Source organism: Musa acuminata, chromosome BXJ2-3 (assembly GCF_036884655.1).
Source record: "Musa acuminata AAA Group cultivar baxijiao chromosome BXJ2-3, Cavendish_Baxijiao_AAA, whole genome shotgun sequence".
Taxonomy (NCBI): domain Eukaryota; kingdom Viridiplantae; phylum Streptophyta; class Magnoliopsida; order Zingiberales; family Musaceae; genus Musa; species Musa acuminata.
Window position 1 is genome coordinate 32,275,683 of NC_088340.1, and position 71,376 is coordinate 32,347,058.

Below are 71,376 nucleotides of genomic sequence, written 5' to 3' on the forward strand. Positions count from 1 at the left end.
GTACCATGGCGCTGCCATGCCCATGGCCCTACTATCCGTCGCCTCGCATCTGCATCCCTTTTCTTCACGATCAGTAGATATGTCTCCGTGGCACTCCTCTGAGTCCACCTCCATTCTAACTGATGCTTGATTTTGGGTAGCTAAGTCCCTCTGGACTCGTCGTCGCTTCCTCGCCCCTTTCGACCCCCTGCTTCAACACCTCTGTGTTCTCCAAGCAGTTTGTTTGGTCGATGGAAAGACAGACTACAACTCCCATGCATGGCCTTTGCCATCGCGTTGTAGGGTTTGCACCAATTCTGTTCTCCTTAGCTTCCTTGGTAGCAACGTTCGCTTACTCGACCTTGTCCTCTGACTTGTCGGGCTCCCTTAAGCGAATATGAGCTCTGGAGCAGTCCAACTCTCCAGCTGCTTCGATCATACCTCTGCATGATCAAGTCCCTCCCAAGGAACTCACTGGTACTTGCATACGAACTTTTCCCTTGGTGGAACCCAGCCCCCATATGCTGATGACCAAGGTTTTCATCCGATGCAAAATTCGGTGCACGCCCGGAAGACCCGCCTCTGCGGTACCATGGCCTTCACTCCTTGAATCCATAGCCCTTCTTGTCGTCGTGTTGTTCACCAAAGCGGAGCTCCTAGTAGCTCCCGATCATACCTCCATATGATCTCATCCCTCACGGGACAAGGTTGTGTGTATCGCATTGCCACGAACTGTTCCACCACGATCCGCTGCACCATGTCGCCTCCTGGTGACATCTCCATTGCATTCTGATCCTTGTGGAATAAACTCGAATTGTATACCCTCCATGTGTGGCCTCTGCCAATACATCGCAGGGTCTCCTCCACCTTCGATTTTGTTCGCTCCTTTGGCAATCGACCTTCATCCACCCACTCTTGGGTCACACCTAGATGAAGCACTACTCTAGGACAGTCCGTCGCCTAGTAGCTTCCGAAGTCCACCGACTTCACTATAGTTTGTGCACCATTGTCTGGATCCTGGGCCTCTGCCCCTACCAGCACAATCTCTGCTGCGCACCGCTTCCTTCATGGCAACTTGAATGGCAACACTGTGGCATATTCTTCAAGAGTACCCGCCTCTGTGTCCTCTTGCCCCGTGCTAAGGCCTTCTGAACTCAACTTCACCTCCGCAAATTGAGTCGCCTTAGTTCCTCCATCAAATGCTCCTCCGAGATAAGGTGCATGTGCCCCGAAGCTCCCTTCGTCTTTGGCACCATGCAAGATGAGTCTGCTCCGTCAGAAAGAAGGACCCATGGAACAACATGATCTTACTCTTGCCTCTGCAAGAGTTCATGTCCTTGACCTCTGTCTGAGGAAAGCACTGTGCCTCTGCTCCACGTTCCAACTTCTATGCTGGCTCCCTTCATGCGGCTTGAGTACTTCGCCAAGTTACACCCAAGTTGCTCCGCTCCTCGTTTTTGCATTGAGTCGATGGTGGCCCTCGCGCCCACCATTCCACGGGTCAGCCCTCCCTTGAGTCCGATCTCCATATCGACTCCAAGTGTGCCTTCATTTAAGTTGCTTTAGGTCGCTCCCCCACTTGATCTCGCAATGCATCCACCAATGCATTCTCTCGAGCGAGATCATGCGACAACTCCTCGCCGCTTGCTCAGTCCATCGAGCTTCGTGGAGTTGTTGTTTGTGAGGTACTCCTCCTCAACATGTGAAGTCCATCTCACATGATTCTCCCTCTGGAGAGCTGAGACTTATCCCTCCTGGATAACTATCCCGTTGGAGCAACATCTCTCTTCGTTTCGGAGATCACCATCCCCTTGGACTACTCCGATCTGCTGAACAAACTGTGCATTGTTCTGCCTCTTGCAAACGCACTTGCTAGATTGCGCCTCCACGTCAATACAGCCACCGCTGCACCCCTCAAGGTCTAGCAACATGCTGAACTCGTTGCACACTTCAGCCTCCTCCGGACGTATCCTTCGCATGCCGAAGAGAAAGTTTCAATGCTCCATGGCGCCGAGTCTCGACCGCCTTGGGATGGCCACGAACATTCCATCATCCGCATACAAGCCCATGCATGAGTACCGAATTCTTCGAGTTAGCAATTCCCCTCACCTCTGTGAGCTTTGCACAACTCTTTCGGTCGCTGAGCAACTCATTCCACTTTGCATGGTCTCGACCTTTGCCAAGCGCCTCGCTTGCCTTGAGCACCATCAAGTAAAGTTGTCAACGTTGAGCCGTAGCTCAAACTCAGCCATCCCAACCTTTGTGCGCTCCAAATTCTTCCAAGCTTGCCTGTTCTCGTGGTGTCTCTTGCGCGAAGGGTTGGCCATTCCTCTGAATGCCAAACTCAGATGCCCGCTCCTCTGAGCGACTCCTTTTCCCTACATCTCCATGCCCGTTTTCCCGCAAACGGTCGCGCGTGTGCTGACTGCCCTCAACGCAGCCCCGCTAGGTCCCCCACGTTTGCATGCTAAGTGTTTCTATGAGTGCTTGTCCCGCTCTGATACCATATGACACGGACTTAGCTGGTTTTGCCTAAGTCGTGCGGCACCCTCGCGCGTCCGTCCGCAAAGGTCAGCCTCCCCGAAGCCTCCCATTGTCCCTTAGGACCAACAAAAGAGAGAACGGGTAAAAGAGAACGCCTCAATCGGGATCCACAAGCAAACATGTCCGAAAAACACTTCATAGACAAAGCAAATTACAAACAGACTTTACAAGCTCTGAACAGTGGCACAACAAAGGGTAAAATGGTCCATTACAAACCGAAAAGCTCTTGCACGTGTCCACATGACACAACTTTTATTTACAAGCCTAAAGAGGCCACTAACCCAACTAAAATGGGACTATTAAGCCTTCGGCCGCCCCTTTACATTCTGTACAAGGCATGAACATGCCAAAAGACACGGACAGATATAAGCATTACATCAAACACCTTGTTTAGAAGTTTGTCCATGACATGGCGGAGGTAAAAAGCCTAGCCTCCAATTTCTCTCACTTTACAGTATCTAGGGTGCCAAGGAGTCAGAATGAGCGAGCCGACGAGCTGGCTAAACTGGCCTCAAGGTCGGACTCCAAAGCCCAGTCCGAGATTGAAGAGCTCCCCTTTCGCGCCATCTCAGTCTTGACTGTGTCTTCAGCCGGCGCTCGTACCACATGGGTGCAGGAGATGCTGCACTTCAAGCGTGACGGGATTCTTCCCGCCGACGAGGCTGTGGCTCGGCGCATCCGTCGAACGCAGGCATGGTACTCCGAGGTGAACGGACGGCTCTACAAGCGGTCCTTCTCGCATCCTCTACTGCGGTGCCTCGGGCTTGAAGAGGCTTAGACGGTCCTGGCCGAGGTCCATGAGGGGATTTGCGGGGAGCATATCGCTGGACAGACTTTAGCTTACAAAGTCCTCTACCAAGGATACTATTGGCCCACCATGTCCCAAGACACAAGATCTTACGTACAGCGGTGTAACCCGTGCTAGAGACACGCCCAAACGCCCTGGTAGCCTGCAGTTCCGCTCGCACCCATTGACTGCGCATGGCCATTCGCGCAATGGGGACTGGACCTCCTCAACCCTTTCCCACCGGCCTCGGGGCAACAAAAGTATATCATCGTGGGAGTAGACTACTTCACCAAGTGGCCCGAGGCCGAGCCACTAGCAACAATCATGGAACGACAAGTGGAGAAGTTTGTCTGGAAAAATATCGTGACTCGGTTCAGCTTGCCCAGAACCATCATCACGGACAACGGATCCCAGTTCGCCAGCGCAAGGTTCCGAGAGTTCTGCGCGAACTATGGGATTCAGCTGAGGTTCAGCTCGGTGGCCCACCCTTAGACGAACGGGTTGGCCGAGGTGACCAACCGATCTATTATGGACAGACTCAGGAGGAGAGTGTCTGCGGTCCGATCTACTTGGGTGGACGAGCTCCCAAGTATCCTATGGTCCCTGCGGACCACCCCCAAAACCGCAACTGGGGAATCCCCTTACAACCTCTCATATGGGATCGAGGCCGTCCTACCCCCCCGAAGTGGTTTTCTCTACCCCTCGGATAGAAAACTACAATGAAATGACTTCGGCCCGAGGAATATGAGCCGGCCTCGACCTGCTCGAAGAGCGGCGTGCTGACGCGCACTTGAGAGACCTCTCCTACAAGAGAGCCATCGCTAGAATCTATAACCGCAAGATACGACCTCGACCCATTAAATTAGGTGACCTGGTCCTACGCAAGACCGAGGTCAACGACCCGACCCGAGCACGCGGCAAGCTCGCCCCCAACTGGGAAGGACCTTATCGGGTTATCGACATCGTCCAGGTCGGCACGTATCGGCTTGCAACCATGCAGGGCCACCCTTTGCCGAGGACATGGAACATGCAAAATCTCAAGAAATTCTTCGTATGAAGGAGAGATGATGTAGGCAAGAAGTCCGAAACAAAAGTTTTATTAAAATAAAAAAACTAATTACAGGACCAGACAGCTTGTGGAAGATTTATAGCACCAGACTAAACCCCTAGGTTATTACAATGCTCTATTTCTCGGAGGCTTCGGCATTGTCATCAAAAGGGACCTCGTCTGGCATATCGACGCTCAGGTCTTCGGGGCAGGAGGCTAAGGGGTTTTCCTCGACCTCTAGGTTGGGGTGGTACGCCTTGAAACGAGCCAGGGCAATCTGGTACCCATATTCATGCTAGTCATAGGTGCCCAGCAAACCAATCACGTGAGTGATGGCACGTGTAACTTGATACAGAATCTTTTTGCTTATTATATTTTGGCGTATATTACTTTATAACTATTGCATAAATGCATATATATATTGTGATGTCCTTGGATTTGTGCAATGGGAATCGGATCGTGATGAGATCACGATAATGAGATCGATTCACCTTTAAACACATATCCTAAATAATCCCGGTCATAAGTTACTCAAGAGGGACATCGTGATAACCGGATAGACTGGTGTGCTGTATACCCGTCCATATGATGGATGCAGCTGGTCTCATAGCTGCTCGTGTAGGGACACTAGGGATACAGTACAGGTGCTCATTGGAGAATGAGTTCACTGATTGATCCGCTTACGGAATGCTGGATGGTTGATGATACCTTATTGTCAGACAGCGATTCCGTAGTCCTAGTGGTGTATCTAGTCCTTAGACTTGAGACACCAAGGATGTCCTGTATGAGTGCTCCACTCTTTGATACCAGACTTATAGGTTTGGCTGTCCCCAAATCTAGTACAACTGGTCATTGGGAGTGGTAGTCGACTTTACGAGGGCTATTGAGTGTCAATAGAGGATCATCCACTCTCGGCGTCATGAGAGGAATATCCTATGTGTTCTTGCTCAGACAAATCCCTGGCCAGGGTCATTCGGGTTGAGAGAGAAAGAGTTCTCCGGGAGAATCCGATTAGAGCGAGACTCGAGTAGAAACCGTATGGGTCTGACAGCACCATGCTCGATATACGGTCTCTGGGATATTAGATAGATGAGGGACTATAGGTACATGGTAACAGAGGACAGACAGGTCCAATGGATTGGATTCCCCTATATCGTTTGGGGACTACGGCGTAGTGGCCTAGTACGTCCGTAGTCGATGAGTCGAGTGAATTATTACAGAGATAATAATTCACTGAGTTAGAAAGAGTTCTGACAGGTATGACTCACGGCCAGCTCGATATTGGGCCTAGAGGGTCACACACATATGGTAGGCATTGCGATGAGTAGAGGTTCGGATATGAGATATCCGACGGAGCCCTTGTCTTATTGGATGCAGATCCAATACCCACTAGGGAAGGACCCATTAGGGTTTGACACGGGATCTCTATAAATAGGAGGGATTCACAACCTCATAGGCTAGAGTCTTTGCTTGCCTTTCCTATTCTTCTCTCCCTCTCCACCTCAGAGTAGGCCTGGAGTTTTGAGGAGCGTCGTCGCAACCCTACTGTGTGGATCACCGCTAGAGAGGAGGACGCTTGACCTCCTTCACCCTCTCCTAAGGATCTGCAAGAAAACAGGGATATACGATCTCCCTAGGTAACACAATCTCTATACGCAGTTTTGTGTTTTGCGGATTTTTGCGCACCAATCTTCGCACGACGACGAACATCTTTTTGGGAATCGGAGATTTTTGTTTTCTTGTTCTTCCGCTGCGCATATGATGTCGCCCCCCAATGATTTCCCAACAGTGGTATCAGAGCCAGGTTGTTCGTGCGAATGATTGGTTTTGAACTGCGTGTGTTGTGTTTAGGAAGAATATTGACGTCAAAATCGTTGACGCAAAAGCGAGGAAGGGCAGCAACAGTTGCTGCCCTCGATCTGCATGCCTGCAGCCACCTGCAGCGGCAGCCGCAACCGCAGCCAGGCTGCACAGCGCCGGCGCATGCGCAAGCGCTGTGCCTGCAGCAGCCGGCCGGCGGTCTGCTTGCAGCAGGCTTGCTGCTGGCGGGGCTGGCAACCCACGGGCAAAGGCGCCGCAGGGCAGCGGCGCCTGCCGCCGAAAGGAAGCGGCGCCTGTCGCCGCAGGGCAGCGACGCGCGACGCCTGCCGCCGCTGCTCCCGCGGGCGGAACCCCCCCACAGGGGCGGCCGCCCGGCGGGACAGCACCGCCTACGGAGGCAGCGGCGCCCGAAGGGGGAGCCCACCCGCAGCGGCATCGCCGCCAGCGGGCGTGCCGCCTACAGGCGAGGGCAGTGCCCTCGCCCCGCCGCACAGGCCGCCGCCGGCAGGGTGGCGGCGGCGGCAGCAGCGAAAAGGGGAAAGGGCATTAGGGTTTTTTGGGAAAAAGATAGTTTTGCCCCTCGGAATTTAAGAAATTTCAGTTTCTGTCTTTTGTCCAAATTATGAAAATACCCTTAGGAATTGAGAAATTCCCTACATGTCCCTGATTTCAGAAAATATTAATTAATTAAAAGGTTTAGTTGATTATTATTTTTATTATTATCTAGTAGTCCTACATGATGATGATAGTTTATACATGTGATGTATGATGTGTGGACGGATGATCATGGACCGTGTGATGTGTGTACTTGTGATTATTGTTATTGAGGTCTGTGAACCTCCATTATATTTCTCGTTTATTGTCGGGCCTGCGTGCCTATGATTAAGTTGTAATCACACGAGGAGGCGCAGCGGGAGCCTGGATGCGATAGCGGGACCCACGAGACGGACGATCGTAATGCATGGAGATGCATCAAGATGTCGACGGAACCGACGAGGACGAGATGGACGATCACAGGGCATGGAGATGCACCGTTGCACACATAGATCTTGATGTGAGTGATTAGGCCTACTGGCTCGGGCCTAATCATATTAGGTTGTGGTCCATGATCATCTGGTGTGATTGCTTATACACATACTAGATATGTATATGTATTTGCATGCGATGTAGATATATATTAAATATATGTGTGACATGTCATATTAGGAGACCAAATCATAGAAACATCTCTCGATAATATTAAGTCGGTAAACGTGAGGCAATTAGATTGACCCACGTGGCCTTCCATCGTTATGAGTAGGAACCGATTCCCGGTGTAGGTTGAGTTGGTCGAGTCCCTCGAGACTCACCTATATCGTGATTCGCTATCTTGCTTACGACATAGAGATGTCACCGGTGACCTGAGGGCATGGTATGCTTGGTCGAGTCCCTCGAGGGTATATCATCAAATCAGACTCATCTTGTAACGAAGGTGTTGACTTAACCGAGCATCATGGTTGGTCGAGTCCCTCGAGGCCATGGTGATTTGGAGGCCAAACAGGACGGGAATCATAAGGAGTTGTGATCGGCAAGAGTTGCCTACCTTTTAGGCTTAGTGTGATTGGTCGAGTCCCTCGAGGTTACACTAAGACGCTGATTGGATCCTGATCCCCACTAGAAGTCTGCCGGAGACTTCCTTTTCACGTGCTGAGGGTGTCACGTGACTCGATAGTAAAATAGTGGGAGCATATTAAGATAGAAGTCCATATCTTGATAGTTTATTTCTTGCAAAATCTGTATGTTATTCATTTCTGCTACATCTTTATTTTCAAAAAATGTCGCTTTCAAATCCCTTACGTGGCATACTTGATGTCAACCGCCTCACTGGTCCAAATTATACGGATTGGCTCCGTAACTTGAGAATTGTTCTCACAGCGGAGAAAATCGTGTACGTCCTTGATACAGTGATGCCTACACCCGAAGAAGGGGCAAGCGAGGATGAGATCGCTCGCTACGTGAAGTACATTGATGACTCCACTCTTGCTCAGTGTTATATGTTGGGCTCTATGACTCCAGAGTTACAGAGATAACATGAAAAGATGGATGCCAGATCCATTCTCCTACATATCCGTAAATTGTTTGAGGAACAGGGAAGGACTCAACGATATGAGATATCCAAGAGCCTTTTCCGCGCTAGGATGACTGAGGGGACACCGGTTCAGAACCATGTCCTAAAGATGATTGAGTGGATAGAGAAACTCACAGGTCTAGGAATGGTCCTAGAGGATAACTTGTGTGTGGACATTGTGCTTCAGTCCCTACCAGATTCCTTTTCACAGTTCATAATGAATTTTAATATGAACAAGCTTGAGGTGACTCTCCCAGAGCTCCTCAATATGTTGAAGGAGGCAAAGAGTACTATTAAGAAAGAGAAGCCAGTTCTCTACACTGGTGAGACCAGAAAGAAAAGGAAAGCAGAAAGGTCCCTTAAGAAGGGAAAGGGCAAGGGCAAACCAGGTAAAGCAAAGGTTGCTAAGAAAGACCCAGCAAAGGACAAAGGCCAGTGCTTCCACTGTGGTAAAGATGGGCATTGGAAGAGAAACTGCAAAGAGTACCTTGCAGAAAGGGCGTAACAAAAGCTTGATGAAGCTTCAGGTACATTCATGATCAGTCTCCATTTGTCAGACTCTTATGATAACACATGGGTATTGGATACCGGTAGTGCTTATCATATATGCAATTCGTTGTAGGTTCTGGCAAGGCCTAGGAGACTAGAGAGAGGCGAGATGGACCTCAAGATGGGTAATGGAGCAAAAGTTGCTGTATTAGCTGTTGGCGAGGTCGCCCTACATCTGCCTAGTGGAGCTTTTATTGCATTAGATGCATGTTATTTTGTTCCTTCTATTATCAAAAACATTATCTCCATTTCATGTTTAACAATTAGTGGATATAAATTTGTTTTTGAGAACAATGGTTGTTCGATATTATTAGATGATAAGATCATCACGAAAGGAACATTGCATAATGGTTTATTTATGTTAGACACCACTCCACATATCATGAATGTAAATATGTCCAAAAGGAAACGAGATGAGTTGAACAGTGCATACCTGTGGCATTGTAGGCTAGGTCACATCCATGAAAGAAGGATTCAAAAGTTGCTAAATGATGGATATCTAGATCCATTCGACTATATGTCTTATGCAACTTGTGAGCCTTGCATTCGTGGAAAATTGACCAACTCTCCATTTAGTGGAACTGGAGAGAGAGCCACTGAGTTGTTGGAACTCATACATAGTGATGTATGTGGACCCATGTCAACTCATGCCATTGGAGGTTACTCTTACTACATTACATTTACTGATGATTTCTCAAGGTATGGATATGTGTACTTAATGAAGTACAAGTCCGAGGCCTTTGAGAAATTCGGAGAGTATAAGAATGAGGTGGAGAACCAGACTGGAAAGAGTATCAAAACTCTTCGATCAGATCGAGGAGGTGAGTACTTAAGTACAGAGTTTACTCAGTTCCTCAAGGACCATGGGATATTATCCCAATGGACACCTCCTTACACACCTCAGCTCAATGGTGTCTCTGAAAGGAGAAATCGTACTTTATTAGATATGGTATGGTCCATGATGAGTTTCGCTGACCTACCCATCTCATTCTGGGGATATGCCCTAGAAATCGCAGCTTACCTTCTGAACAGAGTTCCAACTAAGTCGGTAGTGTCTACACCATATGAGATATGGAAAGGGAAGAAGCCTGATCTTAAGGTTGTTAAGATTTGGGGCTGCCCTACCCACATTAAAAGACACAACCCCGATAAGTTAGAATTAAGGACAGAGCGATGCATATTTGTGGGATACCCCAAGGAAACTTGTGGGTATTATTTCTATCATCTCGAGGACAAAAAGGTCTTTGTAGCTAAGAGAGCAGTGTTCCTTGAGAAGGAACACATTCTTGGCGAAGACAGTGGGAGAATGATAGAGTTGAGCGAAGTTAGAGAACCAAGCTCAAGCACCACTCTACAGCCCGAGTCTGTTCAGGTACCTAATACACAAGTTTCAACTTTACGCAGGTCTGATAGAGTATCTCATCCTCCTGAGAGATATGTGGGACATATTAGAGGAGAGGATGTTGAGGATATTGATCCTCAGACCTACGAGGAGGCTATTATGAGTATAGACTCCGGGAAGTGGCAAGAAGCCATGAATTCTGAGATGGATTCTATGTACTCCAATAAGGTTTGGAACCTAGTTGATGCGCCCGAAGGTATTGTACCCATCGGTAGCAAATGGATCTTTAAGAAAAAGATCGGAGTAGATGGAAAGGTAGAGACCTATAAAGCAAGGCTAGTGGCTAAAGGGTATCGTCAAAGACAAGGTGTTGACTATGACGAAACCTTCTCACCCGTAGCAATGCTAAAATCCATCAGAATTCTATTGGCTATTGCAGCACACTATGATTATGAGATCTGGCAGATGGATGTGAAAACCGCATTCCTCAATGGGAACCTCGTGGAGAAGTTGTATATGATGCAACTTGAGGGATTCGTGTCCAAGAACTGCCCAGATAAGGTGTGTAGAGTGCTTAGATCCAAATATAGACTAAAGCAAGCTTCCCGAAGTTGGAACATAAGATTTGATGAGTCAATCAGATCTTATGACTTCGTTAAGAACGAAGATGAGCCTTGTGTGTACAGGAAGGTAAGTGGGAGCGCTATCACCTTTTTGGTGTTATATGTGGATGACATCCTCATCATTGGGAATGACGTAGGAATGCTATCCACTGTAAAGACTTGGTTATCTAGACACTTCTCCATAAAGGACTTAGGGGAAGCATCTTATATCTTGGGGATTAGAATCTATAGAGATAGATCCAAGAGGATGCTTGGCTTGTCCCAGTCCAGGTACATAGAAACCATTGTCAAAATGTTTGGCATTGAAAATTCTAAGAAAGGGCGAACATGGATATGATACCTTATGCCTCAGCAATATGGTATATCATGTATGCCATGCTATGTACTAGGCCTGATATAGCGCATGCTCTGAGTGTCACGAGCAGGTATCAAGCGGATCTAGGCTTGGAGCACTGGAAAGCAGTAAAGTGTATCCTTAAGTACTTGAGAAGGACTAAGGATCTTTTACTAGTATATGGAGGTAATAGCCTTAAGGTTGAAGGCTTCACTGACTCAAGTTTTCAGTCTGATGTCGATGATAGCAAGTCGAATTCAGGGTATGTGTACACCTTGAATGGAGGAGCAGTGTGCTGGAAGAGTTCCAAGCAAGATACCACTTCTGACTCGACCACAGAGGCGGAGTACATTGCTGCATTAGATGCAGCAAAGGAGGGAGTCTGGGTGAAGAAGTTCATCACAGATTTGGGAGTCGATACAGATAGCGACAAGTCGACTTCCTTATATTGCGACAACTATGGGGTGATTACTCAAATAAGGGAACCTGGGTCTCATCAGAAGTGTTCTGAGGAGGTTTCAGCTTATAAGAGAGATCGTAACCCGAGGAGATGTAGTAGTGGAAAGAGTTCCATCCGAAGATAACATTGCAGATCCACTGACAAAGCCGTTGTCTCAGATTGTCTTTGAGCGTCACAGGAGTCTGATGGGGATCAGACACATAGGTGATTGGCTTTAGGTCAAGTGGGAGATTGCTAGTCATAGGTGCCTAGCAAGCCAATCACGTGAGTGATGGCGTGTGACTTGATACAGAATCTTTTTGCTTATTATATTTTGGCGTACATCACTTTATAACTATTGCATAAATGCATATATATATTGTGATGTCCTTGGATTTGTGTAATGGGAATCGGATCGTGATGAGATCACGATAATGAGATCGATTCACCTTTAAACACATATCCTAAATAATCCCGGTCATAAGTTACTCGAGAGGGACATCGTGATAACCGGATAGACTGGTGTGCTGTATACCCGTCTATATGATGGATGCAGCTGGTCTCATAGCTGCTCGTGTAGGGACACTAGGGATACAGTACAGGTGCTCATTGGAGAATGAGTTCACTGATTGATCCGCTTACGGAATGCTGGATGGTTGATGATGCCTTATTGTCAGACAGTGATTCCGTAGTCCTACTGGTGTATCTGGTCCTTAGACTTGAGACACCAAGGATGTCCTGTATGAGTGCTCCACTCTTTGATACCAGACTTATAGGTTTGGCTGTCCCCAGATCTAGTACAGCTAGTCATTGGGAGTGGTAGTCGACCTTACGAGGGCTATTGAGTGTCAATAGAGGATCATCCACTCTCGGCGTCATGAGAGGAATATCCTATGTGTTCTTGCTCAGACAAATCCCTGGCCAGGGTCATTCGGGTTGAGAGAGAAAGAGTTCTCCGGGAGAATCCGATTAGAGCGAGACTCGAGTAGAAACCGTATGGGTCTGACAGCACCATGCTCGATATACGGTCTCTATGATATTAGATGGATGAGGGACTATAGGTACATGGTAACTGAGGGCAGACAAGTCCAATGGATTGGATTCCCCTATATCGTCTGGGGACTACGACGTAGTGGCCTAGTACGTCCGTAGTCGATGAGTCGAGTGAATTATTACAGAGATAATAATTCACTGAGTTAGAAAGAGTTCTGACAGGTATGACTCACGGCCAGCTCGATATTGGGCCTAGAGGGTCACACACATATGGTAGGCATTGCGATAAGTAGAGGTTCGGATATGAGATATCCGACGGAGCCCTTGTCTTATTGGATGCAGATCCAATACCCACTAGGGAAGGACCCATTAGGGTTTGACACGGGATCTCTATAAATAAGAGGGATTCACAGCCTCATAGGCTAGAGTCTTTGCTTGCCTTTCCTATTCTCCTCTCCCTCTCCACCTTAGAGTAGGCCTGGAGTTTTGAGGAGCGTCGTCGCAACCCTACTGTGTGGATCACCGCTAGAGAGGAGGACGCTTGACCTCCTTCACCCTCTCCTAAGGATCTGCAAGAAAACAGGGATATACGATCTCCCTAGGTAACACAATCTCTATACGCAGTTTTGTGTTTTGCGGATTTTTGCGCACTAATCTTCGCACGACGACGAACATCTTTTTGGGAATCGGGGATTTTTGTTTTCTTGTTCTTCCGCTGCGCATATGATGTCGCCCCCCAATGATTTCCCAACAATTCATAGGTAACCTGCCCCGACCGAATCAGACCGAGCTGAAAGCCCGAGGACTCTTTGTAGTCCTCGATCAGCTTCCTGTCTTTCTCCGGCTGCTGACTCATCTCGGCGGCTAGGGCGTCAGAAAGCCCCCTTCACCTCAGCACGAGCCTCCTCTAGCTTTCGAGCAAGGCCCGCCGTCTCATCCTGAGTCAAATGAGCCTCGATTCGAGTCACCCTCAGGAGCGACTGGAGCTCATTATTCTGGTCCTTGGCCACCTTCGCCTCTGATGTGTGGCACGCCGACTCTGCTTCCAGCTCCGAGGCGTATTGCTCCGATCCCCGAGTTGGGCCGATGGGACTCGAGGTGAAGCGGGGAGCTCCTGAGGTGGCGTGCGAGCTTGAACGGGTGTCTCCTGTTGCCGCAATGGTTGGACGGCCGGCAGGTGCAGCAGATGAGAGACAAGTAGAATAATGGATTGCACCATATCGGTCAGAGTTCGGACTTGATGGGTGAGGTCGTGAAAGGCCTCGGACGACACGGGCGATGGGTCGGTTGGGGCACCGTCGGGTGGCGACAAACCCGAGTCATTGAATATCCGCCAATAGCGCTCTGAGGTCATGGCGGGGTGTTCGTCACGATGATCTCTGCGTGGGGGATGTTCCCCCGAAGCTCTGATCGGATGTGACCTCTCAGCCACGGGCTCGTCTGAGCCAATCGGGTGATCCCTCGACATCCGAGCCCTCCTTCTAATGCAAAAAATGTTGGTGTAAACAACTTCAAGCCGTGGCCTCGGGGCCGTCGCGGCTTAGTTCGAGTCTGGATGATAGGAGATCTCCCTGGGATGTTTCCCGAGACTACTGAGGTGGCCGATTGCGTTGGTCCGATCGGGACGGGGTCGCCGTTTCAACCGGGAGAGGACCCTCCCCCCCCGCCTGCGCCTTTAGTGGACGACCTCCGCCTTCGCACCTGCACAAAGATCGGGTCGGGGAGCTCGACCCGACCCCTCCGACTGTCAAGTTAGTGGATAGTCGTAGGGGGTTTCTTTAGCTAAGTTCTGTGTGTTCTCCTCCTCTTCTCTCCCCTCGGAGCGCGAGAGTTTTTATAGTGAGAATTATCATTGCTTGATGTGCTGGCCCGCAGGGAGCAGGATTGTACTTTTGGTAGCGTCTGACATTGCTGTTGGCGTGGAGTGAGGGATCGAACATGAACAGGGCATTAATGCGCCTTGGTAGGCATTCCGGTCCATGTTGACCAGGTGCCTCATCAAGTCAATAGAGGCGTGATGCATCATCTGGTGCAGCTGATGTTACGTGAGTCTTATCGGAATTATTACCCTCATCACCTAGTATCCACACACAAGCAGCAATGAGACCAACTACCTCCATCATATAGATGAGTATATAGTATACTGATCTATCCGGTTATCTCAATGTCCCTCTCGAGTAACCTATAATCGAGAATATTTAGGATTTGTGTTTTTAGGTAAATTGATATTATTATCATGATCTTATTATGATCCAATTCTCATTACACAGATTCAAAGATATTATAATATATATTTATTGCATAATATAAAGTAAAAAAATATAATAATAATAATAACAAAAAAATTATACAATGTGTCGCACGTCCCATCACTCATGTAATTAGCTTGTAGATTACTTATGATTAACAAGTTCGCCTATCAAAGACTCATAGAATAAGTATAGCAACTAATAATATAACCAAGCAAGTACAATCAACCCAAGCTAAAATGAAAAGGAAGTCGAAAGCTACTAACTCTATACAAGAAAGCAACTGATAAGCAGTGGAGAGAAAAGAGAGATTTCGTATAGGTTCTTATAATAAATTGAAATTAAAGAGGTATAATTCTCAGACAAATTTTTCTGGAGTGGAGGGAATTAATATGGAACAAGCAAGAAAAAAAAATTTTAAAGAGCCTAAAGTTACCGGTTATCATTTTTATTTATCTCATATTATTAATTTTTATATTTTATATTTTTTTAATAGTCCCACATTGAAATTATTAAAAGATAATATCTTTTGAAGTATTATAAATATTTTTTCCACCATAATGAGTTGATTTTTTTCGTTCTCCCTTATTAGGTTAATTTACTAGAATCTTTTCTATTAATAATGTATAAATTAAATTTCTAAAATTATAAAAATATATATAATATTAATATTAAGTTTCTATTCACTATATTGCACGGGTTAAACTAATGAAAAGTATAAAAAAAAAATTGTTATAAAGTAATTTATTATTTATTATTTGTCCTTTTATAATTCTTCCTTCTTTCACTTTTATAGTACCTCTCTTTTCTTTCTTCCGACTCTCTCTCTCTCTCTCTCTCTCTCTCTTTTGTTTTTTTCCTCCCTCCTGTTCTACTCCTCCATTTCCAAATCATAAACGTGCTCCATTTTTCTAATATTTTGATCTTTAAATAATATAGAATCAATTTAATTCGGCCCATATTCTTTTCCAGTTAGATTGATCCGGTTGGTCCTATTTTGATAACTATTCATTTTATATATTGCAGTGGACGGATCCCAATTGGTTTGATCGAAGTTCGTTAAATTATTATTAATTTAATATAATTAAGTTGATGATATTATCATATGATGTGAAGAATCCAATGCGTGTGAGTACTTCTTTGGCTGGCTGTCTGTGCAGGGAAACAGCCAAGATTGGATTCCTTCGGTAATCGAGACATGTCTCGCTCTCGCCATAAATTTCTTATCTATCGCATGCTACAGTTTAATATGGTACAGTAGAAGACGACGCCGACACCGAAGTGTCCATCAGAAGACGGCGACGACAACGAAGTCACGCATGACGGCTGGCCCGCTGTAGTGGGATGTGCTAACTACTTGTTATCCTTCTATTTTTACGATTAATTATTTTTAATATTTAGATCTTTATATTTTTAAAAATTCTATTAAGATCTTTATATTTATGAAAATAAAACATTTAATCTTTTTCTTTCACATCATCGATTTTATTTATTTTAGAAAAATGATATTAAATGTTTCATTTGAGATCCCAATATAATTTTAAAATATATTATTAAGAAATAAGTAAAGCAAAAAGATATGGTGTGATATGCATTAAATAATTTCTTTTCTAGTAATAATAATCTTAATATCTCAAGATATGAATTACATAATATTTTATCAATACTTTACTTTATATAAAATAATAATTTCAAATGTAATCTCATTATCTCATTATCCAAATGCTGTGGAGATCACCAAACGGCTGCAATGGACTCGTCGCCTCACGCACTGCTCCTGCCATACCCTGCACAAGGCCATGTCATCCCCCTCATGGCGCTCGCCCACTGCTTGGTGGACCACGGCTTCAAGGTCACCTTCGTCAACACCGAGTTCAACTACGCGCGCCTCGTCGCCGCCTTGGCCGACATGGAGCAGGCTGCTTCGGGCCGAATCGAGCTCGTAACCGTCCCGGACGGGCTGGATCTGGAAGACTCCGGTGCGCGCAGCGACATCGGGAAGCTGACGGCGGGCATCCTGAAGGCCATGCCGCCCTGCCTGGAGGAGCTGATCCGTAGGAGAGGCGACTCCGGCGATCAGATCACGTGCGTGATCGCCGACCAGGGCATGGCCTGGACGCTGGAGGTCGCGAAGAAGATGGGCATCCGGGCGGCCGCCTTCTGGACTGCGTCGGCGGCGGTGCTCGCCACAATGCTGAGCATCCCGGAGCTGATCGCGCGAGGCGTCATCGACGCGAACGGTGAGAGCACATAGAAAACGAGAACCAAGAAGACGAGCTCACAGACGGTGTCCTCTTTTCCGTGCAGGGTTGCCCATGGCGGAAGGCGTGTTCGAGCTCGGCCCAGGCGTGCTGCCCATGAACACGGCCTACCTTGGCTGGAACCACCTCGGGGATCGGACAACCCGGCCGATGCTCTTCAATTACATCTTCAACAACGCCCGGGCGACCGCCGCGGCCGACTTCCTTCTCTGCAACTCCTTCAAGGAGCTCGAAGCGCCGGTGTTCGCCTTCGCCCCGAGCATAATACCTATAGGGCCGGTGCGGGCGGCGCACCGGCCGGGAAAGCTGGTGGGGCACTTGTGGCCGGAGGACACGGCGTGCACGGCCTGGCTCGACGGGCAGCCGCCCGGCTCGGTGGTGTACGTGGCCTTCGGGAGCTTCACCATCCTCGATCGCCGCCAGTTCCACGAGCTCGCGCTCGGGCTGGAGCTGTCCGGCCGGCCGTTCTTGTGGGTCGTGCGGCCGGACCTGACGGACGACATGGCCGACGCCTACCCGCCGGGATTCATTGACCAGGTCGCCTGCAAGGGGAAGATGGTGAGATGGGCGCCTCAGGACCAGGTGCTTGCTCGCCCTGCCATTGGCTGCTTCATATCACACTGTGGGTGGAACTCGACCATGGAGGCCATCAGCAATGGAGTGCCTCTCCTGTGCTGGCCCTACTTTGGCGACCAGTTCGTCAACCAGACCTATGTTTGTGATGATTGGAAGACTGGTCTGAAGATGGTGGCTGATGAGAGTGGGATCATAACAAAGGAAGAGATCAGCTGCAAGCTGCATGAGTTGCTTGGGGATGTGGAGGTGAAGAACAGGGCAATGGCTTTAAAGGAAGCAGCTCATAGAAGTGCCACCGATGGAGGATCCTCCTACCAAAACCTTACTCGCTTTGTAGCTGCCATGAAAGAATGAATCTAAAGAAAAGCCTCAAAGTGGATCAATCAGCGTAAAATGATAGATTCCAACATTAAATCTTCAGAATAATTTACATAAACATGTACAATCTTCAAAGCCGAGCAATCTGTGCCACTCCTAACATCTACAGGTCGTCAACTAGTCACTGATAAGAAACAAACAAGAGTAAACATGTCTTTTAATCTGTTGCAAGTTTGGAAGACCGGCATAATGTGTTTGAGCAGTGAACAAGAACTGCAATGTGAAGAACATGAGATGACTACAAACGACTCACGCTGGACTGCTATTGCCAAGAAAAAGGAAGAGAATGGGAGGCCACATCCGAAGACCCTTCACCTCCCACATGAAAAATGTCCTGGCAGTGGAGATCAGCATCCGTATCAGCATCAGCATCAGCATCAGAGATCAGAACTCCACCTGTTTGATCGTCCTCAACCCGTGAACATGAGAACCCCGAGTACTGGAGGCTCGAAACAAGAGGCTCTCCCACTGCAACCACACCAGCGGATAGCATCCGGCCGACGTTTATGGTTGAGGTCTGAGTTGGTGATGACAGAAGAGAGAGAGCACAATCGGAGTCGAGAACTTGGGTTAATCCATCGGAGAAGATCCTGCTGCTACTTTCTGCTGCAGAGGCGGTCTCCATTGCTGTTCTGCCGTAGGCAGCTTTGTCTTGTTTGTAGATGTTGGAGAAGGATCCAGGGGGAAAACAATGGTGGCCATGTGTGTACAATGCATCTTCCTCCGTCTTGATGATTCCAGCCCAGCTGGGCTGTGTGGGAAGAATCTGAGATACGTGAGGATATGTTGAGAACCTCGTCCCTGCATGCATGGTTTCTGCACATTGGTTATCTATGCATGTCTATGAGAAGCAAGAAATCCATGCAAGCACTAACCTTGATAAAGTGGAAGCAGAGTGGGAGAATTAATCGACTCAGATTGAGGCTTTCTTCTGCGTCTGTTGTGTCCATCCAAACGCTTCCTGCAGCTTCGTTTCTCCTCATCAAACTCCGTCAGCAAGTGAAACCTGCAGGCCACAACTCAGAGGGTAACAGTAAAAGGAATCAAAACAGGTAGAAATGGGTATGTTCGATGCAGATATCATGGCAACTCCAGGAAGAAGCACTTCTGCTTCTGAGTTCGCATCCTGCAGCAACTAAAATTACAGACTCTCAAATTGTTGAGATGATGTCTACCGGTCTAGTTTCCTCGAAGCAAAGAATCAGCTACAACTAAATAAGCATTTTGGAGCTGATTGGAGCTCAATCTAACAAAGGTTTTGACGAAGAAACAAGCTTCTCTAGCGGTAAGGGGGATAAAGATGGGAGAGGAATCAGGAAGTGAATGCATCATCTATAGCTGATTTCCAAGACACAGGATTTGGATTCCCCGGAGACAAAGGAAAGAGAGCTGAAGAGTGAAGAGTACTTGAAATCCAGTGTTGGCCATGGAGACGCACACACACACAGAGAACATGCACTGTGAGTTCTGCCATGCGTTGTGGAGATTGTGATTTACCTGCTGCACTGCTGACAGAAGCGCTGCTCGACGCCACCCACCACCACAACCGGAGTCTTGGAGTGCAGCTCGCACACCTTGTGGCGTCTGTGGTACTCCTTGCAGCTGCTGAGATCGGCCCTGCACCCGTCGACCAAGCACGACGCGGTCTGGCTCGCCATGCTCGGTGCTCGAGCCCGCTTGGATGGACTGCAGGCCATCGTCGTCGTCGTCGTCGACCGAGGTTGGTCTCTCCATTGCTCAGGTGGTCCGGCATCACCTGAGCCGCCCCCAAGCTTCAGGTCGACCGAGCAGCTCGGCCCTGCCATGGCGCCCATCTTGGCTTCAGCAGTTTGCTCCAGCTCTGCCAAACCCCACGAGGGGAGCTTGGGATCCCACTCCATGACCCTATCCCTTCCCAGTCCAACAAGGCAAAAGAGCAAGAAGACTGCAAATAGCTGAGCAAATCTCAGTAAAGAGAGATGTCAGCTCTACTAGTTCTTGCACTGAGGCTGCAGTAAGAGCTCAAAAGTGTTTGGAATATATCCAATAAAGCAAAAGATCTTATGAACTCGAGGCCAGTGAGGACTTACACTGAACTGCAACACCAAGAACACAGGGCTTATGCGATCCTTCCAATCATCCAATTCCTGGCATGGTTGCAACCACTACTGATTACCATTCAATATGATGGTTGAAAGAGTAGAAGACACAGGTTGACATATATATAGGTAGAGACAAGTATACATATAGGCATGAAAAGGCTATGACTACAATTACTGGGAGGAGAGGAACAGTGACTTGGATAATGTATTTGATGCTCTTAAAGAGTTCAGAGAGAGAGAGAGAGAGAGAGAGAGAGAGAGAGAGAGAGGGAGAGACAGAAAAAGGTGAGAGCAAGTCCATCAGCGAGACTTATAGCATGCTTTGTTCCTGTGTGTGGGGTCTACTTAGAGAGAGAGAGAGAGAGAGAGAGAGACATGCGCATGTTTCAGGGAGGGGGTTGAGAAGGGTGACAGGTCTTTTGCTACTGTGTGGATTATGCAACTGTGCTTCCAACTTTGTTCAGCACCTCTATAGCTTTCTCTTTCTAGCTCTCTCTTTCTAGCTTAGGTTTAATGACATCCACTTGTTTCAGGATCTTTTTTAGACATCCTATAAAACCGGAACTATAAAGCACAAATCAAGAAATGATTCATGCCTAATTTGACTTATTATCCGACCTATCTCTCTCTTATATCACAAATTTTGAGATGAAGTCTCATCCCCCTTAAAGGACATTAACATAACCTCAGGGCTCTATCAGATAGGTTTTTTATTAGGTTAATGTTGTAATAAGCTTAATGAAAAGAAAAAATTCATGTAATGGATCCAAAATGATCAGAATAATTGTAGAACCATAAATTCCTCACAATATCATCTTAACATTTCAAACAGATAGCGTTGATGATTCCATGAAAATTTCATTTCAAATTAGAGTGTGAATGATGAAAAATCTGATAAAAAGATTTTAGTTAAAATATCATGTTACAATATTGAAATCGACCGATAAATGATGTATGCTAATCATCACAAGTTTAACTCTGAGTTCATTCAATTAGAAATCTCAACAAAAAAAACTAATAAACTGAGCTTCCAATCAATCTATCCACTTTTGTTGACCACAAACTTGAAAAGAACATGAAGAAGCTTCTATTCTTCTAAAGGAAACCACATTCTAGAATTATTTTTCTGATTTCTTCCACAACCTAAGTCTGCAAACACACAAAGAGAGAGGCTGTTGCAGCAACAGGAATCCTCAAAGAGTGGTGAAGAAGGCCATTCCTTCCCATTCCCACACATCAATTTGAGTGCCACTGCCCACTAGTCATCTGTCTTTCCAAAGGGATAGCACGCTGCACTATTTTGGTCTAAAGATCTTGCAAGGCAGTTCTTAGGTTTCCTTCATTGCATTACCCACTTTAGGCGACAAAGAATTGTTGGAGGAAGACAGCAGCACTTTTCCAACATCTTCTTTAGCAAAAGAAGATGTCACTATCTGTGGTGGGCACTGACTTGGAGAACTGAAGCTCGCGATGCTTTTGTCCTCCATCCAATATGAGAGGTACTGCTTTAATATCTCTATCAGGAGCAATGATCCTATTCAAGAAGAAGACTCATATCAAGAGAACAATCTTGTCAAGTTTCTGTTGTACGGTGAGGTTTGTTTGAACTCATCTACTTGCTGGTTTCTTGAGTGGAGAATGATGACCTCTCTTGTTACCCCTCCTTATGCACTATTTTGTTTCCTAATAGAATAAATCAATAAATACTTAGAAAAAGAACAATATAAAGAAAACAAAATAAAACATCAAATCAGCACCTTTTACTTACATCCACTAAAATCTCAAAACTTTTTGCATACCCTCTTACATAAATCCTGAATCTACTAAAAGAATCTCAAGAATGCTCAATATATATATGTTTCTTCCACACCTTAAAAAGCATAGGATTTATAGACTATTCATAGAGTAACCAACCTTATTTTTTAGGGTTCTTTTCTTAATCAAGCAGGAGCGTCTTCAAATCTGAATTCCTTATCCTCCAAATAATTTATCCTTTAAGCAATCTATTATAAGTTAAAAAAATTCAAAAACTACTTAACAATCCTAATGCTATATGCATTGATATGTCCCTCTTCCCTGTACCATGGAATGAAGAAAAGTGGTGATTTGAGTTCTTGCCAAGATCCCTTTATATCTTTTTTCCAAAGCTAGTCCTTCTCATAAGAATGAGGAATGGGCTGCTATAGTCCTCCTTTGGCAGCAGTTCATGTGGTATTGATGCATATGGCTTTTCTTCCCACATTCTTTTCTTTTCTTCTGGTTTGTAAGAAACAAAAGCTGCCAACCAGATGAAAGAATTTAGAGGCTCACAATTCCTTTTCCATTGCATCCATATTTCACTTTAAATAGCGCACAGACTGTCGCTTGTGGAGACACTGACATTAATCTTAATTCTTTCTAAGGTGACATCAATACATTAGGAGTTTGGCCTTCCAATAATTTAGCTACTCATTTGCATGACACTAGTTTTACAATGCAATGAGATAATTGTCATTCAGCATTAACTTTAAATATTTCTTTCTTATGCAGATAAAACAATTTTTCAAAGAAGGTTGGGACAGAAAAAAAAGGCCATTGGAACTAGAATATATGAGGTTGGAATCTTTCATAAAAGAATGATAGACATGTATGTGAGTCCTCACTTGTCCCTGCTATTCTTGTATTTGTCACCATATCCTTGTCTCCAATTTCAGGATAATATGTCCAGTCATTTTGTTTTCCCCATCTTGACTCCTATGAAATTACAAAGTGTAGTTTTAGCTTGAACTAAAACACACACACACACACATATATATGTATATATATATATACATGCGTACATATACATATATATACATATACATACATATATGTATGTATATATATACATATATATATGTATATATATATATACATATAAATACATACATATATGTATGTATATATACATATATACATATATATGGTAGTAACTTCAAGAGAAAAAGAGCTGAAGAGACTGAGATGATGTAGACAAAATACAATCATGTTTAAACTTTTATGGCAAAGTTTGTGAAGAGCAAGACATGAATGGGACCATGAAACACTGACCTCAAATCATGACGGCATGGAAATCTCAATCTATCATACCAAATCCAAGGACTTTATCCTGGTTGACACAAAGCTGAAGGTGTACTGGCTGTAAGGCATCCATGTGCAATCAAAAGGATGGTAGATACAACTTGTGAGACAAAGGAGGGGCTTGTTGGGTTCTCTTTGATTGGCAGAAGGGAACAAGTTGACAGAAAGGAGGAGCCCTGCATCATGCACAAAATCTAGCAAGGGCCCTTTCTGGATTCATGCAACATGTGATATGCTACCTGAGAAACTTAGGCATCAAATATTAACTATTGATCCTTGACGATGTGAAACCATTCTTGAATCTCTCTCAATCTTAGTTAACAGGAATTTGTATCACTCCTCTCCGAGAAACCTATTGCCAAGGGAAAACAAATCGCAACTCTAGATGCTTAAACAAGGTTAATTATTAAAAAAAATCTTAAATGACAAATTTATGTTGAATATGTAACTTCTCTACTGTCATAATGCTCAAAGATCTATGTCATCTATAAACCACAATTTGATCAACCATGCCTTAAGAAGTAAAAGTAGATGAGTCTGTATCAAATTAGTCAGAATTAACATACGTAGAGGACTGCATACCAATACAATTCAAATATTAGCTAATTCTTATTTCTCTTAATCTTCATTTTCATAGCACGATAATAGGAATTTGCATTAGTTTTCCTCACTGAGAAATATATAGCCATGAGAAACAAATGTCAATTCCAGATGCCTGAACAAGGTTATTCATCTCTACTATCATAATGGTCTCACTGATGGGAATTATCTTTTTCTTTTGATCTTTTCACTTTAATTCACATATGATGTTCAAATGTTCCAACTCTAGACCAAGAGTTCCTCTTTGGAAATAAAGCCAAAAGCTATTGAGCACTTCTTCCAAAAATCCCTTGGAACTTCTTTTTGTTCTTGAGGAATCGTTGCAGGTTATCAATCACATGCCATGCAGGGGAAGATATGTAACAAAATAGTGATCTTCTATGACTACTAAGTAAATACTTGGTTTCATTGTCCTCACACATGATCATTAAATGATACAAGTGTCCTCCATGATCGTAGCATGCACCATCTAGTCAAGAAATAATTGGTGGATTTAACGCCTGGGTCATTGTTTTCATGCAAGAACTGTTCATGCAATGATTTAAGTCACACTTAGTGGTTTCAAAATCTAGGACGATGATTCCAGTCATTGAGCAATCAGAAAACCAGTCAAGTGATTCCAGTTCAATGGCTACCCACTGTTTCTTTGCGACCTGAGGATTCAATATTCAGACACACTTTCTACTCACTGAGAATTCATGCACTCCTTAAGAGGAAAGGTTTTCAAGCAGAAACATGAAATCTAAAATATATAGTGGGTTTCAGAAGTAAAACCTGAAATCATCACATAAATCTTGCAGCATATTAAGTCAGCTTGTAGTCTGACTCTGTAAAGCAGCAAAAAGAACATGAGACATAAGTAGAATTTTTATTTTCTTATAACAGTGCAAAAGAAATGGCAGTAGGAATGTGAGAACCTTAGGTCAGTCTCAGCTTACCTTGGTTTGGAAGACCCTTTGCTTGCATTGCCGTACTCATTTGGATGCTCTGAGAGATCACTAGCAAAGTTAAGGTTTGCTCTCTTCTTCAGCTTCATCAAACACCATCTAAAAGAAATATACAGTTACATAGCTAAAGGATGTCAAGATGTATCATCTAGCTAACCTACCAAAAACCCTTGTGTATGTCTTATAGTAGGACAACTTGCATAGAATTGGAATTCTATATCAGCTATCTTGTGAACATTTGATCACATGAAAATAATTAATATGAGCATGATGTTGCCAGGCTCTTAATATGCAACTTAAGTTCCTTGCAGGCACCACACTTCCTTCTCACTAATTATTTTCAGCATGGTCAACAAAAAATGATCCCTTGAGCATTTGGAAGCTCTTCAAGACCTGATTCCACATCCCTCAATAATTTGTCAGTGTAGAGGACACTAGACCAAAAATCATGGGGCAAAAAAGATCACATATGGATGCCAGTGCTTGTTTTCTTACCTTTTTCTTTATGTTGTACCAACAAAAACACCACCACATTTAATCACATCTAGTGCTTGTTGAAAAGCAAGCTATGCAATGATGCATTATAAGAGTTGCTTCAGGTGTACCAAAGATCATCATCAATTCTTCAAATCTTGAAAGTCCTCTTGTGGCATATCATTGTAGATCTCCATATGTCAAAAAATTCAAGTTCTTAGCCATGAAGAACAGAGTCAGCACATTTTTTAAAACAGCAGCTCCAAGCCATTCACCATGTTGAGCATCAGGCCAACCCAGGACTTCTTGTTAGAGACAACCTTGGGAACTGACAAGCCACTTATAAGCAAGTAAGGTCATCTTTACACTTGTAACTACAACTAAAACCCATGAAGCACATACAAGAATGAAAAGGATGCACATTTAGATTTAGATCCCTATTTTTCAGTAGATGGAGAAGAGGATGCCATATCCCAGTGCCTACACCCACCATCTCTTTCCTCACAAACATTTGGAAGTTGCAAGATCAGCACATCGTAATTAAAAACTGCCACAAAGTGCTCAAACAAAATTGTGGCAGATACAATAATGTGCACTTGAAAAGCCTAACCTAATCCATCAGATTAGCAATGAGATGAAGTAAAGGCAACTGGTCAGAAAATGGGGGCACATAGGAGAAGCAATAGATGTATCGGCATTAGGCACCGTTGAGCCAAACCCTGGAGGACTCAGCCCACCAACACCACCATCAGTGCTGCCAAAGTTTGGTGTAGAAGGCGGTATAGAGGTTGTTGCTGGTGTATTGGAGGGAGTATTAGTTCTTGGTGTACTTGTTGAGCCTCCTGCAGTGCTGCAATTAAGATATCCAATGTTGTAAGATATGTATAGAAGGAATCACTATTTTTTTTTAGTCTTTGAAGTAGATGTTGCTTCGGTAGAAGAAGGTTATTATGTAGTTGATGGATTTGTGAACAATAAAGTAGAAGTATTTCTTTGATTGACATTATGTATTCATGTAAGGATTAAACATGCTCAAGTTTTTGTTCATTTGACTTTCTCCTTCCCCCTCAGACTAAAATTAATTTTAGAAATGCACCCGAAAAGGAGTTTGTGATAGTCTCAACCTATTCCATGTAGTTTCTCAACCCCAAAACTAGATTATTGCCTGAAGTCCAATTTTAAACCTATCCAGGCTGCTGACAAAACCACTCCCATCTAGGATAAGAGTTAGTTACCAAGTTTGAAGTATGAAATAGATGCACCTCTCACATTCCAACCAACTTTACAACTCTAGCACCTTCATTTGTTCATATTTTCCCAGATAAATCTTGTATCAATAGAGAAAAGGAAGTAAAACACCAAGAGTAATTTTGCATGTAAAAAGAGTAGCCCATATATTAAAAACAAAAATAGCTAACACAGACATATAACAGATTCAGGAACGGTCATAGACTGAGCATCAGCAGGTTGAACAAATGTTTCAATTTCAGAGTTCAATTGTAAGTTGGTCCACTTCCTATAAATTTTTAAGTTTCAAGGTGGTAACTGACAACCTAACTAAAACAATATCATGGTAAAAGAGCATGTTATGAATTTGAATCATGACTTTTTTTGTTAGTTATACTGATGACTAATTCACCATAGATGGGTATTTGCACAAAGCTCATTGGTATTGGGCTTGCGTTATTATTTGCATTTGGGTCTGTCGTTTATTGTTAGTTATACCGATGACTACTTCACCCTATTGCTTGTTTCATCATTGTTTGTTAAGGTGTGATAGGCAAATCATAACCATCATCTGCACTGTGGTAACAAGAAGATACAAAGATTGCAGATGGTGGAAAGAGATGAGGAAGCCTGTGGCTTATAAATTATAGCCCCTCTTTCCTTCTTTTTCCAAAGACAAATCATTCAGGACCACGAGACAAATCATTGGATGCCTCACCACAGGGCACAATACAAATTCTTAGCCTACGGGATCAGCATTGATTTGAGGAAGTGTGACCATAAACAGCAATATCATGGACAGGGCCTTAGTTGTGGCATAAAATATAAATAAGAGACCGAAAGATCCCACAATTGATAAAAAAAATTAAAAACAAGAATTTACACTTTCCCATACTTTTAAAGCACAAGATCACCATCCAAGACATTTTGATGTTGCTAGTTGCAATATTGTTAATCAGTTCCCACGCCTGTGCATAGCAGCCTGCCATTCTAGTGTTTGAATTTGATTAAATGAATTTGTTTAGACAATGATATTATGTTTTTAATATCAAATACAAAAAAATTCAACATATCCCCCTTCTTTTTCCCCAATGTCCCTCTTAGTTTCTCTAGATCCTAATGTGTTGAATCTCATTTGTCAATGATGTGGCATCAAGTAATTGAAGGTGACATTCACTATCTTACCAGAGGCTTCATAAACCTCACTACTATTTCTACACCACCAAGCATTTCTCTTAACTGAAAAGACCATTCAAAAGATCTCAAGCACCATGAGAAAAGGATTTCAATCTTGATTGGTTACCAGTTTCATTAATCTACCGGATACCAATATACCGGCAGTATTCCAACCTATATTAACAGACATCACCCATAAAAATAATAAAAAAATAAAACTGATTCTCGTTTGTCAGACAGGTAAATATTAGTTAATGCACACCATATTGATTGGTATTTGAATCCATGCCATGAAATATCGTTGAGCCACCAGTTCATGCTTGAAAGTGGGTAACGAACACAGCCTTATGAACAATTACTTCTTTTTGTCCTGTCAACCCAAGAACCCTACATAAGTACTTCACTCAACGATGTAGTGGTATTAAATAGGCTTGGAAGAGTAAATATAGTCATTTACACCTCAGTATGTGATTCCAAGCATCTATAACAAGGTAAAAAGTAGTACACTGTGCAACTTTAATTAAATATTGAAGCATGAGACCAATTTAATAATGAACTTGCTACAGGTATCAGGGGTGTTTTCTGATAGGATCCACCTAGGACCTGATTCTGAATGTGATAAACTTAGAGAATCCAAAATGAGCATTTACCCAAAATCTCTGGTCAAATTTAGGTCCAATATCAAAGATAAGATATTGTCAGATATAAATGAAGGAATCTCACTTGACCTGATAAGCTTATTAGATCTTAAATGGGCTTACAGTATCAGCTTATCAGGATATGGATCTTTGTGATGATAGTAAAGATAGTCAATGCATAGTCATCATGGGAGCAAGGTTGAATGATCATGCAAGAAAGCTTGAGGTGGCCAAACAAACACATGGTGGAGGGGCAACCAACATCTATAAAGCCTTAAGCTGACCAATCATCATCATCATCATCATCATCATCATCAACTAGAGTCCCAATAATCCCGAAAACAAGCTCGTGACCTAGAACACAGATAAAACTGACCAATTGGTCATGATGTATAGGATTAATCGACTATAACATGAAGAGAGCACAAGTTGGCAAAACATGAAACCAAAACTAACCTCCATATCTCGGGATTATGCATATAAATAAAATTTTCATTCTTTGCAAGAAAAGTTGAGTTGCTTCAGATTTAAAAAGCAAGCGTGTCACATACCTTGCAGAAGAAGGGTATGTGCACGATCCGTAACCTGAAACCAAACAAGACAACAAAACAAGTCAGCACCGACACTTCCTTATGTGTATCCATCTCCTCTCCAAATCATTTTTATCAAATGACAAACAACCAAAAAAACCCAATAAATTTAAAAAACAAAGAAGGAAAAAAAATGCACCTACTAGTTTCCAAGAAATATAATCATATATAACATTCCCTTCCATAATATAAATCAACACTCCGAAGATTGAAACTATAGGGTCGCTTTTTAGGGTACAGAAAGCCTTTAACTTGCAATTTTTATTTCACATGAAGCATTAACGAGATTATATGCAGTTAATGCAAACAAGATTTTGATTTATATTTCTTTTCGAAGAGATAAAATACGAAATTATGATTGGAAAACAAGATAACGGGGGAAGGACAAACAATCTCTTGTGTGCGCACGCTCGAACCCTTTCCAGCTGTAGCACGCAGATCGAGGCGTACTACTCGCCGAGATTCGAGCAACTTTAGCCAATGGCGCAGATTAAATGCCAGGCACGTACTCGATCCGTCATAGTTAAGAAAGAGGAAAGGAGGGCTACAGGGAGAGAGCACTGACTGGGGTCGGTGATGGTGACGGTGGCGGTGCCGGCGAAGTCGCAGGCGCCGGGGGCGGCCTTGGAGCGCTGGTAGTAGCTGTTGAAGGCGTAGGAGGCGTGGGCGGCGAGCGAGTTGGGGAGGTAGCAGAGGCCGCTGGACTGCACCGGCGTGCAGTCCGCCGCCCCGGACCCGCACGCGTAGTCCAGCGCCGTCTGCAGCGCCGTTGTTCCCGCCGCACTCCTCGCTATGCACCACGTCACTTCCCCTACCCCTCTCGTCATCATCCCAACCACCACTACGACCGCCATAGCCACCTCCATCGCCGCCATCCTTATTCCCGCCGCCGGTCCCCCCATCGACATCCCACCCCCAAAAAGAAATAAACACTGTTAGTATAGAACACGGTGAGTGATGTGGGAATATAAGCACGAGAGAGAGTGAGAGCGGGCGGTTTCACTTTTCCTATTTTTCTCCACGCTTTTCTTCTGTTCTCGTTGTTGGCTCTGCTGCCTTTTTTTTTATTATTAGAGAGAGAGACACACACATACATTATAACCGTTGGATATGAGGTACGAGAAACTGCGGTTGCTTCGAGATGCACGAGATCTGTGATCGGACGGTGGCCAGGGCATGTGTGCAACTTTTTGGGTGCCATATATGAACAGGTCCTCTGCTCGACTATTTGCCCGTGTCTTGATTGGCTTTACGTGTGGGTCCGGGCGAGTTGATAAACAAGTCGTAACGGCCAGTATCGAACCAATCATGATCTGGTTTAATCTGCAAGCTTTGATATTAGCGATATTTATTATATATAATTCAAGTTAGAATTCACAGCTAATGAATATGTGAATGATTGGATATGCATATATATGACATATTAAGCATTTTCAAACTTCCAAGTGACATATAATTTCAGCTTATTCATCACACAGCATATTATTTTTCTCTAGGAAGCTGCTACCGTATGTTGTTGCAAGGTCACACATGTTTTAGTGTTTAGTTTCAGATCCAACAGAACTCTTACTGCTCTTTACAACACAAATACGAGCATCTGGGAATGGAAATTGTAGCAAGAGATATTACAAAAGGACTAACTGAGAGCAAGTCGAGAACTTAATCTATGCTCTACATGTACCTAAAAACAACATTTAGATGCCAAAGGAAAATAAAAAATAATCCACCTAGAGAGATGCCTCTAACGGAAGAAAACTAGAGAAAAGGAAAAAATATATATATCTAGCATTCAACCGCAAGATATAAAAAGAAGAAGATATTGGAGAGAAATAGAGCCACTGAGACCTATTAGAATTAAAAGAATTATTCTGTATAAGGAAAAAAATTGGAGAAGAATGCTATATCAAGAGGAAGCATATTATCATGTAATTTTAAAAAGCATTTCATAATAACATTAAGAAGCATATTTAATAGGCAATTCTTGTTTGCCACCAAATGGATGAATCTTTAGAAGAAAAAATGCATCGAAAGGACTGTACATCTCCAGCTACAGAAACTGGATGTTACAGATAATTTCCTTACCTTGGGCAGCTCAAGGGAAAAATAAACCTGTGAATACTTGAACAGGAAAATTACTATGAATCCGCCTCATCATTTTCATCAACAGAAGTAGCTCGCCTAGAGTCTGACGTTGGTGCTCGTATGGACACTCCTGAGCTACCATTGGCAGTCTCTTCTGATGGCAATGTCAAAGTAGGAGGATCTAATGATGATCCCAGTAGATGCTGAACTGTCGGGACATCAGCCATGGAGGACTCTGACAGGCCATATGTGACGGGGCCCATGGGATGATCAAACTTGCAGTTTGGGCCAAATTTGCAGATACCATATCGAGAATAAAAAACACACAAGGGCTCTCCCTGTTAAAGTTGCAAAGGTCGTTTAACATGTTAGCAGGTTCTTAAAAAAAAGAGGAATAAGATGATGTGCAAGGTTTAGCATTCATATTGAAGACCCCAAGTCTTCATATATTCTTCATATATAAAAGTAGCACTAAAATCCAAGAACTGCATTAGTGACCAAGGTAACCAGGGACTAAAAGGAAAATATTTGTGTAATATTTATTGTGCAAATCATATCTGAGTAAAGTGCAAAACTGACCCTAAACATGAATGAACTGTTGATCAAAAAGAAGAGAGAAAAAACAGATCGGGTGAATAACTTACTGGACGTAATGGAAGACCCAATGGATTTAACACACAATTAGGAGTAGGAATTAGTCTCTCCCTAGGATGATGGAACCTGCAAACAGCACCAAACTTACAATCTCCAGTCTTCATGTAGAACTGACATTCAGGTTGGCCAGGTCTCTCAGGAAATATGTTCTCCCTGGGAACTGCATACAGTCCCATAGAAACAGAACCTGGTCGATAAGAAGAAAATTTCCCTTGAGCTCCAATATTTGTCTCACCTTGTTGTGAGGGACTATAAAACTGAGCAACCCCTGCTGTTTGCTGACTTCCTGGAGATGAACCCAGCTGCCCCTGCATGATACAATGATGATCATGGTAAAGTGTTGACAGCCTAATATACCACTCTCATACAGGATGTGACAGAAAAGAATATCTAATATATATATGATTGGCAAGGAGGTTTGATATTCTGCAATAGCACACATAACAACAGTGACATCCCAAAGTAATCAGAACTAAAATTGGTGAAATATATTAGAGAAACTGTTTTCTATCATCATGAATTCCTTGTACCTCGTATTAGAGTAGTAGAATATATTTTTACAACTTGATTGCTCGACTCTAGGAAAACAGAGTATAGAGAACCAAAGATATATAGTGTCAAATGCAGTAGATGCATCAAAAGAGTGATAACTTCAGTTTGAAGAGGTTGAAATTCTCACATTCAGACCCACAAAAGATAACTTGAATTATAAAAAACAGATGACAAGTATATCCAAAAGACAAACAAATAATAACAACATCAAAATGAAAAAAATGATTGTGAACCTATAATATGCCAATCAAGTTACTCTCATCCATAACCTTCTATATAAATTCACATTTATGTAATTTCTAGGGTTTTACTAATCAAGTATTGCATCAAGCTACAGGTGGCACATGCCGGTCTAAGTTTATACCAGTGATTAGACTTTTCAGATGGAGTTACCTACAAACTAGAGGTTTTTGTTGGAACAGTAAATTTCAGTGGTCTCTGTCAAACAACACTTCTTCAAAATGCATGGATCAAATTATGGATCAAACTGACATATTGGTTTATCAACCATAGCTCTTTGAGGCTCAAGCCCTAAATGAACGGATTGGAAGAGCACTCAAGCCTAGGAGCGGCACTCACAAGAGGAGCATCTCCCTCTTATCATGTTGACAAATCCTCTAGCAGCTGGAAGTCCTGGATTAGGAAAGTGGCTTTCTTTTTGTTTTGTGTGTGTGATGGCAAGTAAACGAATAAGTATTTGGACTTCCTTTTGGTTTTTTTCTCCATGCTGATGGCATGGCTATCACACGACCACATGGCAGCTTGAATTAGAACTAGTACATCATCCAAATCTGACCTGAGATGCCACTACTAGTTGCTAATATATTGGCGGACAGCTCTTCTTGGTCAAACATTTCTTATTCAATGCTTTAAAAATAAGACTCCAGTAAAAGGAAACCCACAAATTGATACTAGTTAGCACAAGAATGACATGACAAATTGATGCCTAAAAATCTTCTGTGAACTGCATATAGTTCATACAAATAAAGAGTTGACACTGTTCAATTAAGTTTTTCTGTGTTGTTCATTCAAATACATTATCATTTCTAATTTACTTTATAGCCATGATAAATTTGGATATCGAACATCAAAATCATAATAAAATGCATGCACAATAGTGCTTAAAAGTTAGAAGTACATTCTAGATAATCAGAATAAAATCTCACGATTCTTATTCTTAAGCATTGACAAAGTCAATAGAAATAAGAAAGAAATCTGAGACAACTTACAGAGTAAGAAGTCCAACCAGGAACTTGGACCACACCCTGAGGAAGAATTAACTGAGCATAACTTGAAGAAGCTTGCCAACGAGGGCTTGAAATATATGAAGATCTTGGTAAGGTCCAGTTTGTCATCCCAGCAGGATAAGACTGCTGACCGGGGGTTGTTGGCGAATGCGCAGATGGATAAATAGAAGAACCACGTAGAGCAAGTATTGTATTAGATGGCTGTGGATGGTGATATTTACATGTACTTCCGAACTTACACTCTCCAGTTCTTATATAATATGCACATTCCTGCTCATTCTACAATTCAAAATCATAAACTATCATGCAATGTCCAATTAACTAACAAAATTCAGAGAGCTGAACAGGGGAAAAGGAGCACAAAACTGGTATATTTAGTTATTTAATCAGCTCTACCACTTGGCAATGACAAATCCAACAATACCAGAAAAAGAAACAGAAAGACCAGAGCAAGCACAAACCGGACGTAGTGGATAGCCTAAAATATTTAACTGAGCTTGTTTTGCAATTCCAGCCTTCTCCTTGGGGTGGTGAAACTTGCATGTAGATCCAAACTTGCACGTTCCTGTCTTCAAGTAATACTGAAAAAGAGTAAAATGGGTGTTACAAAGACATAAGGCCATAGCTAATAATGGCACAACAAAAGCAAGTGAAGTTGACTTTTTATTTATACAGTAGAAAGAAACAAAGAGATAAAAACAAATAATGTTTTCTTTTGTGTTTTTTTTTTTGGAAGAAAAGATTGAACCATTAATCCATCAACTTCGTCCAGTAAGAAAAACAAAGAAGTTTACAATACAAGCCTAATAAATGCTCGAGCAAAAAAGTTGTATCACAGAAGACAACAAAACAAGAAGGATAAAAAAATAATTATATAACAAAGGCACTAGGTAATGTTACCAATAACAGTTCAGTATGAATCATCAAATTTTAGCATTATCAATTCACTAATGCCACATGCATTAAAGTACACAGAGAATAAAACAAAATAGAACTCTAAGTGTGATACAAAGTCTCACCTGACATTCAGGCTGGCCGACTCTTTCAGGATACCCTCCCCTGATTCTTGCAGCTGCAATAGCCTGAAATTTAACAAAACCTAATTCAAGCCGTCAAGTATACTGGAAGTCTATTAAATAGGGGCATCCAAGAAAATGTAAAAGTGGTTTTAAATTGATAAAAACATGGTAGAAGAGACAAGTTATTAATCGAAAATATGATTTAAGTACATAAATATTCACCAAATAATCCAATTAACCTAAACATCTTAATCACGAGTATCTTGACCACATTTCCTGTTCAAAGAGAAGAGGGATGGTGGAACAAGCATATTAATGGTAAATTATTTACCAAGTCAACAAAGGATGCAGAAGAGTCTACACAAAATACCAGCACACTATGATAACAAGTGCAGAATGACAGTAGGTACTATTTCATTATTAGTTATAGTGACATACATTCTTTCTTCTCTCTATACTCTATAGCTTGCTATTAGTCCTTTTCTTCATTTCCATGATGGCAGCATTTGATGGAAGTTTAGAGTCTTTTGACTAAAATGCTGCACTAAACATTGCTTGCCAAGATCCAGAACAAATGATCCAAAATGCAAGATAAAAATTTTGGTTCTGCTATCCTGAGCTCTATCTCAAATAAGACAAAATATTAATATTTCAAAAGAAAATTTACATTCAACTCAAACAATTGCTTTTTCTCAAGAAAAATTTTCAGAGAATTGTTCAATTTAGTTCTTTGAAGATCTCAAGCAGGAACCAGATAAAAGACAGGAATTGGAGGAGAAGTATGTAAGAGAAAGCCTAACCAGAGAACTAGGATGGATAACAAATTTCGGATGTGGCTAAACTTAGTTCTGACAAATCTGGGTTGATATTAACATAACTGAAATAGGCTGAAATTGTTCAACTGTAGCAGGTTGACTTCATCTTACCATTTTGATCAAAACATAAACAGCCAGAGATTTCTTTGCTACCTACTGAAACATTTCAGATTCAGCCACAACACAATAGATGAATGACAAGTAAGAGTGTTAAACTTTGATTAGCATGTTCTCTGCTCCCTAAAGATAATACTTTATCATACAAACATCAATTACTATTAATAAGTATGAAGACAAACATGAATAAGAATTTAGACATTTGTACAAATCCATATGGCAGCAGGCAATGCTCTACATTTTCATAAAAAAATGGGTACATCAGACTTAGTTTTTGATGAATATTTTGAATGACAGTAACTGAATAATTACTTTATCTATATGCTCAGTAACCATAGTTTTACTCATTTCATAGCTTAACATCCTCAGATAATTTGATTTTTTTTTTCATATATCAAGTATTAACCCGTTATCTTTCCAGCAAAAATAATATAGTTATCCTGTCATGTATCTCTGTGTAGAGACTTGGAATCTTTATATGATCCATAAGCAGTTGTAGATTGTCAGAAGTTAGAACATAACAGAGAAAACAAAATTAAGAATTTCAAAGCATGCCATATCTTAAATTTTGTGATTCATTAGGTATGTCTCAGCATGTGCTTTTTCCCATAATTGATCTGTTCGTATGTAAACGCAAGGAAAATGGCTATAATTTTTTATTAAGACAATTCAGTTGGGAACTTGAATTGTCATGAATGGTAATGAAACCACATGTCCATGAATGACCATAAGACACTAGGATTCTAGGCCTTTTTAGGATGATGACATGCACAATCATAGAGCTTGTGATGAAAGCCTTCTTCTAGTAAGGCTGCAAGGATTAGAATATGGAAGTCCATGCACCTAGTACCTATATTTGAACTCTTATTTTAGCAAGGACATTATAGCTTAGAAAAGAATAATTATGTTAGAAACCATGTTTACTGTGTGTTTAGTCCCGCAAATGGGTCCATCCAAGTCTTAAATGTCCTGATTATTTTATAGTATCATGAAATCAAACAGCTTCTGTTGAAACATTGCCATTTAACTGACTCCTTTTTCTTCTTATTTCGGTAAACCTCCATTGAGGCAAAAATCTGCTAACACATCCAAAGAGGGAAGTGTCTGATCTCCAAAGTGGAAAAATAAAAAATAAAAAGCAGGCAACAAAGTTCAGGAGCTAGGTGGATTAAAAAAAACTGATCCATTTTCTCAAAACTAACAAAAAAAAAAAAAAAAGCAAGAATGCACTTAAGTTGAAGTTGTCAATGAAATTTTCCCAAAGATGTATTTATTTACCAAATCAATCTCAAGCAATGAGAAGGACAGAGAACTATGATGTATTTATTAAATAATTCATTGCACCTATGTCTACTACAAAGGGCAGCCGAAAGCAAAGGATGGTAGGTTCAAAATGGTAACTAAACCATGCATGCTAAACCAAACAGTATGCCTAAATTTAAACAACTAACTCCTAAGCAACAGAAAAAGTTCCTAGTCACACAACTTAAAACAGATTTTCTGATCAGAACAAAGAAAAACAGAAGCAAACTCACTTGTCTGACTCTGCAGTGCAAGCCTATCTAGAAAATTGATATTATGCTTGGCACAAAAAAAAAGAGATTGAAAAGGAAGAATGGACAATATTCTGATATCAGATTGTAGAGTTCAACGGATGTAATGTCACAGGCATTCTCATTACCAACATCCTATTCTGAGGATGATTAAATTTGCAGGTCATCCCGAATCTACAGAGGCCAGTCCTGATGTAATAAGCACAGTCTGGTTCTCCTGGCCGTTCAGGGTAAGGTCCAGATTCCACGGGGTCCCTTCCTCTCATATTCGTTTTCCACATTGCTTCTGCCACATTATAAAAAGTACACAGCTTTTAGATTGCTCTCCTATGCTTCATAGCAGCTTACCCGATAATTAAAAATTGCTTACATTTACGAAGCTGCATAATGGAGAAGCGGTAAGAGAAAGAAGAACAGAGCAGAGATCGTTATAACTGCCGCAATAGGACATTTGCCTGTCGATAAAGCAAAACCTAAACTGAGAAAGAATGTTCCAGAGATGCCATAGATACACTCGGCACTTCCAACATTCACCACTAGACTGGATCCCACGCCATGGCCAAGCAAAACCTATATGGTTTGGAGTTCCAAAAGCTAGTTGTGACATAAGTCATGGATTGAGTGATCGAATCACCAGAATAAAGCAAGAGCAGAATAATAAATGACAAATGCCAAATAGATGTCAGAATGACCCTATCACATTAATGTAGACCCATAGTGCCCAAATACCAAAAACTACATAGTAGAAGGCAGATCAGAAGCAGCATAAATCATCAAATGGTAAGAGCAAGCTCCATCAAATAGAGCAACCTATCAATAATAAACTTTCCGAGCAATTGAAATCATAAGAGATATGATTCGAAACCTTAAAAATCGTCTCATTTCGGCAATTTTTCATGCAAGAACCGGAAATTCCAAAGGAAGTGCAAGAAACACAGAGGATCAAGCCGAGAGCTCCACATCCACGATCAAAATCCCAACTATGTCACCCTTCCATATGAACTACTCCGAAGTACGACAACTCGCAGCATTGCTACAGGTTCCAGGATCGAAGAAACCCTAATCCGACCTTCATTAAGCCCCGTCGCGACGACGTTGGCGCTTCAGTGACGGCCCTGGCAGAGCCGCGTAGCTGCGTCCCGGCACTCACGTACTACATCCCTTCCCCGCCATCACCGAGCGCTCGCCGACGGAGCTCCCATTCCCGCCGACGACCCACCTCAGACTCCAGCACCTGCGATCACACAAGAGGCTAAGGACGGGACGGAGGAGCGGAGAACAAAGGCGACGGGAAGGGGTAGCGTTCGATAGGACGAAGAGGAGTAGAAGCGGAAGCGCTCTCCTCTCCACAAATGAAGAGAGGAAATAGCAACCAGCCATCCGATTCCTCCTCTCTCTTTTCACCCTACCGCGAGATCGATCGATCCAGCGTGCGAGCTGACGAACCCGCGAAGTAAACCGAACGATAACCGACGCCGCCTCCCTCGCAGCTCCATCCATTGCATGCCCCATCCAACCGTCTAAACTTACCCACGTAAACCATCGGACGCATGTCGACACCACTGCGAACGGAGCTACATGCGAGAAATATCGTGGTAATAATTAAACACGTCGATTAGTTGTATATAATCCGGCCGTAAAGTAAGCTTTGCACGCTAATTATAATACTCACGAGACTATTTCGTGAAACCACTTTAAAGTGACTCGCGGCGTACGAACGTTGGTCGCCTGCTGATCCCGTCCATCCGATGTAATCAAACTGACGGTTGGATGGGACCGAAGAGAAGAAGGGAGCCGTGCTTAAGCGTGGTCCGCGGGGGACGGGAACACACGGGGGGGCAAGTGGGTCGGTGGCGACCGTGGGCGAGATAACCGGTTAAAGAACACGGGAGGGGTGACCGGTGACCGGTCCGAAGCGCCATTCGTCGGTGACGCCCCTCCCCGTGCGGGAAAACGCACGTGTAATCTGGTGCTGCTCGCCGTTCAATTTGATCTTGATCCATATGGACGATCCGAAAGACTGCGCATACAGGAGTAATCGTGCGGGAAGATGCACGGAAGAGGCGGTCATTTAAAGATGTCCTGGGAAGGAGAGTGGGACCCGCGGAAAGCTAGGGGATTCGAAAGAACGGGTGAGGACACGCCACGTGTGGGATTCGGATACGGTTTCGTCAGTGGACCTCTCGCTCGCTCGATCTCCGCTCTTTTTTTACTGGGGGGCCGTACGCGCACCTGGAGAAGTCACCACCAGCGCGCACCGCCCCTCGTAAATGCGGGGGAAACGAGGGATGGGTCCCATGGGCGCATATTCCTGCGGGAGAAGGTGCGCAGGAGGGTGGTGGCCCACGGTCTCTGTTGGACTTTCGGGGTGTACGTACCGGTCCCCCGGCGGGATTCTTGATGCGTGATCTTTTTCGGGCTGGGGTTCGGATACGCTCCGTGGCTCGGGCCCTAAGGGTGAGGGAATCGCGTCGGGTGAAGAAACGGGGACGTGAAGCGTGCGTTTGGACTTTTGGGAATGCGGGCCCAACCGACGTCATGCGTTCTTCGTTTTGTTCCGGGCACCAAACGTTTCTCCCCAACGTCATACCCTCTCGGACCTTGCCCGTACCTTTCTCAGACAACATCTACTTCGAGCCCCGCGGGTAGGTTTGCGGGAGAAGGTCCTCGGTGTATGTATCCGCAGTCTTCGGAATGGCCGTTCAACACAAGTTCAACTCATCAGAATTGATGTTGACTACCGGGAATGCCTTCACGTCCAAATCATAGTACGTCTTCTTCCCTCGTGCGAGACAAATATTTATTGATGATAGTTTTCTTATTCGAAAGCACTTGAATTATTCAATAAGAACTCGATAGGAAATATTTTCGCACAAACCAGAGGTCGAGTCAACGTGGAGCCGATGTGGAACATGATCCGATATCTATTTGACGCAGAAGAAAATTGATCTGGCGATCAATGCCCCTCTGTCCGATTCCATGTCGCATAGGATTGTATGGGTTAGGGGCATGTCTCGAGCTCGGACGGATCGACCCGTGCCACAAGGGAGCGTACAGGTCGATCATCAACACGATAGTATCACGGTAGGTATTGGTGGTCATTATCAACCATTATACTCCCCGATCATCTTTACAGGTATAAATACTGATTTCTTATTCCGGGAGGAGGAATTGAAAATAATATATCTATACTCACTAACTTAATCATCAGAGGGCTCGAGTCATGAACCTTTCCTAGCATTGGCTTATTTTGCAAGATCCCGACGTAGACCAAACATCCCTTGGCTCCACCTTGGGATGCCCTCGAAGGTTCGATCGTAGCCCCGAAAGCCGACCTCCATAGTCCAATCTTGCTTCCCCATCCTTTTTCCCCTCGGTAAATCACTTCAACGATCTTGCACTTTCGGGATAAGACCAAATCGTATCAATTCTCGGATCACGACATAAAGGTATATAACAGAACTACATATGTATTACTGTAATCTTTGGCTTAAATAATTTTGTATCAGATCGATAGTATCAAAATCTATTTATTATTAGGCATGGTAAGTAATGGATAGAGTTATAATTGCATTATGAAGCTATATCATATCGTGACTTCATCGAGTGTTATATTTTAACCCAGAACAAAACCTCAATTCTTTACGTTAGAAAAATTATAGAACTCTAGTTTAGACCCACGTTTAATGTTTGCAAATACTTGAAATTGTCTATAAAATATCTTGTGCATACAATTATAAATCCGAATTTAAGTATTCTAAGTTATATTATTTCATGCTTGTCAATTTTTTTAAAGAAAAAAAAATTCTTTCGATATTAATAATAGAGATGTCTTAATAGAGATATCGAAAGAGGCAACAAAAGAAGGGATCTAGCATCGATGTAGGTAGCTAGTGCATCAGGTAAATATTTGAGTTTTAAGAGTGTAAGTTTAGGAAATAGAATAGTGTTATTACCTTGATATTGTTGACCGGGGGTTGACACAACTTGATTCTATTCGAAAGGTGTAAGCTCATCCCGATGGCTCGTGTAACGGTGTGATAGTCGATTGGAATTGGGGAAGGTCTAACCGAAGTGATCTCGAGGTGGTCCTTGTATGTCCAAGGTGGATTCCAAGTCGGGCCAAGGTGATCAGGGCCTCCTTGGGGTTCTAGAGATGAACTAAGAAATGTCTTGGCTCCCTTTGGGATCTTACACAAACGGTTAGTATTAAGGGAAGTTTTTAACCCGATCCCTCTAATAGTAAAGTTCATAGGTGTGGGGGGGTATGAACAGTAGAATTTTTCTTCTCCCTCCATTGTAGTCATAGGGATTGACTTTTATACTTGGGCATTTGACGAGAGGGGATTGATGCTAGATGGGCACGGACCCGTATGTCCTCCTAGGGCTCATTTACTCAGATGGCAAGACGATATGGTCTCCCGTGGTGCATCATCAACGAAGGACCACTACGGTGGCATCGTTTGTCAATGTTGGTGATCGACTATGTTAGTCGACTAAGAAAAAAGTAGATAAGCCTTGTCGCTAGAGAGTTATTGCTCCATAATGGTCGGCCTATACCCTAAAACTATGATCTGGCATGGCAAAGGGTTACTACCCTGTCGTCTGCCATTGGGAAAGAGGATGTGGGCATTTCTTTTCCCATGTCAGCGTCCGAGTGGCGGTGAACTGGTAGGCCAACTATCATGTGGAGGCTAATGTCAGTATTTTCCCATCACATAGATAGCTAGTGCATCGGTTTTAAAATTTTGAGTCTTAGATTAAACAGAAGTTCAATAACCAAATGAAAAATCGATTCCTTGGATCCTTCCTTTCTTCACATGGAACAAAAATATAATCGTATCAATTTTTGAAATAATTTTTTTGATCTTCCTCGATATCTCAATTAATCTAAAATGTGAGAACCAAATGAATAATCCAAAAGAAATCAAAGAATTTATTGAAAATCCTATAAAAATCAATTTGTTTTTCTCTCTAACAAATGACCATAACTTCATCTTGATTTGAATCCTATTGGAAGATCCAATAGATTAGAGAACAAAACTTTTCGAAGAAAAAGAAAGATGTTTCTTGATAGTGTGGTTATGATGTGATTGTTCATCGGACTTTGGTTAAAGAAGCAACACAAGGGCAATTTGTGATGATGGTGTTAAAGCCATGTAGTTAATGAGTTATTGTGAGTTGAAGGGAACCTATATATTGTTGAGGCCTAATTGCTTGACATGGCTATAGCTTCAAGTGAATAGGGGAGTGAATTTTGTATGGTGTGTAGCTTGCGATAACTATGTTACCTATCTTGTCTCAGAGTGAGAAACCGAAAATAGAATCTGGAGTAAACAAGAGATCAAAGTAAAACATATATTATAAAATCAAAATCTTGATTGGATAGGGTTGTGGATGAAAGGGAGAGTTGATTTTTATTCAGCATAGCCAAGGCTGTAGACTTGATGGAGAACGATTGAACCCCAAAATTGTGAAACAATTAATTGTTTCTGTCAAGCCTCTATTGCCAAAGAAATATAGCAATAAGGGGATTGTCTCTCCTGAAGCCCATAACTAATGGGCCAATCAACCAAGCGGGTGAAATAGTAACTCTGAAGCCTAGAAACATCGGGCCAATCAACCAAGCCGGTGAAACAGTAATTTAGTTTATCTCGAAAGAAAGGCCAATGGGAGGAAGCATAGGAACATTCGAAGAAGATGTGTTTCGTGAGATCAAAGGGATGGTGGTAGATACAACAAGGATCAAATTGTTTATCGAGAAAACTATGCACCTGAGTAGAAGTAGGAAGTCTACCTCAAGAGTCTTTAAATATAATTTTTTTACTCGGGCTGTGATGTGATTCTTTATACCGTGGCTTAGGAAGGGACATGGCTTAGTTCGATTCTGATTATATAAGATTGTTCGTGTTGTTACTCAGAAGGAAGGCTTCACGGAAAAGGGATAAAGAGCCATGGTTGTTGTCTCTTAGGGTGTTCTCCGATGAATCCGCGAGGGGCTTTTGGTCCCGAGTCCCTATACAATAGGTTAACACCAGAGAGAGGAATTCCGGCTTGACCCATTCGCAGCTTAAGTCAGTTGTTATAGATAGTAAATCTTGTCCCCCGATATCTACCTAGGGGTGGTTTTTATACCTTTCATAGGGAGTCGACTCTCCTTATGCTTGCTGGCGTCCGCTGATATTTCTTACGAGCGATTTGTCTATTCCGGGGCCACCCTTCCAACCCCATGCCTTGCAGGGTTATATCATTACTAGCAAGCATCATTTGATTCTGAATGGCGTGGATTTGCAGCGTACCGCTTCGGAGCCGAGTGGTGTCGCTTTTGAGTCAAGCTGCATCGCTTCAAGACGTAACCGTTCCTAGATCGATTTGTGTTGTTTCGCATTGCTTTGAGATGTGTGCACTATTTTGACTGGAGTGGTGTCATGTATGATCAAAGATGACTGCTAGTTAGGTGATACCAAAATATCCTCTATCATTTTCTCTCCCCCCTCACCCTATTGGGAAATCTCGGGGGCGACATCACATGCGCAGCGAAAGAACAAGAAAACAAAATCCTCAATTTTCCAAAAAAATGTTCGTCATCGTGTGAAGATTGGTATGTAAAAATCCGTGAGACAAACTGCATATAGAATAGATTGTGTTACCTAGGGAGATCGTATATCCCTGTTTCCTTGTAGATCTCTAGGAGAGGGTGAAGGAGGTCAAGCGTCCTCCTCTCCAGCGATGATCCACACAACAGGGCTGCGATGACGCTCCTCAAAACTCTAGGCCTGCTCTGAGGTGGAGAGGGGGAGGAGAATAGGAGAAGCAAGCAAAGGCTCTAGCATATGAACCACTGAATCCCTCCTATTTATAGAGGTCCCTTGTCAAACCCTAATGGATCATCCCCTAGTGGATATTGGATCTGCATCCAATTATCCAAGCCTTTTAGATTAGTGTATATCTATCCAATAATCTCTCATGGGCTCTTATTGGATCTCGTCCATGGGATCCAATAATTCAGGGGCTTATTGGATATCCAATAAGATAGGGGCTCCGACGGATATCTCATATCCGAACCTCTACTCATCGCAATACGTACCATATATGTGTGACTCTCTAGGCCCAATATTGAGCTGGTCGTGAGTCATACCTGTCAGAACTCCTTCTAACTTAATGAATTATTATCTATATAATAATTCACTTGACTCATCGACTACGGACGTACTAGACCACTACACCGTAGTCCCCAGACGATACAAGGGAATCCAATCCATTGGACCTGTTTGTCCTCAGTTACCGTATACCTATAGTCCCTCATCCATCTAATATCCTAGAGATTGTATATCGGGCATGGTGCTGTCAGACCCATTCGGTTTCTTCTCGAGTCTTGCTCTAATCGAATTCTCCTAGAGAACTCTTTCTCTCTCAATCCGAATGACTCTAGCCAGGGATTTGTCTGAGCAAGAACATATAAGATATTCCTCTCATGATGCCGAGAGTGGATGATCCTCTATCGACACTCAATAGCTCTCGTAAGGTCGACTGTCACTCCCAATGACCAGCTGTACTAGATCTGGGACATCAAAACCTATAAGTCTGGTATCAAAGAGTGGAGCACTCATACATGACATCCTTGGTGTCTCAAGCCTAAGGATCAGATATACCACTAGGACTACGGAATCGTTGTCTAGCAATAAGGCATCATCAACAATCCAGCATTCCGTAAGCGGATCAATTAGTGAACTCATTCTCCAATGAGCACTTGTATTGTATCCCTAGTGTCCCCACACGAGCAACTATGAGACCAGCTGCATCCATCATATAGACGGGTATATACCACACTAGTCTGTCCGGTTATCACGATGTCCCTCTCAAGTAACCTATGACCGGGATTATTTAGGATCTGTGTTTAAAGGTGAATCGATCTCATTATCGTGATCTCATCACGATCCGATTCCCATTGCACAGATTCAAGGACATCACAATATATACATGCATATATACAATAGTTAATATAAAGTGATAAATGCCAAAATATAATAAGTAAAAAGATTCTGTGTCAAGTCACACGTGCCATCACTCATGTGATTAGCTTGTTGGGCACTTATGACTAGCAATCTCCCATTTGATCTAAAGTCAATCACCTATATGTCTGATCCCCATCAGACCCTTTTGACGCTCAAAGACAATCTTAGATAATGACTTTGTTAGTGGATCTGCAATGTTATCTTCGGATGGAACTCTTTCCACTGCTACATCTCCTTAGGTCATGATCTCTCTAATGAGTTGGAACATCCTCAGAATACTTCTAATGAGACCCGGGTTTTCTTATTTGAGTAATCTCCCCATAGTTGTCGAAATATAAGGAATCAGTCCCTCGCTACTTAGCTCGACTCCTAGATTTGTGATAAACTTCTTCATCCAGACTCCCTCATTTTCTGCCTCTGCTACAGTAATATACTCTGCCTCTGTGGTCGAGTCAGCAGTAGTATCTTGCTTGGAACTCTTCCAGTACACTGCTCCTCCATTCAAGGTGTACACATACCCCGAATTCGATTTTCTATCATCGACATCAAACTGAAAACTTGAGTCCGTGTAGCCTTCAATCTTGAGGCTACTACATCCATATACTAGTAAAAGATCCTTAGTCATTCTCAAGTACTTAAGGATACACTTTACTAGTTTCTAATGCTCCAAGCTTGGATCCGCCTGATACCTACTCGTGACACTAAGAGCATACGTTATATCAGGCCTAGTACATAGCATGACATACATGATAGACCCTATCGTTGAGGCATAAGGTATCATATCCATGTTTACCCTTTCTTCTGGAGTCTTTGGGGACATACTCCTAGAAAGCGATATCCCATGTCTCATCGGTATGACCTCTCTTGGAATTTTTCATATCAAACCTTTTGACAATGGTTTTTATGTACTTAGATTGGGACAAGCCAAGCATCCTCTTGGATCTATCTCTATAGATCCGAATCCCCAAGATATAAGATGCTTCCCCTAAGTCCTTCATAGAGAAGTGTCTAGATAACCAAGCCTTTATTGTCGATAGCATTCCTACGTCATTCCCAATAACCAAGATGTCATCTACATATAACACCAAAAAGGTGATAGCGTTCCCACTTACCTTCATGTACACATAAGGCTCATCTTCGTTCTTAACAAAGTCATAAGATCTAATTGCCTCATCAAATCTTATGTTCCAACTTCGGGAAGCTTGCTTTAGTCCATAAATGGATCTAAGCAACCAGCACACCTTATCTGGGCAGTTCTTGGACACGAATCCCTCAGGTTGTATCATATACACCTCCTCTTCGAGGTTCCTATTGAGGAATACAATTTTCACATCCATCTACCAGATCTTATAATCATAGTATGCTACAATAGCTAATAGAATTCGGATAGATTTTAGTATTGCTACGGGTGAGAAGGTTTTGTCATAGTCAACACCTTGCCTTTAATGATACCCCTTAGCCACTAGCCTTGCTTTATAGGTCTCTACCTTTCCATCTACTCTGATCTTTTTCTTAAAGATCCACTTGCAACCGATGGGTACAATACCTTTGGGTGCATCAACTAGGTTTCAAACCTTGTTGGAGTACATAGAATCCATCTCAGAATTCATGACTTCTTGCCACTTCCCGGAGTCTATACTCATAATAGCCTCCTTGTAGGTTTGAGGATCAATGTCCTCAACATCCTCTCCTCTAATATGTCCCACATATCTCTTAAGAGGATGAGATACTCAGCTATACCTACGTAAAGTTGAAACTTGTGTGTTAGGTATTTGAACATACTCAGGCTATAGAGTGGTGCTTGAGCTTGGTTCTCCAACCTCGTTCAACTCTATCATGCTCCCACTATCTCCGCTAAGAATGTGTTCCTTCTCAAGGAACACTGCTTTCTTAGCTACAAAGACCTTTTGATCCTCGAGATGATAGAAATAATACCCATAAGTTTCCTTGGGGTATCCCACAAATTTGCACTACTCTGTCCTCGATTCTAACTTATCGGGGTTGTGTCTTTTAATGTGGGCAGGGCAGCCCCAAATCTTAACAATCTTAAGATTGGGCTTCTTCCCTTTTCATATCTCATATGGTGTAGATACTACCGACTTAGTTGGAACTCTATTCAGAAGGTAAGCTGCGGTCTCTAGGGCATATCCCCAGAATGAAATGGGTAGGTCAACGAAACTCATTATGGACCGTACCATGTCTAATAATGTACGATTTCTCCTTTTAGAGACACCATTGAGCTGAGGTGTATAAGGAGGTGTCCATTAGAATAATATCCTATGGTCCTTGAGGAACTGAGTAAACTCTGTACTTAAGTACTCACCTCCTCGATCTGATCGAAGAGTCTTGATATTCTTTCCAGTCTAGTTTTCCACTTCATTCTTATACTCTCTGAATTTCTCAAAGGCCTCGGACTTGTACTTCATTAAGTACATATATCCATACCTTGAGAAATCATCAGTAAAGGTAATGAAGTAGGAGTAACCACCAATGACATGAGTTAACATGGGTCCACATACATCACTATGTATGAGTTCCAACAGCTCAGTGGATCTTTCTCCAGTTCCACTAAATGGAGAATTGGTTAGTTTTCCACGAAGGCAAGGCTCGCAAGTTGCATATAACTCATAGTCGAATGGATCTAGATATCCATCATCTAGCAACTTTTGAATCCTTCCCTCATGGATGTGACCTAGCCTACAATGTCACAGGTATGCACTGTTCACCTCATATCATTTCCTCTTAGACACACTTACATTCATGATATATGGAGTAGTGTTTAGCATAAATAAACCATTATACAATATTCCTTTCGTGATGATCTTATTATCTAATAATATCGAACAATCATTGTTCTCAAAAACTAATTTATATCCACTAATTGTCAAACATGAAATGGAGATAATATTTTTGATAATAGAGGAAACAAAATAACATGTATCTAATGCAAGAAAAGCTCTACTAGGCAAATGTAGGGCGACCTCGCCAACAACTACTATAGCAATTTTTGTTTCATTGCCCATCTTGAGGTTCATCTCGCCTCTCTCTAGTCTCCTAGGCCTTGTTAGAACCTGCAACGAATTGCATATATGATAAGCACTATCGGTATCCAATACTCATGTATTATCATAAGAGTCTGACAAATGGAGACTGATCATGAATGTACTTGAAGCTTCTCCAAGCTTTTATTTCGCCCTCTTTGCAAGGTACTCTTTGTAGTTCCTCTTCCAGTGCCCATTTTTGCTACAATGGAAGTATTGGCCTTTGTCCTTTGTTGGGTCTTTCTTAGCAACCTTTGCTTTACCTAGTCTGCCCTTGCCCTTGCCCTTCTTAAGGGACTTTTCTGCTTTCCTTTTCTTTCTAGTCTCACCAGTGTAGGGAATTGGCTTCTCTTTCTTAATAGTACTCTCTGCTTCCCTCAACATATTGAGGAGCTTTGGGATAGTCACCTCAAGCTTGTTCATATTAAAATTTATTATGAACTGTGAAAAGGAATCTGGTAGGGACTGAAGCACAATATTCACATATAAGTTATCCTCTATGACCACTCCTAGTCCTGTGAGTTTCTCTATCCACTCAATCATCTTTAAGACATGGTTCTGAACTAGTGTCCCTTAAGTCATCCTAACGCGGAAGAGGCTCTTGGATATCTCATATCGTTGAGTCCTTCCCTATTCCTCAAACAATTTACAGACATGTAGGAGAATGGATCTGACATCCATCTTTTCATGTTGTCTCTGTAACTCAGGAGTCATAGAGCCTAACATGTAGCACTAAGCAAGAGTGGAGTCATCAATGTACTTCACGTAGCGAGCGATCTCATCCTCGCTCGCCCCTTCCTCGGGCGTAGGCATCACTGTATCAAGGACATATACGATTTTCTCCACCGTGAAAACAATTCTCAAGTTGCGGAGCCAATCCGTATAATTTGTACCAGTGAGGCGGTTGACATCAAGTATACCACGTAAGGGATTTGAATGCGACATTTTCTGAAAATTAAAGATGCAGTAGAAATGAATAACATGTAGATTTTATAAGAAATAAACAAACAAGATATGAGCTTCTATCTTAATATGCTTCCACTATTTTACTAGCGAGTCATGCAACACTCTCAGCACGTGAAACGAAAGTCTCTGACAGATTTCTAGTGGAGATCAAGATCCAATCAGCATCTTAGTGTAACCTCGAGGGACTCGACCAACCACACTAAGCCCAAAAGGTAGGCAACTCTTGTCGATTACAACTCCTTGTAATTTCCGTCCTGTTCGACCTTCGAATTACCATGGTCTCGAGGGACTCGACTAACCATGATGCTCGGTTAAGTCAGCACCTTCGTTACAAGATGAGTCTGATTTGATGATATACCCTCGAGGGACTCGACCAAGCATACCATGTCCTCAGGTCACCGGTGACATCTCTATATCATAAGCAAGATAACGAATCGCGATATAAGTGAGCCTCGAGAGACTCAACCAACTTAACCTACATCGGGAATCGGTTCCTACATATAATGATGGAAGGCCACGTGGGTCAATCTAATTGCCTCACGTTTACCGACTTAATATTATCGAGAGAGAGGTTTCTATAATTTGGTCTCCTAATATGATATGTCATATATATATATATATTTAATATATATCTACATCGCATGCAAATATATATACATATCTAGTTAGTGTATAAGCAATCACACCAGATGATCATAGACTGCAACATAATGTGATTAGGCCCGAGCCAGTAGGCCTAATCACTCACATCAAGATCTATGTGTGTAATGGTGCACTCCATGCCCTATGATCATCCATCTCATCCTCATCGGTTCTGTCGACATCTCGATGCATCTTCATGCATCGCGATCGTCTGTCTCGTGGGTCTCGCTATTGCATCCACGCTCCCGCTATGCCTCCTCATGTGATTACAACTTAATCATAGGCACGCAGGCCCAACGATAAATGAGAAATATAATAGAGGCTCGCAGACCCCAATAATAATAATCACAAGTACACACATCACACGGTTCATGATCATCCGTCCACATATCAAATATCACATGTATAAATCATTATCATGTAGGATTACTAGATAATAATAATAATAATAATAATAATAAACTAAATCTTTTAATTAATTAATATTTTCTGAAATCAAGGACATGTAGGGAATTTTTGAATTCTTAGGGGTATTTTTATAATTTGGATAAAAAACATGAACTAGAATTTCTCAAATTCTAAGGGGTAAAACTATCTTTTGCCTAGAAAACCCTAACCCCCTTTCTCCCTTTCCCCTGCTGTAGTCGCCGCCGTCGCCACCTTGCTGGCAGCAGGCTGTGCGGCGGAGGGCGGGGCGTTGCCCTCGCTTGCGGGCGGCACGCCCGCTGGCGGTGCTGCCCGCCGGACGGCCGCCCCTACGGGGGGGTTTTGCCCGCAGGAGCAGTGGCCACAAGCGCCGCTACCCTACGACGCGTCACCTCATGGGAGCAGCGGCCACATGCGCCGCTGCCCTGTGGTGCCTCAGCCCGGGGGCGCTACGGCACCTTTGCCCGCGGGTCCAACACCAGCAGGCGCCGCCCTTGCGCGCCACCGCTGTAGGCGGCCTGCCTGCACGAAGATGGCAGCAAGCAGGCAGCCATCTTCGAGCACAACAAGGGCAGCAACAGTTACTGCCCTTCCTCGTCTATTGCGTCAACAATTTAACGTCAAAATTCTTCCTAAACACAACACACGTAGTTCAAAACTAATCATTCGCACGAACAACCTGGCTCTGATACCACTATTGGAAAATCATGGGGGCGACATTCACATGCGCAGTGGAAGAACAAGAAAATAAAATTTCTAATTTCCCAAAAAGATGTTCATCGTCGTGCGAAGATTGGTGCGCAAAAATCCATAAAACAAACTACGTATAGAATATATTGTGTTACCTAGGGAGATCGTATATCCCTGTTTCCTTGTAGATCTCTAGGAGAGGGTGATAGAGGTCAAGTGTCCTCCTCTTTAGCGGTGATCCACATAGCACAGTTGCGACAACGCTCCTCAAAACTCCAGGCCTGCTCTGAGGTGGAGAAGGGGAGGAGAATAGGAGAGGCAAGCAAAGGCTCTAGCCTATGAACCATTGAATCCCTCCTATTTATAGAGGTCCCTTGTCAAACCCTAATGGATCCTCCCCTAGTGGGTATTGGATCTGTATCCAATTACCCAAGCCTTTTAGATTAGTGGATCTCTATCCAATAATCTCTCATGGGCTCTTATTGGATCTCGTCCATGGGATCCAATAATTCAGGAGCTTATTAGATATCGAATAAGATAGGGGCTTCGGCAGATATCTTATATCCGAACCTCTACTCATCGTAATGCCTACCATATGTGTGTGACCCTCTAGGCCCAATATCGAGCTGGCCGTGAGTCATACTTGTTAGAACTCCTTCTAACTTAGTAAATTATTATCTCTATAGTAATTCACTTCTCATCGACTACGGATGTCCTATGCCACTACGTCGTAGTCCCCAGACGATACAGGAGAATCCAATCCATTGGACTTGTCTATCCTCGGTTACCGTATACCTATAGTCCCTCATCCATCTAATATCTCAAAGATCGTATATCGGGTATGGTGCTATTAGACCCATACGGTTTCTTCTCGAGTCTCGCTCTAATCGGATTCTCTCGGAGAACTCTTTCTCTCTCAATCCGAATGACCCTGGCCAGGGATTTGTCTGAGCAAGAACATATGGGATATTCCTCTCATGATGCCGAGAGTGAATGATCCTCTATCGACACTCAATAGCCCTCGTAAGGTCGATTGCCACTCCCAATGACCAGCTGTACTAGATCTAGGACATCCAAACCTATAAGTCTGGTATCAAAGAATGGAGCACCCATATAGGACATCCTTGGTATCTCAAGTCTAAGGACGAGATATACCACTAGGACTACAGAATCGTTGTCTGACAATAATGCATCATCAACCATCCAACATTCCGTAAGTGGATCAATCAGTGAACTCATTCTCCAATGAGCACTTGTACTGTATCCCTAATGTCCCCACACGAGCAACTATGAGACTAGCTGCATTCATCATATGGACGGGTATACAGTACACCAATCTGTCCGGTTTTCACGATGTCCCTCTCGAGTAACCTATGATCGGGATTATTTAGGATCTGTGTTTAAAGGTAAATCGATCTCATTATCGTGATCTCATCACGATCCAATTCCCATTGCACAAATCCAAGGACATCACAATATATACATGTATATATGCAATAGTTAATATAAAGTGATAAATACTAAAATATAATAAGCAAAAAGATTCCGTGTCGAAGTCACACGTGCCATCACTCACATGATTGGCTTGTTGGGCACCTATGACTAGCACACCCTGCCCCGCCCAGTAGAGGCGTAACATGTATCTCTAGTTGGGGGAATCGAGGTGTGCCTTCTGTGCATTTCTTTTGATGGCTTCCTTGCTTGTTGTCGAAAAACATATGTTCGCTTGCCCGAGGTGTAGACCTTGGTTCTTCACGCTGAGGTGCATGACTTGGGAGTACTTTGGATTGATTGAGGGGCGGGCTTCGGGTCTTCACACTGAGTGCACGACCAGTGAGAGTGTGGGCTTGACCTAGGTGCAACCCTTGGCTCTTCATGTCGAGGTGCATGGCTCGGGAGTGCATAGGCTCGATTGAGGTACAAACCTTGGGTCTTCACATCGAGTGCACGGGCTCGACATAAGTGCAGCCATCGGGTCTTTATGCCGAGGTGCACGGCTTGGGAGCGAATCCTTTTTAACTCCTACTTATCCAAGGTGTAAGCCTCGGGTCTTCACACTGAGTGCATGGCTAGGGAGCACATGGGCTCAGCTTAGGTGCAACCCTTAGGTCTTCATGTTGAGGTGCACGGCTTGGAAGCGAGTCCTTTTTAACTCCTACTTATCTGAGGTACAAGCCTCGGGTCTTCACACCGAGTGCACGGCTAGGGAGCGCATAGGCTTGGCCTAGGTGTAACCCTCGGGTCTTTATACCGAGTGTACAACTAGGGAGCATGTGGGCTCAACCTAGGTATTATCACGCCCCCCAAATTTAAATCCTTATTCAGGAGGTGTGAACCTAACTCAAAATTGATGATATTATAATTCAACAAACAATCCAGGATCCAAACACAATTTGAGGCCACTAAGAAAACATTCAAGTCAAAATTCACCTATATAATCCATAATCTATAAAACCTGTGCAGTCTATAATCATACCATCATATCACTTAATGATTCACAAAATCCAAAGTTAACTTAACTAAACCATAACCATATCATAAATCCAAAAGTGTGGCAATCTATACAATCACAGAACTAACATATACCACAAGTTTATATCATTACACAGCTTAAACTTAACATTCTCAAAATCCCGACATGAGAGGTACTTTCCAAATATTTACAAGATATATCGATCTAGATTTGTCATTGATATTTCATTACACACAAAAGGAACATATACGACATCAATCTATCAAGTATAAAATATTTGCCCTAAAATCTTCTAGCTTTCCATTACCTCAACCCAGTTTACACATTTTAGCGAGCGATAAGCTATCCTGAAAATTTTATATAGCAACGGGGTGAGCATATAAAGCTTAGCAAGTGACTAACATATCCATAGCAAAGAGGACAGTTTTTAAACAAATAAGGTATAAAAAATATAAAGCAAAGATACAAGATGAAAACAAAGGCATGTTTTGTTTGAATGCAGAATTACGATGTCATTTCGTTCGAAGCATATTTTGTTCATATAATCGAGAAAAGGTAATTGGAGCATATTATTGGCATAAGGAGCATATCCATGGCATATGGTATTTTTCAAGGTATAACAAAGACATCTAAATATTTTGGAACATATCAAAGAACAAAACATGAACAGAAGCTCAAATGTCACATGACGTTGTATTCATTTCATTCTTATCCAAAGCATACATAGAAACACAGCCAAAGCCTTGGATATCATGTCAAACGTATAGAATGTAAAGTGAGATCTCAAACATAATCTCCCACGTCTGGGAGCGTCATCCATCCACGTTTGGATGAAGCCAGAGGGGGCCGGCAGAGCATCATGAGCTCTAAGCACATACCCTTTACTATTTCTAGCAAAGGTCCAGATAGTCCATTTACTATTTATATCAAGGTTCCAAATAACCCCTTTACTATTCTGGTAAAGGTCTAGACAATCCCACAAATACCAGAGTACAAAAGGGCATTATGAACAATAAGGTTGGTACATATCGGAAACACATGCAGAACAAGGGAATGCATGTGCCTATACAAATCATTGCGATACAAACATGAACTTTATATTATAGCTATAGGTGTACAAATAATTGTAGGATAAAAGTATATAAGAATTTAATGTAGTAATGTAAATCTCAATTGAAGTGAGAGTTTTTGCCGAAATCGATTTCCAAAGAGAAGAAACAAGAATAGCCGAAATTGACCAAAGCTCGATTCTGGCAGAATTTAAGAGGCACATCATATAAATTATCTAGATAATCAATTATACTCTAATTTATACAAAGTAGGTTTTATTCCAAAAATGTGTCAACTTAGTTTTAGGTAAATCAAGTTTTGCATGAATTCGAGTTTATTGAAGGGAGTTACAAATAATTTTGTAGTGAAAGGTTTGAAAACATTAGCTCTATTTTACTGAGTCCACAGGGTTGGTGAAAATAGATGTTTCAGTTTGCAATTATACTCCAAAAATTTCAAATTAGGTAGAAGCAGAAAGAATTTTGAGTCTAGTTTCCAATAAATTATACTTTGCATGAATCTCAGTTTCCAGCAGAAAGTTATAAGCAGTTAAGCAACAAGAGGTCAGAAATTACAGTCCCTGTTTTGTAGAATAGGGTTAATTGAAATAGAAGTCTTAGTAGGCATTTAAACTCCAAATTATTCAATCTTAGTATCAAAATAAAGATATTTGAGTCTACTTTCAAATGGATTAGGTTTTGCCTAAATTAGAGTTTAGTGCTAAAAGTTAGGTCTGAAACAGTACATAGAGGCCAGATTACTAAAAAATTACAGATTTATGGCTTTGTATCAAAACGAAAAAATTGTATGGTTCTAAGCTGAAATCTTTCAAATTATATAAGATTAAGATGAAAACAGAGATTAGGATTACTATAGGATGGGGTTAAAATACTTACCTTAGAAGAGTTTGATTCCCAAATGTGGGGAGTTGATGTAAAAACTCAATCAAAGCTTCCTCTTCTTCTTCTTCTTCTTCTTCTTCTTCTTCTTCCCTTCTCTTCTCAAACTAACGTTGGTTGCAGAAACTTAAGTTTTCTTTCTTTAATCTCTTATCTAATTACTCTAATTACTTAGGTTTGACTAATACAAGGGTTACAAGGTGTCATGCATATATGAAAGGGGCTAGGTGTCATCTTTAGAGCAAACATAAGTGGCACCAACCTTAGGTTAGCTAGTTACACATGTCTATCATTTTTTTTTCTTTAACTTAAATCTAAATTTTTCATATATCATATCAAATTTTTAATATTCACTCTTAGGTCACTAGTCATAAACTTTTAATATAATATAATTTAATATAAAAATTATTAAATAATCCTCATATTTAAAAACAAGAATTCACTAAATTTTCAAAAATGGGGGATGTTACACTCTTCCCTCCTCAAAAGAAAATTTTAGTCCTCTAAATTTATCATACCTCTTTCGACGAAAAGATAAGATCAAAATTTTGCACCTAGATTGAGTCCATCAACATCATTGAGTCTTTTGTAGTGACTTCCATTTTCAAATCCATATGTCTTACTCTCTTGTTATCACTTTCTGATTCATTTCCAATCATATTTTTATTATTTTCCACCAGTACTTAGCCTCTACTTCTAATACAAAGGTGGCAAAAGAAATCTTTTGATGGTTAGAACAATTTTGTACATCAAATTTCTTCTTTATTCACATCGCCCATTATTCTGCTACTATTCTACCACCAATAAATTAGGTTCACCATGCTTTCGCTGCGCCACTCTAATTTAATATTTCCAATCAACCCTTTTATCCCCATTAATTAATCAGAAACAAATGAAGTAGGAGGACTAATTATCCTCGTTATCCTAGATTTCTAAAGGACATCAAAGAAAATTTTCACTGATCACTATAGTTTACTAGACCTCAATGTATTTTGCACATCAAACAATTCAAATATCTCAGTGATCCTCATTCAGAAGGTATGAAGCTAACTCAAAATTGATGATATTATAATTCAACAAACAATTCAGGATCCAAACACATATTTGAGGCTACTAAAAAAACATTCAAGTCAAAATTCACCTCTATAATCCACAATCTATAAAACCTGTGCAGTTTATAATCATACCATAGTATCACTTAATGATTCACAAAATCCAAAACCAACTTAACTAACCATAACCACATCATAAATCCAAAAGCGTGACAATCTATACAATCACATAACCAACATATACCATAAGTTTATATCATTTCACAGCTTAAACTTAACATTCTCAAAATCCCGACATGAGAGGTACTTTTCAAATATTTATAAGATACATCAATCTAGATTTGTCATTGATATTTCATTACATACAAAAGGAACATATACAACATCAACCTATCAAGTACGAAATATTTGCCCCAAAATCTTCTAGCTTTCCGCTGCCTCAACCTAATTTACACATTTTAGCGAGCGATAAGCTATCTTGAAAATTTTATATAGTAACGGGGTGAGCATATAAAGCTTAACAAGTGACTAACATATCCATAGCAAAGATGATAGTTTTTAAACAAATAAGGTATCAAAAATACAAAGTAGAGATACAAGATGAAAACAAAAGCATGTTTTGTTTGAATGTAGAATTACAATGTCGTTTCGTTCGAAGAATATTTTGTTTATATAATCGGGGAAAGGTAATTGGAGCATATCATTAGCATAATGAGCATATCCATGGCATATGATATTTTTCAAGGTATAACAAAGATATCTAAATATTTTGGAACATATCAAAGAACAAAACATGAATAGAAGCTCAAATGTCACATGACATTGCATTCATTTCATTCTTATCCAAAGCATGCATAGAAACACAGCCAAAGCCTTGGATATCATGTCAAACACATAGAAGGTAAAGTGAGATCTCAAATATAATCTCCCACGTCTGGGAGGGTCATCCATCCACGTTTAGATGAAGCCAAAGGGGGCCGGCAGAGTATCGCAGGCTCTAAGCACATACCCTTTACCATTTCTGGCAAAAGTCCAGATAATCTCTTTACTATTTCTAGCAAAGGTCCAAATAATTCCTTTACCATTTCTGGCAAAGGTTCAGATAATCGCATAAACATCGGAGTACAAAGGGATTGTGAACAATAAGGTTGGTACATATCGGAAATACATGCGGAACAAGGGAATGCATGTGCCTATACAACTCATTACGATGCAAATATTAACTTTACATGATAGATGTAGGTGTACAAATAATTATAGGACAAAAGTATACAAAAATTTAAGGCAGTAATGTAAAGTTCAACTGAAGTAAGAGTTTTTGTCGAAATCAATTTCCAAAGAGAAGAAACAAGAAAACCCGAAATCGACCAAAGCTCAATTCTGGTAGAATTTGAGAGGCATAACATATGAATTATCTAGATAACCAATTATACTTCAATTTATACAAAATAGGCGTCATTCGAAAGATGTGTCAACCTAGTTTTAGGAAAATCAAGTTTTGCATGAATTAGAGTTTACTAAAGGGAGTTACAAATAATTTTGTAGTGAAAGGTCTGAAAACATCAGCTCTGTTTTACTTAGTCCATAGGATCAATAAAAATAGATGTTTTAGTTTGTAATTATACTCTAAAAATTTCAAATCAGGTAGAAACAGAAAGAATTTTGAGTCTAGTTTCCAATAAATCATACTTTATATGAATTTGAGTTCCGAACAGAAAGTTATAAGTAGTTAAGCAACAAGAGGTCAAAAATTATAGTCCTTGTTTTGCATAATCTGTAGGGTTAATTGAAACAGAAGTCTTAGTAGGTATTTAAACTCTAATTTATTCACTATTAGTATCAAAATAAAGATATTTGAGTCTAATTTCAAATGGATTAAGCTTTGCCTAAATCAGAGTTTAGTGCTAATATTTAGGTCCGAAAGAGTACATAGAGGTCAGATTATCAAAAAATTACAGACTCATAGCTTTGTATCAAAACGAAGGAAATGTATGGTTCTAAGCTAAAATCTTTCGAATTATGTAAGATCAAGATGAAAATAAAGATTAGGATTATTGTGGAATGGGGTTAGAACACTTGCCTTAGAAGAGTTTGATTCCCAAATATGGGGAGTTGATGCAAAACCTCAAGCAAAGCTTCGTCTTCCTCTTCTTCTTCTTCTTCTTCTTCTTCTTCTTCTTCTTCTTTCCTTCTCTCAAACTAACGTTGGTTACAGAAACTTAAGTTTTCTTTCTTTAATCTCTCATCTAATTATTCTAATTACTTGCGTTTGGCCAATACAAGGGTTGCAAGGTGTCATGCATGCATGAAAGGGGCTAGGTGTCATCTTTAAAGCAAACATAAGTGGCACCAACCTTAGGTTAGTTAGTGACACATGTCCACCATTTTTTTTAAAACTTAAATCTAAATCTTTTATATATCATATCAAATTTTTAATATTTACTCTTAGGTCCCTAGCCATAAACTTTTAATATAATATCATTTAATATAAAAAATTATTAAATAATCCTCATATTTACAAACAAGAATTTATTAAATTTTAAAAAATGGGGGATGTTACAAGTATAACCCTCAGGTCTTCATGCCAAGGTACAAAGCTCGAGATTATGTAGGCTCGGCCAACGTGTAGGTTTTGGGTCTTCACACCTAGTGCACAACTAGGGAGCGCGTAGGATCGCCCTAGGTGTAGCCCTCAGGTCTTCATTTTGTTCTAGTAGGTAGGACTTTAATTTTTTCTAGAATTTCATCCTTATTTGGTTAACCGAGTTTACATCGTTTGTATACAAATCCAATAAGTACAGCCTCGATTTAGTGTTCTTTTCCTACGAATATCCTATTGTTGAGGTAGCGTTGGGAGTCGATGCTTATGTGTATAAATCCTTTTAACTTAGTGAATTAATAATTCACTTGACTCATCAACTATGGATGTACTAGGCCACTACGCCATAGTCCCTAAACGATATAGGGGAGTCTAATTCATTGGACTTGTTTGTCCTCAATTACTGTGTATCTATAGTCCTTATCTATCTAATATCTCAGAGATCGTATGTTGGGTATGGTGTTGTTAGGCCCATATGGAATCTACTCGAGTCTCGCTCTAATCGGATTCTCTTAGAGAACTCTTTCTTTCTCTATCCGAATGACCATAACTAGGGATTTGCTTAGACAAAAATACATAGGATATTCCTCTCGTGATACCGAGAGCGGATGACCCTCTATCGAAACTCAATTGCCTTTGTATGGTTGGCTACCACTCTCGATTATCGGTTGAGCTAGATCTGAAATTTTCAAACCTATAAGTCTAGTATCAAAAAGTGGAGTACTCATATAGGATATCCTTTCTGTCTCAATTCTAAAGTTCAGACACATAATTTATACCACAAAATTGTTGTCTAACAATGAGGTATTATCAACCATTCAATATTTCGTGAACGGATTAATCAGTAAACTCATCCTCCAATGAGCACCTGCACTGTATCCCTAGTGTCCCCATATGAGCAACTATGAGACCAACCACTTCCATCATATGGATAGGTATATAACACAATAGTCTTTCTAGTTATCTCGATGTCCCTCTCGAGTAACATATGATTGAGATTATTTAGGGTCTGTGTTTAAAGGTGAATCAGTCTCATTATCGTAATCCCATCACAATCCAATTCTCATTGCACAGATCCATGGATATTACAATATTACAATATGCAACATAAAATGAGAAAATACCAATAATAATAATAAACAAAGAGATTGTTCAATGTGCCATCATTCATGTGATTAGCTTGTAGGGCACTATGATTAGCACCATTGACGTGGCTGACTACCAAGTGTGAGTTGCTGAAGACATATAGTTCTTTTACCTATAATTCCAAAGCGAGTCGAAGCCCTGACAATAGTGCTTTATAATCGGCTTCATTGTTGGTGGCTTTGAATTCAAATCGGAGAGCAAGCTCATATTGCTATTTATTTGGTTCTTTTAAGACAAGCCCAGCTCCTCCTCTTTCGGTAGTGGCTGATATGTCCACATACAACATCCACTTTTCTTTAGCATAGTCTTGGTTATCTGCCCTTTCTATAGGACTGAGTTTGGAGATGAAATTAGCTAGTACTTGGGCTTTGATAGCCTTTTTGATATATATTGGACATCAAATTCTCCTAATTTGACTGACCACTTGAGTATCTGTCCAGTGATATCGAACTTGGAGAGGACTTGTCGGAGTGGTTGATTGATGACCACCTTTATAGTGTGGGCTTAAAAGCAAGGTTGCAACTTCTTAGCTATTTGTACTAAAGCTAATGCCAATTTTTTGATGGGGGTATCATTCCTCGGGTCCGTTTAGGATGTGGTTGGTGTAGTAGATGGGTCGTTGTTACTAGTCGCAGGTACCCTACAAGCCAATCATGTAAGTGATGGCACATGTGGCATGCTACATGATCTTTTTTACTTATCTTTATTATTGGTATTATCTCACTTTATATTGCTTGCTTGATATATTGTGATGTCCTTAGATCTGTACAGACCAATTCATCTATAAACACAAACCTTGAATATTCCCGGTCAAAAGTTACTCAAGAGAGATATCGAGATAGCCGGACAGACCATTGTATTGTATAACCGTCTATATGATGGAGGCGATTAGTTTCATAGTCGCTCATGTGGGGACACTAGGTGTACAATACAGGTGCTAATTAAAGAATGAGTTCACTAATTGATCTGCTCACAGAATGTTGGTGATAAGACCCTAAAGCCTTATCGTCGCTCTGATACCAATTGATAAGACCCTAAAGTCTTATCGTCGCTCTGATACCAATTGATAAGACCCTAAAGTCTTATCTTCAAAGAAAGGGGAGAAAAGGGAATGATAATGATCGCTTCGAGGGGATTGACCTCCTTGATCGCTTCGAGGGGATCGGCCCTCCTTGATCGCTTCGAGGGGATCGGACCTCCTTGATCACTTCCATCCGCACCGTTGCAACCACCGCAGCGACAGGCCCTTGGCGACACTGCCCCTAGCCGCACCACCATCGCTGCCTCCTAGCCCTCAATAGTAGTGATCCCTCCACGCAGCCACCACAGCAAGCATCGTTGCCTCCCACGTAGCGAACACAGCTACATCCCTGCATCCTCGTAGCAACCCTTCATTCCAATAGTGCTACCACCGATTGCATCACAACAACAGCACCAGGTAGGGTAGTGATTTATGCCCTAGTCTTGACATCAGAAACAAGAGTTGAGATTACAAATATGCAGTCTTATGAAATAGCCACCGATAACTCAATGAAAGCACAAATGGAAGTATTGAAAATTAGAATTGAGAACCGGTTGCAAGATATACTTAATGATTTCAAAAAGGACTTATTGGGGAGCCTTAGTAAATTTCAACAAGGTGGGAGCTCAAGTTCTATGTTGCACAGATATGGAAATACTGGAAAAGGGCCCCAAGATTGTGACACAATCTACTCATACATGAAGGTAGATGGACAGCTCACCAAAATTTGTCAGACTTCTACACTGTTGGAATATCAGAGTATGTTTGAAAGATTGTCAAATCAAGCTAGAGATTGGTCGAAACGATAACTTCTAGATACATTTATTGAAGGTCTTATTCCAGAGATCCAGTATAAAATTAAGGCTTGTCATCCCCGCAATATAATAGCTACGATCTCATTCGCACATCTACATGAGAAGAAAATTAATAGGAAAAATCATGGAAACAGAAGTGACAACAACCAAATGATCAGTAAGCCACCCACCCCATCTATTCCCAACCAAAGCCTTGACGCCCAAGGACTAACCCAAGAAGAACTCAAGAAAAATTCAGCAAAGGGTTTGTACTATGATGAAAAGTGGAGTATGGAGTACCAATGTAAACAAGAGCAAGTTCTGATGATTGAGCCAATTGGAGAGGAACCGGAAGCAAAAGAGTTGGACTCCGATCATGAAGGTGTGAAAACTGATGAAGATATTGAAGCCATCACACATACAGTGCATGCATTGGCTGGCTACACTAACTCACAAACTATGAAAATTGAAGAAACTTTGAAGCATCAGCCTGTCACTATTTTGATTGATATAAGTAGTACTAATAATTTTATGGATAGGAAAGTTACAGCCCAACTAGCTCACCACATTGAAGGCTGTGACATATTCGAAGTAAAGATTACTGATGGACGGATTTTAACTTGTGATAGCAAAGGCCAGGAGTTTCTTGCAACGATTACTACATTGAAAGACCGACCTGTTGCTTACACTGTCAAAAAGTGGAGACTATACTTACTTGATCAACGGGTTGTGATGCGTTGCAGATAGCCTATGACTGAAGTGCTGAAAGAAAAGCTCCCCGAGATTGATGCTGCTCAGCCTTGAGGACAAGGCTGATTTGAAGAGGAACTATTACAACCCTTTTTTTGAGCTTTTGAATAATGTTTATTGAGTCTGTTTAGTCCTGTTGTTTATTGAGTCTATTTAGTTCAATTAAAGTTAGGTAGAGATTTATTTAATATTTATTTATTATTAAGAGTCTAATTCCTAGTGGTCTCTAGGTTGAACTCTATAAATAGTGATGTAACCCTTTCTTTTGAGAATCAATCAATCAATCAATGAAATGTTATTCTACTCTGTGGACAAACCCTAGGAGGTCGATCCCCTCGAAGTGATCAAGGAGGGCTGATCCCCTCGAAGTGATCAAGGAGGGTCGATCCTCTCGAAGTGATCAAGGAGGCCGATCCTCTCGAAACGATCATTATCATTCCCTTTTCTCCCATTTCTTCCACGACAAGACTTTAGGGTCTTACCATTTGGTATCAGAGCAACGATCCTTGGCGTAGCCCGCTGCAACCTTGCTTCCCTTCTTCCCCACCACCACTACAAGGCAACTCTTTCTCCACCACCACCGCTCGGACCTCCTCGCTGCCCCATCTCGTTCAAAAAAAAAAAAGAAAAAAAAGAAAAGAAAAGAAGAAACAAGAGAGGAAGAAGAAGCCGCAGCCACGTCCCCTGCTTCCGGCTAGCCCACCCACCACTACTGCTCTTCGGCCAGCGCCCACCATCGCCTTGCTTCCCGGCCAGAGGCCACTGCCACCCATCGCCTCCCACACAAGCCACCACCGTTGCCTCCTTCTCCACCACCGCCCGCCTCCCCTTGCGTCGCAGTGCAGTCGCTTGACCTCTCCTCCTCGGCGATCGTTGGTGACGCTGCTCCCAGCCGCACCACCACTACTACCTCTCCACTGCCACCCGCCTCCCCTTGGGTCACAGCCACAGCCGTCGATTGTCACCCTCCTCGCGGCGACCGAAACAAGGCAACTCACGGATTGCCCTTGTTCCCAGCCGTGTCACCACCACTTTTCCCAACTGCCTCGCCGTCGCTCGATCACCCGGCCAGCGACCTCTCCTCCTCATGTCCCCATCTCGCTCGAGCGAGAAGGACCGTCGGCACCGTAACCGCAGTCGCCGGTTGCCACAGCCCCTCCTTATAGCGGTTGTAAAAACAGAGCTTCCTCTGTTGCTGCAACCCCTCGTCGATCGCAGCCACGCCTTGAGCGCCGTCGCCTTCCAGCCGACCCACCACCGCTGCCAGCCACCGTGCGGCGACCGCCGCTCACCTCCCAGCCGCCGCTCCCCCTGGCTCGGGCTAGAACGACCACCGCCACTCCCTCTTGCTATGACCCCTTGGTGACCGAAATAGGGTAATCCTCTTGCTGCTGCGAATGTCGGTTGCCACCACCGTCGATTCCTATTTTCCACTGTAGCCTCAACCTCGGCAACGCCACCGTAGCCGCCCTCCAGCAGCACACGCAGCAAGCTCTTATGCGGTCGCTTCAACCTTGGCAACGTACATACCGACTCCTCTTCTCAACCTCGGCCGCTTCAACAGCACTGTTGCATCCTCAACCGGACGCGATCCCTTGGCATCACTAATGCTTCCTTCCGCAGTGCTACAAAGACAAAGCAACACTACCTTCCATCCATGCCATCGCAGCCACCGCAGCAGTGAGCCCTTGGCGGCGTTGCCGCAGCCGCACCATCACCGCAGGTTGCCATCACCATAGCCTCAACCCCACTGCTCGGCGATCGCCCCTTGTGTCGCAGCAGCTGCAGCCACATTGACGCAGTCGCCTTCCAGCCCCAGCGCTCTCACCCCACGCAGCGACAGAAACAGGGCAGTAACTCTTCCTCCAATGCAACGACTGTAGCACTGCCCTGGCGTCCACCTTCTCGGCAACTTCGCATTGACAGTGCTGATGCCCTTGACTAACATAAAAAATAGGAGTTGAGAACCCAGATTTGCAGTCTTACGAAATGACTACCGATAACTCAATAAAAGCACAAATGGAAGCATTGGAAATTAGAATTGAGAACCGGTTACAAGAAATACTTAATGATTTCAAAAAGGACTTACTGGGGAGCCTTGGTAAATTTCAACAAGGTGGGAGCTCAAGTTTTACGTTGCACAGATATGAAAATACTGGAAAAGGGCTCCAAGATTGTGACACAATCTACTCATACATGAAAGTGGATGGATAGCTCGCTAAAATTTGTCAGACTTCTACAGTGTTAGAATATCAGAGTAGGTTTGAAAGATTGTCAAATCAAGCTAGAGATTGGTCGGAACGATAACTTCTGGATACATTTATTGAAGGGCTTATTCCAGAGATCCAGTGTGAAGTTAAGGCTCGTCAACCCCGCACTATGATAGCTGCGATCTCATTCACACATCTACATGAGAAAAAAATCAACAGGGAAAATCATGGAAACAGAAGTGATAATAACCAGATGAGCAGTAAGCCACCTGCCCCATCTATTCCCAACCAAAGCCTTGACACTCGAAGACTAACCCAAGAAGAACTCAAGGAAAGATCAGTAAAGGGTTTATACTATGATGAAAAGTGGAGTATGGAGCACTGATGTAAACAAGGGCAACTTATGATAATTGAGCTAATTGGAGAGGAACAGGAAGCAAAAGAGTTGGACTCTGATCATGAAGGTGTGAAAACTGATGAAGATATTGAAGCCATCACATATACAATGCATGCATTGGCTAGTTATACTAACCCAAAAACTATGAAAATCGGAGGAACTTTGAAGCATTAGTCGGTCACTATTTTGATTGACACAGGTAGTACTAATAATTTTATGGATAGGAAAGTGGCAGCCCAACTAGCCACCACATTAAAGGCTGTGACATATTTGAAGTAAAGATCATTGATGGACGGATTTTAACTTGTGATAGCAAAGGCCATGAGTTTCTTGCAATGATTACTACACTAAAAGACCGACCTATTGCCGAAGTGCTAAAACAGAAGCTCCCCGAGATTGATGCTGCTCAGCCTTGAGGACAAGGCTGATTTGAAGAGGGAGGAATTGTTAGGACCCTTTTTCTAAGCTTTTAAATAATATTTATCGAGTCTATTTAGTTCATATGTTTATTGAGTCGGTTTGGTTCAGTTAGAGTCAAGTAAAGGTTTATTTAATATTTATTTATTATTAGAGTTCAAGTCCTGATGGACTTTGGGTGGAACTCTATAAATAGTGATGTAACCCTTTCATCAATCAATCAATCAATGAAATGTTATTTTATTCAGTGGACAAACCCTAGGAGGCCGATCCCCTCGAAGTGATCAAGGAGGGTCGATCCCCTCGAAGTGATCAAGGAGGCCGATCCCCTCGAAGCGATCATTATCATTCCCTTTTCTTCCATTTCTTCCATGATAAGACTTTAGGGTCTTACCATTTGCTATCAGAGACCTTATCATTTCTTTCATTTATTTTATGATAAGACTTTAGGGTCTTATCAGTTGGTATCAGAGCGACAATAAGACTTTAGGGTCTTATCATTTGGTATCAGAGCAACGATAAGACTTTAGGATCTTATCATTTGGTATCATTTCTCACTGTAGTGTTGTCGTAGCTATAAAAAAAAAAAATTGTGAGGAAGGGTGAAGCCGGCAGCCACGAATGTCGATCCTTCTTAATCGAGAAGGAACATCTTCATCTTGGTTAGCGACCACCGTTGCCCCTTCTCCACTGCCATCGCTGTTTCCCTGGTCGCTCGACCACCATCGCCACTGCTGCCAAGCCACCAAGTAGCTTTCGTCATCAAAAAAAAAAAAAGTAAAAGAGAGAAAGGAGAAGAGAGAAGTCGGCAGCCCGCATCTGCTGCTTCCGGCCAGCCCACCCGCCGTTGCTCCTTGATCACTTCAAGGGGATCGACCCTCCTTGATCACTTCGAGGGGATCGGCCCTCCTTGATCACTTCGAGGGGATCAGCCTCCTAGGGTTTGTCCACAGAGTAGAATAACATTTCATTGATTGATTGATTGATTGATTCTCAAAAGAAAGACTTATTTCACTATTTATAGAATTCCACCTAGAGACCACTAGGAATTGGACTCTTAATAATAAATAAATATTAAATAAATCTCTACCTGACTTTAATTGAACTAAATATACTCAATAAATAACTAGACTAAACAAACTCAATAAACATTATTCAAAAGCTCATAAAAAGGGTCCAAACAGTTCCTCCCTCTTCAAATTAGCCTTGTCCTCATGGCTGAGCAGCATCAATCTCGGGGAGCTTCTCTTTCAGCACTTCAGTCATAGGCTATTTGCAACACATCACAACCCGTTGATCAAGTAAGTATGGTCTCCACTTTTTGATAGTGTAAGCAACAGGTCAGTCTTTCAGTGTAGTAATCGTTGCAAGAAACTCCTAGCCTTTGCTATTATAAGTTAAAATCCATCCATTAGTAATCTTTACTTCGTATATGTCACAGCCTTCAATGTGGTGGGCTAGTTGGGCTGCAACTTTCCTATCTGTAAAATTATTAGTACTACCTATATCAATCAAAATATTGACAGGCTGATACTTCAAAGTTCATCCAATTTTCATAGTTTGTGAGTTAGTGTAGCCAGCCAATGCATACACTGTATGTGTGATGGCTTTAATATCTTCATTAGTTTTCACACATTCATGATCGGAGTCCAACTCTTTTGCTTCTGGTTCCTCTCCAATTGGCTCAATCATCAAAAGTTGCCTTTGTTTACATCCATACTCCATACTCCACTTTTCATCATAGTACAAACCCTTTGCTGAATTTTTCTTGAGTTCTTCTTGGGTTAGTCCTCGGGTGTCAAGGCTTTGGTTGGGAATAGATGGGGTGAGTGGCTTACTGATCATCTGGTTGTTGTCACTTCTGTTTCCATGATTTTCCCTGTTGATTTTTTTCTCATGTAGATGTGCGAATGAGATCGTAGCTATCATAGTGCGGGGTTGACGAGTTTTAACTTCACACTGGATCTCTGGAATAAGCCCTTCAATAAATGTATCTAGAAGTTGTCGTTCCGACCAATCTCTAGCTTGATTTGATAATCTTTCAAACCTACTCTGATATTCCAACACTGTAGAAGTCTAATAAATTTTGACGAGCTATCCATCCACCTTTATGTATGAGTAGATTGTGTCACAATCTTGGGGCCCTTTACTAGTATTTCTAGATCTGTGCAATGTAGAACTTGAGCTCCCACCTTGTTGAAATTTACAAAGGCTCCCTAGTAAGTCCTTTTTGAAAACTGTTAGGACCCTTTTTCTGAGCTTTTGAATAATGTTTATTGAGTCTATTTAATCTAGTTGTTTATTGAGTCGGTTTGGTTCAGTTAGAGTCAAGTAGAGGTTTATTTAATATTTATTTATTATTAGAGTTCAAGTCCTGATGGACTCTGGGTAGAACTCTATAAATAGGGATGTAACTGCTTCTTTTTAGTAATCAATAAAAAATACTATTGTCTTTGGACAAACCCTAGGAGGCCGATCCCCTCGAAGTGATCAAGGAGGGCCGATCCCCTCGAAGAGAAGGGCCGATCCCCTCGAAGCGATCATTATCATTCCCTTTTCTCTCATTTCTTCCACGATAAGACCTTAGGGTCTTATCATTTGGTATCAGAGCAACGATCCTTGGCGCAACCCGCCGTAACCTTGCTTCCCTTCTTCCCCACCACCACTACAAGGCAACTCTTTCTTCACCGTTGTCGCTATTTCCCTGGCCAGCGACCTTCGACCACCGCTCGACCTCCTCGCTGTCCCATCTCATTCAAAAAAAAAAAAAAAATACACGAGAGGAAGAAGAAGCCGCAGCCACCCTTGCGTACCCTGCTTCCGGCCAGCCCACCCGCTGCTGCTGCTCTCCGGCCAGCGCCCACCATCGCCCCGCTTCCCGGCCGGCGACCACCGCCGCCGTTGTTCCCTGGTCAGGAGACGACGCTGCCAGCGTCCATCCCAGTCCTACTACCGCCGCCCACCTCCCCTTGCGTCGTAGCGCAGCCGCTCGACCTTTCCTCCTCGGCGATCGTTGGTGACGCTGCTCCCAGCCGCGCCACCACCGTTGCCTCTCACCAGCACCTCCTTCCGTAGTGTGACAGAAACAGAGCAACGCTGCCTTCCATCCGCGTCGTTGCAGCCATCGTAGCAGTGAGCCCTTGGCGGTGCTGCCCTAGTCGCACCACCATCGCTGCCTCCAAGCCCTCAGCAACAGCGATCCCTCTACGCAGCGACCGCAACAAGCATCGCTGCTTCCCACGCGGCGACCGCAGCTACATCCCTGCATCCTCGCAACAACCCTTCATTCTCATAGTGTTGCCACCGACTGCGTCACAATAGCAGCACCGAATAGGCCAGTGATTGATGCCCTTGACCAACACCAAAAATAGGAGTTGAGATTACAGATTTGCAGTCTTACGAAATGACCACCGATAACTCAGTGAAAGCACAAATGAAAGTATTGGAAATTAGAATTGAGAACTGATTACAAGAAATACTTAATGATTTCAAAAAGGACTTACTGGGGAGCCTTAGTAAATTTCAACAAGGTGGGAGCTCAAGTTCTACATTGCACAGATCTGAAAATACTAGAAAAGGGCCCCAAGATTGTGACACAATCTTCTCATACATGAAGGTGGATGGACATCTCTCAAAAATTTTTCAGACTTCTACAGTGTTGGAATATCAGAGTAGGTTTAAAAGATTATCAAATCAAGCTAGAGATTGGTCGGAACGACAACTTCTGGATACATTTATTGAAGGTCTTATTCCAGAGATTCGGTGTGAAGTTAAGGCTCGTCAACCTCGCACTATGATAGCTGCGATCTCATTCACATATCTACATGAGAAAAAAATCAACAGGAAAAATCATGGAAACAGAAGTGACAATAACCAGATGATCAGTAAGCTACTAGCCCTATCTATTCCCAACCAAAGCCTTGACACCCGAAGACTAACCCAAGAAGAACTTAAGGAAAGATCAGCAAAGGGTTTATATTATGATGAAAAATGGAGTATGGAGCACCGATGTAAACAAGGGCAACTTCTGATGATTGAACCAATTGGAGAGGAACCGAAAGCTAAGAATGTGGACTCCGATCATAAAGGTATGAAAACTGATGAAGATATTGAAGCCATCACACATACAATGCATGCATTGGCTGGCTACACTAACCCACAAACTATGAAAATCGGAGGAACATTGAAGCATCAACCTGTCACTATTTTGATTGATACAGATAGCACTAATAATTTTATGGACAGGAAAGTTGTAGCCCAATTAGCCCACCACATTGAAGACTATGACAGATTCGAAGTAAAGATCATTGATGGATGGATTTTCACTTGTGATAGCAAAGGTTCAAAGATAAAATTGATTATACAGGGCCAGAAGTTTCATGCAACGATTACTACACTGAAAGATCGACCTGTTGCTTACACTCTCGAAAAGTGGAGACCATACTTACTTGATCAACGGGTTGTGATGCGTTGTAGATAGTCTATGGCTAAAGTGTTGAAAGAGAAGCTCCCTGAGATTGATGCTGCTTAGCCTTGAGGACAAGGCTGATTTGAAGAGGGAGGAACTGTTAGGACCCTTTTTCTGAGCTTTTGAATAATGTTTATTGAGTCTATTTAATCTAGTTGTTTATTGAGTCGGTTTGGTTCAGTTAGAGTCAAGTAGAGGTTTATTTAATATTTATTTATTATTAAAGTTCAAGTCCTGATGGACTCTGGGTAGAACTCTATAAATAGGGATGTAACTGCTTCTTTTTAGTAATCAATGAAAAATACTATTGTCTTTGGACAAACCCTAGGAGGCCGATCCCCTCGAAGTGATCAAGGAGGGCCGATCCCCTCGAAGAGATTAAGGAGGGCCGATCCCCTCGAAGCGATCATTATCATTCCCTTTTCTCTCATTTCTTCCACGATAATACCTTAGGGTCTTATCAAAACCATTAAGTATTTATTGCAACCGGTTCTCAATTCTAATTTCCAATGCTTCCATTTGTGCTTTCACTAAGTTATCGGTGGCCATTTCGTAAGACTACAAATCTGTAATCTCAACTCTTGTTTCTGGTGTCAAGACTAGGGCATAAATCACTACCCTACTCGGTGCTATTGTTGTGATGCAATCGGTGGTAGCACTATTGGAATGAAGGGTTACTGCGAGGATGCGGGGATGTAGCTACATTCGCTGTGTGGGAGGCAACGATGCTTGCTGTGGTCGCTGCGTGGAGGGATCGCTACTATTGAGGGCTGGGGGGCAGCGATGGTGGTGCGATTGGGGGCAGCGTCACCAAGGGCCTATCGCTACGGTGGTTGTGATGGTGCGGATGGAAGGCAGCGTTGCTCTATCTCTTCCGCACTACGGAAGGAGGCATTGGTGACGCCGAGGGATCACGCGCGATTGAGAATGCGATAGTGCCGTTGAAGGGGCTTGAGAAGAGGAGTCGGTGTGTGTGTTGCCAAGGTTGAAGTGGCTACATAAGAGCTTGCTGCATGTGCTATTGGAGGGCGGTTGCGGTGGCATTGTCGAGGTTGAGGCTGCAGTGGAAAATAGGAATCGACGGTGGTAGGCTGGGTGGCGAGCGGCGTCATCGTTGGTTGGGCAACAACGGCCACGATGGTGGCAACCGACATTTGCAACAGTAAGAGGATTGCCTTGTTTTGGTCACCAAGGGGGCAGAGCAAGGGGGAGTGGCGGCGATCGTTCTCGCCTGAGCCAAGGGGAGCGGTGGCTAGGAGGCGAGCGAAGGTCGCCGCACGGTGGCTGGCAGCGGTGGTGGGTTGGCTTGAAGGCGACGGTGCTCGAGGCGCGACTGCGATCGACGAGGGGCTGTGGCAATCGACGGCAGCGACGGTGGTCGAGCGACCGGGCAAACAGCAGGGGCAGTAGAGAAAGAGT

At 42.5% G+C, this 71,376-nt stretch overlaps 4 protein-coding genes across 18 annotated transcripts; 1 reads left to right on the forward strand and 3 right to left on the reverse strand.

Annotated features, from left to right (window-relative positions):
• Window positions 1-16,529: 16,529 nt before the first annotated feature.
• LOC103975215 (UDP-glycosyltransferase 83A1) lies at window positions 16,530-18,035 on the forward strand. The gene is made up of 2 exons (XM_009390119.3): window positions 16,530-17,055; window positions 17,123-18,035. Exons 1-2 carry the CDS (start codon window positions 16,566-16,568, stop codon window positions 18,004-18,006), a joined length of 1,374 nt encoding a protein of 457 aa, XP_009388394.2. The 5' UTR covers window positions 16,530-16,565; the 3' UTR covers window positions 18,007-18,035.
• A 136-nt stretch (window positions 18,036-18,171) lies between these two features.
• Window positions 18,172-20,238, reverse strand: LOC135607730 (squamosa promoter-binding-like protein 16). 3 transcript variants are annotated; one of them, XM_065099756.1, is made up of 4 exons: window positions 20,100-20,238; window positions 19,528-19,964; window positions 18,906-19,036; window positions 18,172-18,831 (listed from the first exon to the last, which is right to left on the reverse strand). In XM_065099756.1, the coding sequence occupies exons 2-4, from the start codon at window positions 19,908-19,910 to the stop codon at window positions 18,293-18,295; spliced, it is 1,053 nt and encodes a 350-aa protein (XP_064955828.1). In that variant the 5' UTR covers window positions 19,911-19,964; window positions 20,100-20,238; the 3' UTR covers window positions 18,172-18,292. The 3 variants fall into 3 exon arrangements, with proteins under 3 accessions (XP_064955828.1, XP_064955826.1, XP_064955827.1); XM_065099754.1 differs by having other exon boundaries at window positions 18,172-18,846; XM_065099755.1 differs by having other exon boundaries at window positions 18,172-18,846; window positions 19,528-20,018; window positions 20,100-20,189.
• An 831-nt stretch (window positions 20,239-21,069) lies between these two features.
• Window positions 21,070-29,903, reverse strand: LOC103978418 (PLASMODESMATA CALLOSE-BINDING PROTEIN 3). Of its 5 annotated transcripts, XM_065099763.1 has the most exons (7): window positions 29,428-29,903; window positions 28,824-28,857; window positions 24,749-26,081; window positions 24,585-24,637; window positions 22,754-22,844; window positions 21,728-21,794; window positions 21,070-21,645 (listed from the first exon to the last, which is right to left on the reverse strand). In XM_065099763.1, the coding sequence occupies exons 1-3, from the start codon at window positions 29,768-29,770 to the stop codon at window positions 25,850-25,852; spliced, it is 609 nt and encodes a 202-aa protein (XP_064955835.1). In that variant the 5' UTR covers window positions 29,771-29,903; the 3' UTR covers window positions 21,070-21,645; window positions 21,728-21,794; window positions 22,754-22,844; window positions 24,585-24,637; window positions 24,749-25,849. The 5 variants fall into 5 exon arrangements, with proteins under 5 accessions (XP_064955835.1, XP_064955833.1, XP_064955834.1 ...); XM_065099761.1 differs by lacking the exon at window positions 22,754-22,844 and having other exon boundaries at window positions 21,070-21,794; window positions 24,749-24,856; window positions 25,253-26,081; XM_065099762.1 differs by lacking the exon at window positions 22,754-22,844.
• Window positions 29,904-30,048: 145 nt separating this feature from the next.
• Window positions 30,049-38,322, reverse strand: LOC103978419 (zinc finger CCCH domain-containing protein ZFN-like). 9 transcript variants are annotated; one of them, XR_010485246.1, is made up of 9 exons: window positions 37,971-38,320; window positions 37,272-37,471; window positions 37,030-37,187; window positions 34,417-34,479; window positions 33,859-33,978; window positions 33,380-33,676; window positions 31,589-31,906; window positions 30,945-31,282; window positions 30,049-30,185 (listed from the first exon to the last, which is right to left on the reverse strand). XR_010485246.1 is itself a non-coding variant. In XM_009394203.3 (8 exons), exons 3-8 carry the CDS (start codon window positions 37,180-37,182, stop codon window positions 30,998-31,000), a joined length of 1,236 nt encoding a protein of 411 aa, XP_009392478.2. In that variant the 5' UTR covers window positions 37,183-37,187; window positions 37,272-37,356; window positions 37,971-38,321; the 3' UTR covers window positions 30,766-30,997. The 9 variants fall into 9 exon arrangements, 8 of the variants coding, with proteins under 8 accessions (XP_009392478.2, XP_009392483.2, XP_018679639.2 ...); XM_009394203.3 differs by lacking the exon at window positions 30,049-30,185 and having other exon boundaries at window positions 30,766-31,282; window positions 37,272-37,356; window positions 37,971-38,321; XM_009394208.3 differs by lacking the exon at window positions 30,049-30,185 and having other exon boundaries at window positions 30,766-31,282; window positions 33,380-33,520; window positions 37,971-38,321.
• Window positions 38,323-71,376: the final 33,054 nt, after the last annotated feature.

Excerpts from the sequence above, each read along its gene's own strand:
- LOC103978419 (XM_009394204.3), bottom strand. The coding sequence starts at position 37,182 with ATGTGGAAAACGAATATGAGAGGAAGGGACCCCGTGGAATCTGGACCT. Across the intron at positions 33,979-34,416 it reads TCGGCCAGCCTGAATGTCAG|TATTACTTGAAGACAGGAAC; the intron begins GTGAGACTTTGT and ends ACTCTTTTTCAG. Across the intron at positions 31,907-33,379 it reads CTGGTTGGACTTCTTACTCT|GGGCAGCTGGGTTCATCTCC; the intron begins GTAAGTTGTCTC and ends TGTATCATGCAG.
- LOC103975215 (XM_009390119.3), top strand. The coding sequence starts at position 16,566 with ATGGACTCGTCGCCTCACGCACTGCTCCTGCCATACCCTGCACAAGGC. Across the intron at positions 17,056-17,122 it reads AGGCGTCATCGACGCGAACG|GGTTGCCCATGGCGGAAGGC; the intron begins GTGAGAGCACAT and ends TTTTCCGTGCAG.
- LOC135607730 (XM_065099754.1), bottom strand. The coding sequence starts at position 19,910 with ATGGAGTGGGATCCCAAGCTCCCCTCGTGGGGTTTGGCAGAGCTGGAG. Across the intron at positions 19,037-19,527 it reads TTCTGTCAGCAGTGCAGCAG|GTTTCACTTGCTGACGGAGT; the intron begins GTAAATCACAAT and ends TGTGGCCTGCAG. Across the intron at positions 18,847-18,905 it reads TCTGCTTCCACTTTATCAAG|AAACCATGCATGCAGGGACG; the intron begins GTTAGTGCTTGC and ends ACCAATGTGCAG.
- LOC103978418 (XM_065099761.1), bottom strand. The coding sequence starts at position 29,770 with ATGTCGATGGGGGGACCGGCGGCGGGAATAAGGATGGCGGCGATGGAG. Across the intron at positions 28,858-29,427 it reads CGTCACCATCACCGACCCCA|GTTACGGATCGTGCACATAC; the intron begins GTCAGTGCTCTC and ends GTTTGGTTTCAG. Across the intron at positions 26,082-28,823 it reads ACATACCCTTCTTCTGCAAG|CACTGCAGGAGGCTCAACAA; the intron begins GTATGTGACACG and ends TCTTAATTGCAG.